The 72,089-nt window shown below is 41.1% G+C and overlaps 3 protein-coding genes across 5 annotated transcripts; 1 reads left to right on the forward strand and 2 right to left on the reverse strand.

Annotated features, from left to right (window-relative positions):
• Positions 1–2,232: 2,232 nt before the first annotated feature.
• On the reverse strand, positions 2,233–16,107 carry ptar1 (protein prenyltransferase alpha subunit repeat containing 1). 2 transcript variants are annotated; one of them, XM_046386169.1, is made up of 7 exons: positions 15,960–16,107; positions 12,909–13,078; positions 11,952–12,018; positions 11,583–11,687; positions 9,814–10,084; positions 7,905–8,266; positions 2,233–6,622 (listed from the first exon to the last, which is right to left on the reverse strand). In XM_046386169.1, the coding sequence occupies exons 1-7, from the start codon at positions 16,043–16,045 to the stop codon at positions 6,244–6,246; spliced, it is 1,440 nt and encodes a 479-aa protein (XP_046242125.1). In that variant the 5' UTR covers positions 16,046–16,107; the 3' UTR covers positions 2,233–6,243. The 2 variants fall into 2 exon arrangements, with proteins under 2 accessions (XP_046242125.1, XP_046242124.1); XM_046386168.1 differs by having other exon boundaries at positions 11,904–12,018.
• A 14,484-nt stretch (positions 16,108–30,591) lies between these two features.
• Positions 30,592–53,862, forward strand: mamdc2a (MAM domain containing 2a). 2 transcript variants are annotated; one of them, XM_046386159.1, is made up of 14 exons: positions 30,592–31,299; positions 31,486–31,611; positions 37,926–38,176; positions 41,150–41,234; positions 41,375–41,509; positions 44,031–44,287; positions 45,906–45,999; positions 46,746–46,892; positions 48,217–48,482; positions 48,678–48,774; positions 49,319–49,465; positions 49,781–50,040; positions 51,170–51,254; positions 51,381–53,862. In XM_046386159.1, exons 1-14 carry the CDS (start codon positions 31,281–31,283, stop codon positions 51,440–51,442), a joined length of 2,031 nt encoding a protein of 676 aa, XP_046242115.1. In that variant the 5' UTR covers positions 30,592–31,280; the 3' UTR covers positions 51,443–53,862. The 2 variants fall into 2 exon arrangements, with proteins under 2 accessions (XP_046242115.1, XP_046242116.1); XM_046386160.1 differs by lacking the exons at positions 51,170–51,254; positions 51,381–53,862 and having other exon boundaries at positions 49,319–49,461; positions 49,781–49,985.
• A 6,495-nt stretch (positions 53,863–60,357) lies between these two features.
• LOC124057693 (involucrin-like) lies at positions 60,358–62,141 on the reverse strand. The gene is made up of 2 exons (XM_046386180.1): positions 61,171–62,141; positions 60,358–61,074 (listed from the first exon to the last, which is right to left on the reverse strand). The coding sequence occupies exons 1-2, from the start codon at positions 62,057–62,059 to the stop codon at positions 60,713–60,715; spliced, it is 1,251 nt and encodes a 416-aa protein (XP_046242136.1). The 5' UTR covers positions 62,060–62,141; the 3' UTR covers positions 60,358–60,712.
• Between the last annotated feature and the right edge of the window lie 9,948 nt (positions 62,142–72,089).

The following is a 72,089-nucleotide window of genomic DNA, read 5'->3' on the forward strand; positions in this document are numbered from 1 at the left end:
ATTTAACTCGGATTTCATTAAAATCATTTTAAATATTGTGTTAAAGAAAACTCACAACTTTTTATTCATGTTTTATGGAAGATCAGAAGGTCACATGTAAAAATGTGTTTTAGTTCTGAGTTTAATGTCGGAATTCTAACTTCTGACTGAAACCCAAAATTTTCACAAGTGGCCTTAATCCTCATCTGTAACTGTTTTGTCATATTTTCTGTAAAATTGTCTCCCTCTGGTATGATCTAAATATTGTTTAGTATTAGCATTAGCAGTATTAGCCCTCAAGACCCCAACATGTGCAATACATGTAATCACAGAACTCCTCAGGTCATTAAAATCCTCAAATTTCCAGAAACTGTTTGAGGATATGATCCTCCAGCCAAGAGAGCCTTGGTGCCTGTTACGAAATGTAACTCCAGTCACTGTGAAAATGACTGAATACATGCATTATGGAATATAATGAAATAAATAAATTGTCTACTGGTACTTTTGCAGAAGTCTGGGCAGTCTTCAAGTAACCCAATTCATGTTTTATTTAGTTTATTGTACACATTACCCCACCGGAATCCTCAGGATCAAAAGCTTTAAATGTTTTGAAATGAGCATCACATTGCTTTCTAGTTTAGATTTTATGCTCATTTATGAAAAATTAAACAATTTTGAGGAGCTGAAACTTTGTAACAGGATACCAGCACAAACCATTTTGGGAGACATCAGCATGATCTGATAAAGTCCTGTGGTCCCTGCATGACCATAAAACTGCGCTGAAGATTCTAAAGCTCGTTAATTACTTTTCAACAAGGTGGTTCTTTTGTTTAGTTAAGTTTTATAATTAAATTGTGGAATGTGTGTAAATGTGTGAATTTGACAACCTTGGAATGAGACTAGTGAGTTTCTCCACCAGTAAGAACCATCTAATAGTGTATTTACAAATAACAAATTAATTGCACATATGCCTTTAAATCAACTACACAAAACACACTATGTTATTAAAATATTTAAATAATAACAAGATGAGTCATGGTGAGCCCTACAAGACTTTATTTAATAATTTGCATTTTACCACATATACGTGTGTGTGTGTATACACTGCTCAAAAAAATAAAGGGAACACTAAAATAACACATCCTAGATCTGAATGAATGAATGAAATATCCTTATTAAATACTTTGTTCTTTACATAGTTGAATGTGCTGACAACAAAATCACACAAAAAATAATAATGGAAATCAAATTTATTAACCCATGAAGGTCTGGATTTGGAGTCACACTCAAAATTAAAGTGGAAAAACACACTACAGGCTGATCCAACTTTGATGTAATGTCCTTAAAACAAGTCAAAATGAGGCTCAGTGGTGTGTGTGGCCTCCACGTGCCTGTATGACCTCCCTACAACGCCTGGGCATGCTCCTGATGAGGTGGCGGATGGTCTCCTGAGGGATCTCCTCCCAGACCTGAACTAAAGCATCCACCAACTCCTGGACAGTCTGTGGTGCAACGTGGCGTTGGTGGATGGAGCGAGACATGATGTCCCAGATGTCAATGCCTTCGTCTTGCAGGAACTGCTGACACACTCCAGCCACATGAGGTCTAGCACTGTCTTGCATTAGGCGGAACCCAGGGCCAACCGCACCAGCATATGGTCTCACAAGGGGTCTGAGGATCTCATCTCGGTACCTAATGGCAGTCAGGCTACCTCAGGCGAGCACATGGAGGGCTGTGCGGCCCCCCAAAGAAATGCCACTTCACACCATTACTGACCCACTGCCAAACTGGTCATGCTGGAGGATGTTGCAGGCAGCAGAACGTTCTCCACAGCATCTCCAGACTCTGTCACGTCTGTCACATGTGCTCAGTGTGAACCTGCTTTCATAGGAGCATAGCAACTGAGAAATGGTCTGTGGTCACCACCTGCAAAACCACTCCGTTATTTTATTGGGGAGGTCTTGCTACTTGCCTATAATTTCCACCTGTTGTCTATTCCATTTGCACAACAGCATGTGAAATTGATTGTCAATCAGTGTTGCTTCCTAAGTGGACAGTTTGATTTCACATAAGTGTGATTGACTTGGAGTGACATTGTGTTACGTGTTCCCCTTATTTTTTTGAGCAGTGTATATAGTAGTCATTAAACTGATCCATGGAGGTCATACATCCACGGAGGCTCACACATACATACACACACACACACACACACACAACGGATTGACACTCAAAATAAACAGCAGGTTAAAAAAGTCTATCCCAGATGAGCTTTATTTTCTTGGTAAGCGGATGACAAAACACTGAAAATGAGGATAAAAGACTTCAACCCTTTAAATAAATAGAAAAGTAAAGAGATGCTAGGGATTATTCATTAAAGACATACCCTTCACTGAAGTCAACTAAAAAATAAATTAGAAAAACAGAAGCTACATTATTCTTTTTAAAAGCTTGTTGAACCTTTAAAAAAACATTTCTGCATAGATAGTCTTGTATTCAAAGTTTGTGTCTGAAAGGATGTTAAAATATTTCCGCCACACAGTTCAGATATGCACCCATTCTTGATGAACAAACCTAATGAATATATGGCTGAAAAATATGAGTTTCAAGATTACCTATGATGATGTACACAGTGATTTGAGGTGATAAAGCCTCTTATTCAATAACTCTTACACTGTAGGTTTCTAAGTGAAGCTAAGTACAACATGGTAAGGATTACATGGAAGCACATGGAGACTGTAATGTAGAACTATGCAATGTTAGCTAGCCAGCCTTTGCACACTGGCCACTAAAAACCAAATGCAGCATTTCTTTCTCTTCTAAAATATGCCTGTTTGTCTGTAAGAACAAGCAAGTCAATAAAAGAAAATTAGTTGCCAATTATTTTGATAATCAATTACTAGTTTATATATATATTCAATTCTGAAAATAATCATAAGCAGTAGTCAACACATTGATTGATTACGAAAATAATTGTTAGTTGCAGCCCTACAGTTGTCACCCAAATAGCATCATGGGCCCACAGGGATACAAATGCTTCTGCGACATTTAGATTTGATCAGGGCAGCATGAGACCACATAGTACATATAACAAATGCTGATGTGAAAATGGGTACATTGATAGGATAACAACATCATCTGTGTAAATTTAGGTATTTGTTCGCATGTGTCATTGACAGCTTAATAGCTACTATCAATGACCACTAGCATCTGTGGAAAACAAAAATATTTAATGCATTCAAAGTGCAATCCTTTAGAATAGCTATCTGGAATAGAGGCCTTCAGATTTGGTAGATTCAAATTTAAGAATACCATTCTTCCCATGTCAGTACAGATGAGATTATGTGGTGGGAGGAATGGACTTTTCTCAATCTACCTTACTGAAGGGATGAACTGTGCAGAAACATCATGTTACAACATACAAAGTAATGCTATAAATTATTCCTTCACATAAAGACATAGTGTAGATTTTGACCTTTTTATGTTATATCAATTTTTATACAAGGTAGTGACATAATAACAGCTAGGCCTACTGTTAACTAGCCTGGTGCAAAATAGAATATTTCAAAAACTGTAATGTTGTCGCTTAGTAATGCTATCCCACAAAACAATGATTGCCGAATATCATCAAAAAGTCCAAAGTGCTGTTCAGTTTTCACCTGTTCCACAGTACATCCCTGTAACAGATGAAGTAGTTGTAGTATCAGCAACATGTAGCACCAGTGAATGACAGGGAAACTCACTTCCCTAGCACTCTATCCTTCAAAGCCAAGCACTAGTACCGCTAAACTGGTAAAGCTAACATGTCTCTGCTTATATATTTAATGCTTCATGCTGGCAAAAGGTTAAGACTTGCAAGTTAGCTGTCAATAACCTTTAACACAGCAAACAAAACCTTTTTTTAAGCCAACCACTAGCTTTTTGGCTTTCTGTTGCAAGCTACTGTAACTCAGCTACATAGTTAGGACTTACTAACTCAATTTACCAGAAAAAATGAGAGGAGAGAAACTAACCAGGAACAGAAGAACACAAAGACAGATTGACATTGTTGATAAATGTTACCGCCTTCAGAATGGAAATCATAGGAAAACAGAAAAACAGGAGTCTGGCTGTGCTTAAAATGTGCCACTGCAACAAGTGAGGGCCGAGGGAATTTCAACACATTCATCTGAATAGGAGTCATAGTGAAGCTTAAAAAGGCTTCCAGTTTTTTCACATAGACATTTAGACAATCAGAGCCACTATCATTTCATTATACTCCAAAGGTTTAATGACCTCAATAAAGGGGCAATACTTAAAAAGAGAAAGAAAGAGAAAGAAAGAAAGAAAGAAAGAGAGAGAGAGAGAGAGAGAGACAGGGGGATATGTATAAATAGAGAAGTTTATTCATCCAAGTTTACTAGAGCTGCCACAATTAGTCAATCAACTGATTAATCAATTAACTGACTAGTCAACCATCTCTTCTGATATTTGACTGTCATTTTTCAAGCAAGAAATGTCAGATATTTCCTGGTTCCAGTTTCTTAAATGTGACAATTTACTCAATTTCTTTGTAAAGTATAACAGTAAACAGTAAACAGTAGGTCTTTGGGTTATGGACTGTTGGTTGGACAAAAGAAGACATATGAAGATGCCATTTAAGCATTTTTCACATTTTATAGACTAAGGGATTAATCGTGAAAATGATCAGTGCATTAATAATGACTTATGAAAATGTTTGGCAGCCTTAGGTTTTATAGAAAGCTTATTCTATAAATAGTTCTCTCAAGAACATTGATCTGAAGCTCAGTTCTGAGGATGTTCTGCAAATAGTGTTCTCATCATTAATATAACAACTTCTGAACAAGGTGTAATAATTTTAGGCTGAACACTGACAGCTTCAGATTAGTCACTCCTACGTGCAGTTTAACCCGCCCATTCTCAGTACCAAAACATATACAGGTAATTTAGTTGACTGAACAGATAATGTTGCACTTGCTCACCTTTAAAACACAACTCACTGCCACATTATAGTTCATCAGCGTTAACAATCTGTACTGAAAATAATTTCCAAACACTAAGCCATATTAATAAAATGCAACATACCTTTATTTCATATTGGAATATTTATCACTGATGTACACTATATAGACAGAAGTATTGGGCCACACCTCTTTATTATTGAATTCAGGTGTGGTATGTGGCTGTTTTTCAGGGGTTCATTAGGCACCTTACTTCCAGCATATCGAGACATTTTGGACAATGCTATGCTTCCAACTCCACGGCAGCAGCACAGGGGAGCCCCCGACCCCCATCCACCCAGCCCACCTTATCACAACTGTGTCCCAGTACACAAGGCAAGGTCCATATAGACTTGGCCGAATGAATCCTTTGAAGAAGAACTCGACTGGCCCACACAGAGCCCTGTACCTAAACGCCATCAAACACACCCAGGACAACTTGAAACAACTACCATGAGCCGTACCCACCCCACTCCACTGCATGAATGGGCAAAAACACAGACAGAAAACCTTCCCAGAAGAGTGGAAGCTGCCAGAGCCACTGTCCATGCACTTAGAATGTGGTGTCCCTATTAATGTAATGGTTAGCTGTCCCAATATTTTTGTCTATATGTTGCATTCTATGTCACTGGATCTGAAATGAAAATAACCTCTCACGAGATTGCTACTATGAAAATAAGAATGAAACATAATTTTTTATAAAGATTGAGTTTTAATAAATTACGTCAACATTTACTTGGTCATTTTTATTTATTTATTTAAATAATATTGGCTGTTTTGGGACTTTACACGCATGGGTCTGATTGAGCGTAAATTCTACTCTGCTCTCACCTCTGCAAGGACATTATTTCTCCTCCTGTGGCAGCTTCATTTAGTTTCTTTGCAGAAATATTTGGACAGAAAGGATGTGCGAGTGAATGCAATAAGAAAAAGTACTGGAAATTTCACCTGAGGTATTGAGACACTTGAAATAAGAACAGAGATTTCCACTCTGAAGGGGTTCTGGCTCAGATGAAGCTCAAGGGAGTCCAGATGTTTCCAAGGAAGAAGAGACTATAGTAACCATCCTCTCTACTCAATGTTACAAGAATACAACAGCAACCAGACTGACCCAGGACTGTTTTTTTCAGTGATCACTGCATCTTAAGTACTATTAGTTAAAGTCAGCACTACTGGTAGGCAAGCTGATCCTAAATCTGTGTCTAAAGGCAACTTCAATAATGAGAAAGGGTGGGGCTGATGGGACTAACTGGTCTCTCTCTGAAGGCTACTGAACAATGACAGTGTCTAACCACTTCTTGTATGCCAGGGCGAAACGTCTCTGCTCTGGGTTACAGCAGTTATCCAAGATACTGCTCACAAAGCTGTACTCGGAGGACAAAGCCGGGGGCTCTGGCAGCAGGGCGCCTCTCTTCAGCCGCTTGCTGTCACGTGGGTCTGGTAAGGACGCTCCGTCTACCTCCATAGCTTCACTCGCATGCTTCTGTCCGTTCACACTCTCCGCCAGGCCTGCACAGCTTTGAATGCCGACCCTCTGCAGGCCTGGGTTGCTGTCGTTAAGGTGGACTGACTCACTGCCTCCGTTGCTGCTGCAGTGGTGCTGTTGTTCCCTCCTCCATTGGTGCCATAAGTAGAAGACATGCCGCCTGGAAGTAATGGAAACACACATCCAAAGTCTCAGTACTGAAACGTACTGTACAAACTCACTACGCAGACAACGGCGTAGTATGTGGGCACACCGTACACATACTGAGGTGTACTTTTGGTCTGGTCCTTTTTTTATGGGCTGAGCTTAACTTCACATGTGGAAGTTTAGCCCATTCATGGACTTGGAATGATATGTTCAACAGTCACTTATAGTCAACAACAAATAAATTAATTAAAATAAATACACATTTTACACAACTAAGACTGTAATGCCACTCACATTCATATAAGAGAACTGTATGCCCTGTCCTCGATGTCTCGAGACAAAGCATACAAGCAAAGCGTATGAACACATTTAAAACACATTCCTAACGGTTCTTGCCTGACCCAAAGTAACCAGAACAGTATTAACCCAAAACAACTACTGTCATATCTGGGGCAGCTCAAGAGCAAAGTGTCGACTGAGGTGTGAGAAATCATTTTCATGTGACTGATGAGATAGAGTGATCGCCCAAAAACAACCTCAGACTGTCAGACTGTTGCTAAAATCAGCTTTACAGTACCCAGTAAGGCATTTTGTGACGAGCCACCAGCACTTTAGAATAGGTGAGTGTTTTTCCTCTATTTTTTTACAATGTTATACACATCTTGAACAACAGAGAAATAATTGCATTTTTTGACACAGGTTGAAACTTCTAGACAGAATTATTTAGATGTTTCTTTTAAACCTACAATACAGCAATGTAATAATATTCCATTACCAGTAAAAGTCCTGCATTCAATATATTACCCCAGTAAAAATCAGCCATATTATCAAATAAATAATTAAATAATTAAAAAGTATGAAAAGTCAGTTATTAAGTTGACTATGCATACATAAATGAGTACAATTTTACTTTTGCAGCTGGTTGAGGTGGAGCTGATTTTAAGTTCAGTTCAATAACTCCATAAGAACCTCACTCTTAAAAAGACAATTTTGTCAACAATCAAGGCCTAACAAAGCTTATTTTCTTGGAACAACTGAAAGAAACTATCAGTGCATATAATGTTGCGATAAAGTTGATTTCAAAGTGTTAACCAATATTGGGGTATTCTTAGCTGTCAGTAATAGTTGTTCCTGTGTTCTGTATAAAGACAAAGCTTTATTTAGTAGACAGTAAATAGTGAATATAGTATGAGCTGTCAGACAATGGAATTCAGTAGTATTTATTTCCTAACTGTTCGGAGCAGTAGTCTCATGATAATTCAGCGCAAAATGACAAAAGGTAATGTTCACCTCACCTGTGACTCCAGAGTGTCTCGTGTCCAGGGAAGGACTGGATCAGGTCCGTGCACAGCTCCATCTCCTGGAGGACTAGCTGAAGGACTGAGGTGAAGCTGAGAGGCCTCTGCTCCTCACTTGTTGCCTCTGTTCCTGAAAGCTCACCGTTAACCTGGGCGTGGCTGTGAAGGCGGGGGCTGCTGCTGGGGACTGTGCTGGAGCGGTGCTGGGGTGAACTGGTGGTGGTGGAGGAGGATGCTGGAGTCTGGGAGAGCTCAGTGATCAGCTCCTTCAGCAAGAACTGGCGGTAGTGGAAGCCACTGTGGTCAGACACATGCATGGACACCCAGAGGCGCATAGAGGACAGCTCATCATGGAAAACCTGGGAGGAAACAAGACAGGGAATACAATGAAGAACCGCAGACTAATATTACAGAATGACATTTTGCTCTCGGGAGACTGTCATGCCAACTTAGCCATCAGGTAATCTTAATCAAGGTGTCCTACTTAATACATCAAGTTGAAAAATTGTTGTTGTGCTAAGTTTGCTGACAGATTCTAGTAGAAGGTTTTCTACTTTTACCAACTCGAGCCCCTATTTTTGACTTTTGGTTATTGGTGTATCAGCCACAATAGATATTTGGGGCTACCATTAATACCTGGGGCACCTGCATTCCAACTGAATTGCGCATGCAGTATTGCGCTTCACCCTCATTGATAGGGCTGGGTACCGAACTTCGGCTCTTTTATGGCACCGACCGAAATGCTTCTGTAGTACCGAGTATCGAAATACGCCTCATCTTTCGGTGCCAAGTTTTGGTACCCAGGCGTTAATCACGTGATCAAGACCTGATCATGCTGCCGGCAATTGGCTGCAACGTTACATGTGATTGCAGCATGCAGAAGGGGTTCATGTGCATCTGTGTTGGAAACTGTAGTTGTTTGTGTGTCGTCGAACCGGTGAAAAAAAACATGCCACAGAGGTCAAAAGTGTGACTCCATTTTAGCAAGACTGATGCCAATAATGCGCAATGCAATCTATGCAAAAAAGTCATCGTTGCTAAGGCCGACAACACGACTAATTTGGTGAAGCACCTGGCCGTGCACGCAATCTCTTTCAGAGCAGAAAGTTGTTCCGTGTTTGACTGCAAGATGAGCGGACCGCATCCTTCCTCCTCTCAGCATTCAAGTCCGTCTGTGGACGTTACAAAGCCCGAGCGTACGGTGGCCGACAAGTACAAACGCACTGCATATACAGACAGGCGCTGCAAATACAGAAACATGCTGCATATAGGAAAACAGATGCAAAAGAAAACGCTGCAAATACTGACACGTGCTACTTATTCACTACGTATTCTTTTTCCTTTTTCTTTGACGTTGATCCGTCCGTTGTCTGTCTCTCGGGTGGACACCCAGCACTGCCCCTAGAGGCCTGGAGCACTTTCGTTGTATGACTGGATATGAAGAGTTTTCTTTTTGCATTTGTTTTTCTTATTTATTTACTTGTTGTATGTGCAGCACGTTTGCACTTGTCAGCCACCGTACTGAGGGGCCTGATTCAAAATCTCCACCTTAGCAACTGTGCACTGGAAATTATTCGTTGTTTGTTTTTTCTGTAAGAAAACTGCTTGGAGTGGAAAAATACCAAAGCTGAAAAATAAAACTCAAGATTTGTACTGTAATGTGTAATGTAATTTTTGTTAGAATTGATATTATAAAATTGGTATCGAATAGAGTATCGTTCAGGAACCGGTATGGAAGTAAAAGTATCGAGTATTGGTACCAGTATCGAAAATTTTTGATTGATACCCAGCCCTACTCACTGATGACTGTCATACCTTGAGGTAATACCCCACCCCAGCACTAAAGATCTTAAAAAGATAGGTTCAGAAATCTTTAAAAAGAAAAAAAAAAAGATCTTTGTCTCACCTTGACGTTGCCCATTGCCATGTGCTGCAACACCCAGATGCGATGGGACCAGGCATTGTAGTTACTGGGGTAGCGGCAAGCAGCATCACAGCACACCTTCATCTCTTGATGGAGCGTCCTGGCCAGATGGTCACTGAGCTGCTGGCTCCTCTCTGCATTAGCCTGCTCTGCATCAGCCTGCTGCTGCGGCTGCTGTTGCTGCGGCTGCGGCTGCTTCCTGCTGTGGCCCACGGCAGAAAACTGACGCAGGATCTGCTGCAGCACCCAGCGTCTGTAGGCAGACAACACCTGCTGTACAGTCATGGCTAAACCACTTCTCTCTCACCTGTCACTCCTGCCACTGGGAGTATGAACATCTAATAACTCCAGTCAAATAATGAAGCTTAAAATGTGAAGTCCACAAAGACCCCATGGAACAGGGTACAAAGTACACCTGAGGCTGAAATTCAGTACTATTACAAGCACCCTGACAAGTGGAAATCTTTTGTGACCTGAACCTGCATCTCACCTAGTAACACTAACATTTGACTGATATAAATAGACTAGTTATATTGGTACCTGAAAGTCAAAAAGACTACATACTACACTAGGAGGGGACACTGCTTCTCAAGGTTGAAGCAAGGCTAAGCACCAAAACCTCACTTAAATTTAATCTGGTTCCTAATGTATCCTTCCCCCCTTACTTATTCACTGATACACATTCAACATTTTACACAATAAACATCTTGACTTAGAATACTCTCATCAGTCTGGTTATCTTTACAAGCTGCTGTTTGATGGCAAGTCCTGCAGTTCTTGACCCAGGAACCATTTCAGGAACTTAAGAATCTTACCTGCACTTTAACTGGAGATTCTATGAGATAAGTTTAGATGCTCGGACACAGTTCCTGAGCTCAGTATAGTCCCTGCTCTGACAGTATCTGACAGTAAGCCTGATTCCAAAAAAAAAGGTGAGCCATGTAAAACATAAATAATACATAATGTGATAAATTGATATTGCCTTTGACATATACTTAATTGAAAATGGTACAAAGAAAATATATTTGCTGTTTAACCTCATCACCTTCATTGACTTTGGCAAATACTTAAAGAGTAACTAATACCTAAACCACTTTTTTTGGCTTAAAATCAATTTAAATAGATATTTAGTAGGGTTATTGATTGATTCAGGACCAAATCTTGACATTTTAGGGGAAAGTATTTGAATTTTCCATTTTGTGTTATGAATATGCATAACGATTGCCCTCTACAGGTTGAAACCCAGCTATTACAACTGAATTCTTTGAGTGGCTGAGCCAGAGGCAGGAAGCGTTTTGGAGGTAGAGGATACATACTTCTGGGGGCTTATGCCTTTAAATGGACAGGACGTGTTGCTGCTATGAAGGGATTTCAACCTGCTGCACATGGGGTGAACATATTAACCCACAAGTTTTATGCGCGACTTTACCTACTAAACTTGAAAGAGGTTTAAAGAGTGCGCATGCCAATGTACTGAGAGTACAAATGAACGAGGGAGCGAGAGAAGTAATTAACTAATTAGACAAGTGTTCTACAGTTTCCAATCTCCGTCTTGATCTCTGCATCCATTCATGACATCCATCAGCACCATCTGAAGTGTCAATGTCATTTGTAAACTCTTTTTTTTTTCTTGCTTTTTTTTTTTAAACTAAACTGCCTCATCTTCTGATGATTGCAGTCACATGTAGTCACTGTAATGTGGGGAAGTGACAATGTCAGTACTGATAGAAGAAGAGGGTGCCCAGTCTTACCGGTGTATCCACGTCTCCGGGCTTTTGGGGAATTTTGTGAGGGCCAACTGGCCCAGGTAGAGGTCCTTCTCTGGGTTAAGAACTCCGCACTGCAGAAGCTCTTTCCTGCAACAACAATAAGCTATGCATTACAATAGACCTACACAACAAACAGAATATGACTGTTTTCCCATAAAGCAAGCAGTGATATGTATTTTCAGAGAAGATTTACATTAGTCTCACTATGTTCAGCTTTCAGTACTGTGTGGTTTTTTCAGCAGAGCTGGTAGGCACTTTCAAGGGCGTTAACAATGAAGAAGTGACATTCATAAGAACAAATACTTCTGTGGTTGTGTTGCAGCTGGCCGCTGTGGCTGGATGTCTCTGTACCTGACGTTCCATGCGGTGGTGAAGTCTGGGTTAAGCAGCAACAGAGTGCAGGTGATATCTACTAAAGCTGAGGGACACACAAACACAAACTGTTACCTTCTTTGATTTTCTACATTACGGAAGGGGTTACATTATATTACCCCACATCTACATTATGTGGGGCCATTTTGAGCCCTGTGGCAGGTGATCTGAATCACTGACACATTAGTGTCATGATCCAGTGACTCAACAGTCAGTCTCACACTCAGCCAAAAGAAGAAGGGTCTGTCATCATTTAATTAATCAGATTAAAGAGAAAAGGTCAGACAGTGTGAGCTGTCAGAAGATTCAGAGTGCAGGCCTTTGATGAGGAAAACATATCACCAGGACACAATCTTCACTTGCTAATCAAGAATCTATTAAAAATTAACTACAGACAGTAGGGGACCATGATAAAATAAGAGTTCAAAATAATTTCAGAGATAACATATCGTCACACTAAGGCTTTTGTATCTAACACGCACATTAAATTGTAGGATAATTGTTCATTATCAGAACAAGCTTGTACAAACTGTAGCAATAAGAACTACAGGCAGAGAATAGGAATTTCATATAGCCTGCACATTAATCAGGGCTCTAACATGAGAGCATCATGTCATCCCCAAGTTAGAAAAATACTCATCAGAGACAATTTAAAAAAAAAAAAAAAAAAAACGGGGAGGATGCTAGATCATCCATTTACTTTGGGATGGTGTGGAAGGTGGTGAAAAAAAAGTTAAGGTAGAGCCTATGTCAGTCCCTCATGCTGCAGTTGTGAGGTTTAATCAGAAAGTAAAACCTTGGTTCCAGTGCACTTTGTACAGATATTTTCCAGTCTAGAATTGGTTAGAGACATACACAGCGCAATAACTATATCACAATAAGACATTCATCGGCCTGTAACCTCCAGCAAAGTATGTATTGCGTGAGCTCAGTTACCTTCCCTGTCCAGCCAGTGTTTGCGCTGGCGGTAAAGCAGCAGCTTATTGTGGACATATGGCAGCAGGAACTTAACACACCAGCTCTCAACACCCAGCTTATTCTCCACCAACACAATGGGACTGCGGTTGTAGCGAGCCTCTGGACACGGGATCACACCAATCTCATCACTGAGGAAACAGACACTGATAATTAGGACTCAAAGACATGTGGCTTCTCTTCCCATTTATGAAAGACATCAGGAAATGAGTGGCTCTATGTCGTTTCATTTCAGCTTTGTACTCTAAACGTAAAGATGGGCAATATGTCCAAAATCTTGAGGTAGCTGAATTCAAGGTTACAACTCAGCTTGTTCAGGGTAAAACCAGTTGGTCATAACCCTGTTTGGTCTTCATGGAATGCTTTTTTTGTGCTATAGACTCTTAAGGCCCCTTCACACTGCGATGACAGTGATCTTACAAGTTCATGTCATGTAATGCCACACCGTGGGTCTCCTTTAATCTTGGTCAGAAATGAATCTGAGTGAGACTGTACGATATTAATAACTGACATAGTGCTACACATATTTACCCTGATCCATTCAGTACATGATGTTCAGGTTGGTGTGCCGCTTCAATGGTTTGGTACACCTAGTGACCCAAACAAACCTGTCAGAAGAGTTGATTTATGTCCACTACTTGCACACGCACAACCGAACTGCAGCAGGCTAGTCAGCTTAGCCTGGTCAGCCAAGTTCAGCAGTGTCGCTGCCATCTGAACGGCAAACACATATGAGAGAGCTGAAGGATCCTCCCATGACATTTAGATCAACAGTGTGAAATGTGTAGTGTTATACCCCCAGTATTCATGTTGAGGCAATTCAAGAGTGTGCAATGAATATTTGGAGAATCTTAGAATTGCAATATAAATTAGCAAAAAAAAATATATGCAAGCAGAGACATGTCAACTTGCATCATCCATCTGCAGCAAAAATAGGGTGAGACACAAACGGAAAAGCAGCAACATCTGGCAGAGATCTAGAAGCGGCAAGTGTTATCTTCTTCTACATGGCTGCAGCTACTTATGCTTATGTGTGTAAAGGTCATACCTAGTTACATAGTGGAAAATGCACAGTGTATGGGGACCTTCAGCCACTCATGTCAAGTCTAGTTAGGGTGTTTTTTTCCCCAAGTCTCTATAGCTCGTCCATTAATTTCAAGATTTTGCCACATTAGAAGTAAACAGAACAGGAAAGGATGTCAGACATAAGAGGACTCTCCAGGGAATACATGACATTTCGCCCTCACAATAAACAAAACAAGTCACTTAACCCCCCAATATGCTTCCCGGGCGCTTGATGCTGCCCACTGCTCCTGTGTGTTTCACTGCATGTAATTTGCCGGGTGTTACATGTGTGTGTTCAACTACGGATGGGTCAAATGCAGAAGACGAATTCAGTGTATGTAAAAATATATATACTGCCAATAAAGCTGATTCTTCTTCTTCTTCTTCTTCTTCTTCTTAAAACTGTTTCTTGTACTGGCCTTACTGTGCATGTCACAAAACAAATATGGCACTTGATTTGTTGTTTTTTTTTTCTTTCTGAGTGAGAGAAAGTGATGACTTAAATTCAGCTTTGATTGTGCTGGCTGCTATATGTTAATAAAATTACACAATCCATGTATCTTGGAAAGAATTTAGTCTGAACAGTTGTGAAAAAACAATACCAGCACTTCCCTGAGGTGACAGGGACTGACGGGAGAGCAAGTATTTTTGGATCTCATGCTGTGACAGATTTTCGTAAGATTCAACACGTTATTGCTCCGGGAATTGTGAGACAAAGCTAGTCATGATTTTAAAAAAAAGAACTGTTGTCTTTCACATTATCATTTGGCTGGTGCATAGTTCATTAAGCACAAAACTGATATAACTTAAAAAGTAAAAATATATGCTTGGATAAAGACGAATACATGTCTTTTCAGAAGGTCATAGGATTTCAGGTGTGTACTCATCCCTTGTCTGCTCACCAGTCTAAACCACTGAGACTTTTCAACCACTTTGAATCAGTCCGTCACTACAAACAAGTGTTGTTCCAAAACGCACAACTTTAGAATATTTCACATATTTGAGTTAATTTTCTCAGCATTAAAGAAATGTTGGAACAAGCAAATGCTAAATATTCACTCAGTTTACACTATATAAGCTCTATAAACTGTGGTTAATCAAATGGGGTCTAATACACCAGCACTCAAAAAAAGCTACTTTCATATAAGCTTTAAACTACTTTTTTTTGCACAAGATGTTCATGCATGCAAGTTTTCAATTCAGTTCGGTTATTTAGCAATAAAATCACAACAAAAGTTATCTCATGACAAATTAGAGCAGGTTTAGACCGTATTCTGTATTATAATTTTTAGGACAGAGAAACCCTCTTAGTATAAATGTTAGTTCAGTGGACTGCCTAATCTATTTACAAGCTTACCAGACCATTTCATCCATGTTTTAATGTTGTCAACAATCTTGTCATACAAACGTTAACGTGAGCTCGTGAAAACAGCACTTGCTAACCTCGACTGCCTGACGCCGGTGTACCTCTATTAAAGAGATGGAGGCACGTCCATGAGATGATGCCATGAGGAAATAAAGCTAATCAAATTTCAAACAAAAAGATATGACAATTGATAATTAATGAATAACTTAATCACACCATTAATGAAGTAACGTTACTGGTCGGTGCAGAATGTGGCAGTTTTGACAGACGATTGATCACGTCAAAGAGCTCACATAAATAAGGCACACGAAATGACACAACCTTTGCTGTGTTACATACAAAGAAGGAAAAAGTATCCTCTTGATTCTTATAGGAAACTCTCATCTTGTTATTTATCAGACTAAAAAAGCAGCTAAGCTAGCTGGCTAAAGTGTCATCTTTCCCCGGACCGCTCTTACTCCAGGTAATAGTCCGAGCCCACACAGTTGAAAAGCTAGTTCAAGCTGTTGTTTGGTTTAGAGTTGAAAACCCAACAAACCCGTGTCATTCTGTAAGGTATGTTCACAGTCAACTAAACTTACATGTTGGGGTTTCTCTTGAAGGCGTTGGTTATATCTTTAACAACTCTCTGGACCAAAACGTCCACCTCCTCCTCCGACTCCGCCATTTTTGTGACAGCACCTAAACGTCACATGGACCAATAACTTTTTCCGGGTAAGAAAACAATACTACGGAAGCCCGGAGAGCCCATAAGGGAAGTGCCTGCCAGGGCATAGGAATAGCGGTGATATTTTTAGATTTCATTTTTAACTTATGTTTCATATAAAATATAATAATACAAATATAAATTGCAACTATTTTTTTACCAACGATCCTGTGAAGCACACACTGCACGCAGCAGACCACACATGGCAGCTATAATAAATTATATGGATTCATACAGACAAGACCCAGAATCAAGCTGTTTAGAGGTATTCAAGAGGCAAGTATAACTGACTGAAAGATGCGCACGCGCACACACACACTCACTCACGCATGGATGCACACACACAAACAAAAACAAATTAACAAACAAACAGGACCCCATCACTCTGCCTTAAAGACCCACTATGCACTATTTTGTGGCATCTAGTGGCAGTTGCAGATTGCAACCATCTGAACTCTCATATCACCTCCCCTACTGAGGCTGCCAAGAACACCAAAAAACCTGGGCTATCTGTAGAAACATGGCTTTGCAACATAGTGGTCTTGGTGAAAAAGGACCTACTCCCTCTGTACAAGGATAAGTTTTTTTTATTGTCATTACAACTATGTACACTATATTGCCAAAAGTATTCACTCATCTGCCTTTTCACGCATATGAAGTTAAGTGACATCCCATTCTTAATCCATAGGGCTTAATATGACGCCGGCCCATTCTTTGCAGCTATAACAGCTTCAACTCTTCTGGGAAGGCTTTCCACAGGGTTTAGGAGCATGTTTATATGTGCATCAGTATCCGCTAACCCCGCTCTGTCATTTTACGTGGCCTACCGCTTCATGGCTAAGTTGCTGTTATTATATAGATCACTGAAGTGTTAATTAACCTGAAATGCTGCCAATTTTTATGGCTTTTGTCTGTGCTCCTATACATGGGAAACATGTATAAAGCAGAAAACATATCTACCAGAAGGGGGGGATATGTGGCCACTGTAGCCTTAAACCATGTTCCTTTTGCAACCAGAGTATCTTGCCTTGCAATGTATTATGAAACCCATCAACATAGTATCCAATATCCAATATATCTTTTGTCCCACATGATGCAATCTTCCTCAAATTTTGTCCTTCATCCTATCTACTTTTCTGTGCAAATCCTGATTTCCAGTGTTTTTTTCCCACCTTGAAATAATTCACTGAAGATAAGATTATAATAAATCAGTGCATGCAACAACAAGACATACAGACAGGTCCCTGATGTTATCTAATATTTCAAAAGAAAAAAAAATCCTGATAGAGTACGTTCTTGGAAATGGAACAACTTGACAGTCTCTCGTTAACTCCCCCCACCTGAAACTCAACAAAGCCTGAAACTTCACTTTCAAACAATGTTACATAAGAGATGGAGAGCATCTGTGGAAAAAGTGTGTTATGCTGATGAAGGGGAAGCACTTTGGGGGAGTCATGTGTTTACTAGCCAGAAACCATCAGTGCTATTGTTTCAACCTGCTTCCTTCTAATGTCGTAAGCATTGAAAAGCAGTCCAAAAAATATGCTGAGGATTGATAATTGAAAGGTGTTGTAATGTCTCCACAACAATACAAACAGAATACACTGAAAAGTGAATGATCTATAACCAATACAAATAAAAGCACAAGAGTGTCAGAATTACATAAATCCACTTATGTCCATTTTTGTGTTGAATGTGTACATTTGAATTATAAAAGATAAGATCAGAGGTTCAATCTGAAAGTTATTCCACATCCACAGACCCATGATCCACAGCAGAACTGAACCGTACATATATTCACTGTGTCAAGAGGCTAAATCTAATAGAATATCTCCACGAAACCTTATAAAACTTTAGTGAACTGATGTCAGTGGATTCTGTAGTGGTTACCCTGTACAGGGGGCAACAAGATTTAGTGAGGATATAACTTTGGTGACCCCTTGACCTATAACACCATTTTTGTGTAGCACATGCAAGAACAATTTTTGCACATTTGATATAGTTGTTTGTTCTCCACATGACTCTGCCTCACCTCTTTTCTTTCTCTCTCTCCTTGTATGAATGGTGTCCTTGTCTCAACTCCCTCTGTGTGAATGATGTGCTAGTGTTTTGCCCTTTGTGTGCATGTGTGTGTGTGATCTGCCCTTTTGCCATGTCTCCATTGCAAAGAGGAGTTCCTGTGAAATGGTTCAATGTCTTCCCAACCCATATTCTTTGTAAATCTTTACAGTCTATTGTCAAAATTATCATGATGATTTTGCATGTTGTAGTTTTACTATATTACATTTCTTGCATGTTTTTTGTTCTAGAAGGGGGGTCTCATTTCTGTCTCTTTTCCTGTGCTTTCTTCTTTTTAAAGAGGTTTTTCTTAATCAGGTTCAAAGATCGAAAGATTGACCATGTCATATTCTGTACAGCTTGTATAGCCTGTGGACTGCAGAACTGAGGCATCTGAAGAAGAAATATTCATTTCAGTTTATAATAGTTGGTAATAGAAATTTGGGATGTTTAATTGTTTGCTTTCTTTCAGAGAGTGAGATGTTCAGATTGTTCTTGATCTCTGTGTGTTCAGTACAAAGCTGCAGTCAAGACATACTTAACCTTAGCATAGAGTATGGAAGCAAAAGGAAAAAGGGTCAAAAATACACCTCTAAAGCTAACGTATTTGCACAGTGTATCCAAAAATGTGAAAACAATCAGAAGGTTTTAAACATTGGAGCTATTTCTTGATGAACAACAGTTTATCCATTAACCCAATACTTCTGTGCAACAATTGCTAGTGAACAGTGACAGATACAGTAAGAAGTTTTGCCTCTGATTTGTGTACATACTCAGTGGTACTAAACCTGGCAACATCAAGCTGCACACAGTCAATGTGCCTAGCTGCCATTCTACCACCAGAGACAACAACAACAACAACAGTTGTAACATTAATAATAAATGTAAGCACTTAAGATCTATATTGTTTCATTTACGCGGCATGAAATTTTTCTAGGAACTCTAAATATTACATTTATTATTATTATTATTTTCAAAAATGAGCATGGCATGCATGGCAAAACTTTACATGGGAAGTCAGTCAATTAGGGGTTGTACCATCCACATCTTTCACATTCCATTACATAGGTGTTTGCTCTTGCCCCTTGGCCCAAGAATTCAGTTTTTAGAAGAGAAAAATTTTGGACACCTCTGGTATCAACCAGAATGTATATACACAAAATGTGAGCCATTTATGCTGTTTATTGCAATATATTTGAATGTAATGTTTATTGGGATTCATTGGTGCTGTAGAGTAACGCTAGGTATGACCCTCCACTGCATGACTATGCAAACTATGAGGAAAATGTGGAGGGTCAACCAACATGGAAATTCTTGCTGAGCTTTCCTTCTAGCTGCTAGATTCTGTGGGAGTCTTCTTCAAACTGGAACTACAGCTGTGTTTTGTTTGGGTCTGTGTTTCAAGACAGTGGTCCAAAACAAATGACTTGAATTAATTATTAGGTCGGACTACAGTAAAAGTATGCACTAAAAGTGATTCTGCAGCGACCTGATAGGCCATTCCATCAAATCTCTTGGATTCATTCTTGTCAATTACGAATACATATATAGGTATATAGAGAAAAATGGACTGTTTTTGAAAGATTGTTGATTCAATTTACAGCATCCACTTATTCAGATCTTCTGCTACCAAAAAGCAAATGACTACTGTAAGAAGCCAAGAAATATATAATTTATTTTTAACTAAAGAGGTGAAATTGTGTGACATTATTATACAAGTAGCTTTGCAAAAGCTGAAAAACCATGTGATTGTTTCCCATTTCCTACTACAATCAACATTTTTTATGCAAGCCAAACAGTTGTTTTGACCATAACCACAAACATTCCTTTACTGTACACAAGTTGTTTTAAATTATTCATACTGACCTAAAGCTTTTGAATTGTTACAGTAGATTTTCTCAATTGCTAGTTGTAACCCAGCGATGGTGGCTGCAATGATTTAAAGCAATTTTGTCTCCTCCTCAGAGTGTCTGGAGAGTCTGTCCACCTCACCTTGTTCTGTATAGACAGGACCATCTCACCTCTGATGGAACAAGAGAAGGTGACCTAGCAGGGCATGGTGAACAGAACATTGCAGACTTGAACGGGAACAGTTTTTATGATCTCAACAGCATTTTACTGAGCTGTATGAGGAAGCCACTAGTGGCCTTTCAGTACTTTCAGAGCCACCTCAATCACCACCACTTGTGGACCAAATAGTTCTGAGCTGGGAGCCTCCTATTGCTTCTTGACCAGTCTCCTGGCATACATCTGACTGGTGATTTAGAGATGTTGATCAGAATCAGAATACTTTATTGATCCCTGGCAGAAACTGGATTTGAGGCATGGCCTCTGGTGAGTCAAGCAGACTTCAGGCTTCAAACAGTATATTGCTTCTGTATTGCGAGTTCACCTCCCACACCAGCTTGAGAAGAGGCTTGGTGTCATCATCATTGAAATCCTCCTATTCAAACCCCCAGAACTGCACTCTCAGCATGCTCTTTTTCTCCTCCACAAGCAGATTAGTCATATCTTCTCAGTCATCTCATATGGGAGTTGCTTCTACTGTTGAAACCTTTAAAGATCAGGAATCAATGCAATCTTACATTTATAAGAACTGATATGCCAGCAAATCTGCAGGGCTTGTTCCCGTTTTCGTGTGTTGAACAAAAATACATTTGTTTCTGTAAAGCATGACCTCAATCATTCCATAACCTTAATCGTTTGTTTATCATTGTAACCATGACAAGGAAGGATTCCTAACATTAATAGAGTAATAATTTTAACCCTAACCACGATTTCCCCCCATTTGTCATGACCTGGTTTTAAGTAATGGTTGTCACAAGTCAATATAAAATGAATTTGGGTTTTTGGCAACTAAACCTTTAAAAAAAAATCATATGATATAGTGAAAAATGTTATTCCTAATAACTATAAAGATTATAATTTCTTTTACATTCTTTAGCATTGAAAATAATCTATTATTTCCTAGTGTGATTATTTCTTGTATCAGACCCTTACCTCTTTTAGACTGTTTGTTTTACCCGTAGCTGTTCTCAGAACTCTGATTGGACTTATATAGATCATCATGAAGTAACTGATTCTCCCTGGCAGTATAGTGTATCTCCTGTTTTGATACCATTTTTTAAAATATGGAATAGAACTTGGGATGGACAGTCATGATATGATGTGTTGCGGGAGGCCCTCCGAGCACGTGCTAGCTTGTGAGAATACCTGCAATTTTGCAGCATTTAGTGCTATCTTCTTTTAAGGAAATATCACTTTGGTTAAGTTTGAGCCCATAAACTTGTGTTTAAGAAAAGATCAACAACATTTAGTTTCAGATGGGACACCAACTCCAGTTTGAGTGAAAGTTGCCTGTGTGATCCATCATTCAACCTTGACCTCATCCCCTCTTAGAACTCTCTCACTTGGGAAACTGTGGTGCACGTGCTGCTGCTCTGGTTGTCTCATACCAACGCAGATATGTTTAATCTGAGGTTGTTTAAAGCCTGGTGCTTCTTCTACAGATGATTAAGGGTGTCTTCTGCGTCTGACTGAGACACAGAGGGGTGTGACAAAACAGCTGTATTTGATGTCTGGATCAGCACGAATCTGAGATCTAGGAGATCTCTGACCCCTACAAGTAACTTCTGGAATCAATTTGCAAACAGATGGCTCTCCATTTCAAGCCAGGCTCCAGCTACAGCAGTGCTCCCTCATCTTTGTGGTCCAGCCTTCCTCCTTCACTTCCAAATAGCTCTTTGTTATGTACATCATCTTCCAGCTGTACCCCAGGTTGATTCTCAGAGAAGATGCTCACCACCAAACTCAAAGAAGTGTTTGATCATTCTACTTCTACTTCTAGAAGGGAGGCAGTTTAAGGTTACGGTCAGTTCAACTGAGGCAGGGACAGATAAGGTGGCCAATTATTTCATCCAGTTCGGAACAGAAGGTAATTGGAATGCTGCTCCTCTCTGTGACATCTTTCATAATAGACTTGCGGATGCCATTAAAGATGACCTTTCAGTCTAGGAGGCCCCCTTATCGCTCTCACCATCTGCATGAACAGCCATCTCCAAGAGCAGAAGAGAGAAGAGAGCTCCAGTTTCATTTCCCCATGTCTATCTTCTTTATCCCTGACTTTGCCTCCAGCTTCAATATATCAAGTTGATTTATTATCATTTTACAACGCAGGGTTGTACAATGAAATGTAAGTAACAGCCTTTCCAAGCTAGGAGGAAGAGATGAGGAGGCTCACAGCCTGAAAAACAAAGCTGTACTGTAGTATAGTTTTGCTACATGACTGGAAGGCAGGTCTTTGCCTCTGATAAGAGCCCTCAGTACTTTGGTCACATAGGCCTTCCAGTTGGGGAATGATTTTATTCTCTTTATGATCACCACAGTCTCAACACATTTGCTAATGTGAAGCTGTATATTCTTCAAGACTGATGTGGTTCTCCTGGATAATAGGATATCTGAATATGTGCCAATCTGTGCACTCAAAACAAAGCCGCCAAAGCTTCATCTGTCTGCTGATGGGCTGACCGATTTTATGAACTGGGAGTCAAGTGGCCAGAGGAACAGGGAAATTTTTGATTGTTCGAAGTGAGGGTGCAGGAGGGATTTATAGCTGCCAGGAATCTTTGTCTCAACATAATCCAGGATATTTCTCTCCCTGGTGAGGATGTGAACATGCTGGTGAAAAATTCCATCTGATTGTTTTGTTTTGCATGTGCTTATAACCTCATACAATCCCTGCACTATATTTTTTGAAGATGCATCTGGTATGGAGTCATTAAAAACTCCATCTCTCAACTCATCTGGGAAAGACTGTCCATCCACCTTAACTGCGTTCGAGCTCCACCTTCCCTCGGCTTTCCACAGTCTTTGGTACAATGCAGTTCCATCTTGTTGGCATGGGACATGGTCTGCCCCTCATGTCTGCACCAGTTCTCTTCCCCCTCTTACTGGGGTGTTCACATTGCTTGTGATAGTGTTTGGTTTAGCTGGTCTAGCCGGGTGGTGGAAAGATATTGTGGGCAGTAATCTAGAATAGAATAGAATAGAATAGAAAGCTTTTATTGTCATTGTACAGGTACAACGAGATTTCCGCTTTCCCATAAAGTGCACACAGCAATAAAGTAAACGATAAAGTACAGAAATGTAAACAATAAAGTACAAAAAAAAATAATAAAGTATAAAAATAAATATATATGGCAGTATATGTCAGTATACAACAACCTCAACATACAGCAGAGCAGCGATAGTGCAGGTGACAAGAGTTCCAGGAGTTCCTGGATTTAGCAGCATTATGGTGTAGGTGGCATTGCCAGTAATGTGCAAAGCCTGTCAGTTCTTTTGTGCTAGACTTGTGTTGAGTCTAGTGACAGCTTTAGGAAAGAAGCTGTTCCTCAGTCTATTTGTTTTTGTTTTGATGGCCCTGTAGCGCCTGCCAGAGGGCAACAGGTTGAAGTGGTGGAAGCCAGGGTGTGTACAGTCTTTTACGATGCTCCTGGCTCTGTTGAGGCAGCGGGAGTCGTATATGGAGGTTAGGGGAGGAAGAGGGCGGCCAATGATCTTCTGTGCGATGTTGGTCACCCTCTGCAGTCTCTTTCTGTCAGCCTCTGTGCAGCTGGAGTGCCACACTGACACAGCATAGGTCAGCAGGCTCTCTATGGCAGATCGGTAGAAGGTCACCAGCAGGCTGGTGTCAAGTTGCCCCCTCCTAAGCACTCTCAGGAAGTGGAGCCGCTGCTGGGCCTTCTTGACCAGTGCTGTGGTGTTGGCTGACCAGGAGAGGTCGGCAGAGATGTGGACTCCAAGGAATTTGAATGTCTCCACTTGCTCTACACTTTCACCGTTGATGTACAGGGGGGCGTGGGCAGCTGTGTTCCGGCGGAAGTCTAGGGTGAGTTCCTTAGTCTTTGAGATGTTCAGTGCCAGGTTGTTAAGGGCACACCACTCACTGAGTCTAAGGACCTCGTCTCTGTAGGTTGCCTCGTTTCCCTCTGTGATCATCCCCACCACTGTTGTGTCGTCCGCAAATTTCACAATGATGTTCTCGGGGTTGGTGGGTCTGCAGTCATATGCGTAGAGCGAGTAGAGTAGTGGGCTCAGCACGCAGCCTTGGGGGGAGCCGGTGCTAAGCGTGCGGGCGGTTGAGGTGTGGGGCCCCAGCTTCACGTGCTGGGGCCGGTTGATTAAAAAGTCCTTGATCCATGAGCAGGTGGGGAGTGGGAGACCCAGGTTGGCCAGCTTGGGTATGAGAATGTCCGGTATGATTGTATTGAACGCTGAGCTGTAGTCAATGAACAGCATCCTGACATAGGCCCCCCTTTTCTCCAGATGGCTCAGTGCGGAGTGGAGGGCAGTGGCTATGGCGTCTTCTGTTGATCTGTTGGCCCGGTATGCAAATTGGTGTGGGTCGAGGGTGGGGGGGAGACAGTCTTTGATGTGTCTCAGCACTAGTTTTTCGAAGCACTTTGTGATGACTGGGGTGAGTGCTACTGGGCGGAAGTCATTGAGGTCGGTGGTAGGTGACTTTTTGGGGACCGGGATAATGGTGGCCGATTTCAGGCAGGCTGGGATGCAGGCTTGCTCCAGTGACAGGTTGAAGATGTCTGTGAATACTGGTGTCAGTTGTTCAGCGCATGCCTTGAGCACCTTCCCTGGTACTCCATCCGGGCCTGTGGCCTTCTTTGGGTTGATGGCCCTAAGCACCCTTTTCACTTCATCCTCGTTTACAGTGAGTGGAGTGAGGGGGGTGTCAGGGGTTGGTATGGGTTGTAGCGGGGGTTGTGGTGAGGTGGCTGAGTGCTGCGCTTGTGACTCAAAGCGGGCAAAGAAGCTGTTAAGCTCCTCTGCCAGTGCTACATCTGAGTCCCCTGGTGTTACAGCAGAGCCCTTGTAGTTGGTCAGCGCCTGTATGCTCTGCCATACCTGTCTCGGGTTGCTGAGTTGCTCCTCTATTTTCCTTTTGTGGTCTGCTTTGGCAGCTTTGATGCCTCTCCTCAGGTCTGCGCGGGCTGTGCTGTAGAGTGCCCTGTCGCCGGAGCTGAAGGCTGCATCGCGGGCCCGGAGGAGTGAGCGGACCTGGCTGGTCATCCACGGCTTCTGATTCGGGAAGACCTGAATGGTTTTCTCCACAGTAACCATGTCCATGCAGTACTTGATGTATGATAGTACTGTCTCTGTGAATGTGGCCAGATCTTCATGTTTGAAAATGTCCCACTGTGTTTGTTCAAAGCAGTCCTGCAGTTGGGGGAGGGCGTCGTCGGGCCAGGTGGTAATGGTCCGTCTTGTGGGCTTTGTTTGTTGGTACAGGGGGGTGTAAGCTGGGGCCATGAACAGTGAGAGATGGTCAGACTGGCCCAGGGGGGGGGAGGGGAATAGCTCTGTATGCGCATTTGATGTTTGAATAAACATGGTCTAGGGTATTTCCACCTCTGGTATTGCATTTTACATGCTGGTGGAATTTTGGTAATACAGATTTGAGATTTGCTTGGTTGAAATCTCCTGCGATGATGTGCGCGCCGTCTGGGTAGGCGTTCTGATGTTTGTTTATGACATCATGCAGTAGAGAGAGAGCCGTTTTAGCATTGGCATCTGGTGGGATGTACACAGCTACGATGATGACGGCAGCTAGCTCTCTGGGCAGAAAGTATGGCCTACATCTGACCGCCATGAACTCTAAGTCCGGTGAACAATGTCTGTCCAGTACAGTGCTGTTGTTACACCAACCTTCATTCACGTAAATGCAGAGTCCGCCGCCTCTCGTTTTCCCCGAGTCGCTAGTTCTGTCCGATCTGTGTAGTGTGCGGTCTGTTAGCTGCACCGAAGCGTCGGGGATTTGTTGATGTAGCCAGGTCACCGTGATGATTATTGTGCTGCATTCTTGAACGTAGCGATTCCCTGCCAGCTGCAGTTCCAGGTCGTCCGTTTTGTTTACCAGGGATCTGGCGTTAGAGAGATAGAGGCTTGGTAGCGGAGGTTTGTGTGGCTGTTTACGTAGCCTCGTTAGCAGGCCAGCTCTGCAGCCTCTCTTCTGTTTCCTCTCGCGTCGCCGCCTCCTACGCTTGCTAGGCCCGATCACAATCCAGGGCGACCCCGCTGGTCTCGCTATCTCATCCGGAATGTTGTGAGTGCGGTGAAAGTCACTAGAAATGGTCAGTTCCTGCCGGAGACCGATGTCTAGTAGGTCCATACGATTGTAGCAAGTCCTGTAGTCCGGGTTAGACGAACAACACGCAAAAATACACACAAAAAACAATAAAAAGGTGCACGAGAAGGGAGAGCTTGAAGCCGCCGCATGCACACGCGCCGCCATCTTGGCCTAATTGTAATCTCAAGGTCAGCTGCACTTGTTCCAGTCTTTGCACTTCCTTTTCCTATGCTGATGATTGTTTTTCTGTCAGAGGTAATAATGTCATAATAATGTCTGTAATAAAGGAAAAAATAACAAATAAAGACAAAAAATATGCATGTTTGAGGGTGTTTTGGGCTGCCATATGAAGAAAGACACTCTCTCCTGTCAGTTCCAGTTCCAGGATTCTCTGTTCTGCTTCTACTGCTGAACTTCCATCCATCCATTTTCTATACCGCTTATCCGTCAGGGTCGCGGGGGAGCTGGAGTCTATCCCAGCTGACTACGGGCGAGAGGCAGGGTACACCCTGGACTGGTCGCCAGTCAATCGCAGGGCCAACACACAAAGACAGACAACCACACACTCACACCTAGGGGCAATTTAGAGTAGCCAATTAACCTAATGTACATGTTTTTGGTATTGTGGGAGGAAGCCGGAGTACCCGGAGAAAACCCACGCAGGCACAGGGAGAACATGCAAACTCCACATAGAAGGGCCCAGACCGGGATTCGAACCTGGAACACTCTTGCTATGAGGCGACAGTGCTAACCACTGCACCACCGTGCCGCCCTACTGCCGAACTTGAAATGTTGAACTACGTTTTATCAACAGTCAGGCACACAAACCAGAACATGGAGAGGGCCCCACTGCACCTTCTCTCACAGCCCCTCCTTCTGGTCCAGATAACAACTACAGGTTGAATATACTCACAACATTCCCCAGCTTAGCTACTGGCCTCTCAGCTTTCTCCTTTCCCATTCTCCTGAACAGGAATGCCCCTGCCCTTCCTTATCACCTGACCTTCTCCACCCACTCACTCACTTGTGTCACATTTCCCTCAACAGCCTTGCAGTGTACAGTAGATACTGGACCATTTCTTCTCATCACGTGCCAGATTATTTGCTTACACCCTAACTTTCCAGCCTTTGTTCTGACTGCCTGACCCCTTTTGGATAAGTTTGCCTTTTTATCTACCTGCCAGTTTTTGACCCTGTTTTTGGACTTGTTGAACTTTTACCTCAACCTGCCTGTCTCTTTCCTTGGGGATTTCAGCCTGTGAATTTCTGAGCTGTTACAGATGTAGAAAGTCTTAAATAGTCTCACAGTACGAGCTCACTCACATATTTCATGTATAGCTCCCGATGTCTAGAAGGAACACAGCAAACCTCTAATCACATATGTTCCCTGGCTCACATCCATCTGTATTCTATTGCATCACAGTTCATTGCTCCTCGCCATCACAAAGATCTAATTCCTGTTAATTTATCACATTCCCCAGAGTCTGTTGGGACAAAGAGATATTACCTTTGAGGCTGACCTATAAATTGACTAAATATAGGCATTTTGCTGTTAATGATAAAGACTAAGGGCCTTTTCTCATACTTCTCAAACTCCTTACACCCTCTCCTTAGCCACTTTCTCTCTGTCACATAACATGCGATCCCAAACCAATTATCCTGGAGTGAAACTGGGTCATAAAAACCCTCCCACAGCAAATCTACATCAATGCTGACTTACTGACTATAAGCTACACCATGCCTTATTTGTCATGGAAGCTGCTTCATACAAATTTAAGTTCTGTGCATCTACTTGTACAAATAAACCTAAAAACAAACTGAAACTATGATAGATTTTTTATTTTATTTTTATTATTTCCAAACAAGTGTTGCAGCCACTGACATATTTAAAAATGGTTATTGCCTATATTTACAGAGACTGTTGCAAAAAACAAGCAGCTTATAAGCCTTACAGTAAAAAAATGAAAAGATGTTTACAAAAAAATACATGTCGCTCCTGTAAAATTATTATACATGTACAAAACCATGATTACAAAGTTACAGCAGTTCTTGGTTCCACCAGAGAGAGGACAATACAGGAATGAGTTACAGTGACTTTGACAAGGACTATGACTCCAGGAACGAAAATACATGGCAGGTGATCACAGAAAAGACATGACGCAGCAGAGGGGAGAGCGAGATTTGGAGATCAGCAGCGGGTGAAAATAACATGTGAGTCATTTTGACATCTTACTTGATGAATTAAGGACTTATTTCAACCAAACCAGAAATGATAGCTGAAAGACAAACCTAGACAATTTGGTCATCTTAGTAAAAGAGAAAAACTTGAAATTAGAAGTGTAGCAAACCCATTTCTTTTGTTCTGTATTTGCTGTTTCTTGTTTTGTGTGTGTAATGTATGTATGTATGTAAAAATAATAATTATATGTTACGCCCGTTATTGAGTTAACGGTTGTTTTGTAAATAGAGAGATTTTATTTTGAAAATCACTACATCGCACTGACTCCTTGTGTGGCGTTGCCGGGGAAACCAAAAAACTGTTGGGATAGAAAGGAATTAACGGCAAACGAGAAAAGTAAGTTACAGGAGAAAATTTTTTAAGACAGCAAAACAGAAACGACACAACATCTAAATTGATTATTGCAACCCCCCGAGGAGGCACAAGGTTGGTGTGTGTTGATTTTTAATTATTTCTGAATTAACTGATTATTTGTTATACATGTATATACACTTTATATCTAAACTCTTTGATTGAAACGTACTGTGAATGTTAACCGTTTATTGTGGATAGAGGTGGAAACGGAGATGTGATCGTTTTGTTTGTTTTTTATTTGTTTGTCAGTTCTCACGTTGGTTCATAGAGCTGGTTTATGGATCGGCAATAAACCTTAAAACCATCAGTCGAGTCTCTCACCATCTTTCGGAGGGTATGCTACAAGAAGGTTGGAATTTTTTTTAGTTGGGAAAAACAGTGTAAGAATATTTACTTTCTTGTTTATTTATTAGACATACAGAGAGACTTGGTGAACTTATATACATCGCTCAGCTGAAACTATTTGGGGCTATTGGACTCTTGCCTCTAGAGGTACAAAGTGATATTACAATACAGGATGCTAAACTGTATCGCCGTAACACAATACATAGCTTCTTGCTATAATATCAACACTGTTGTTTCTTCACGTTCAATGTTAATTGATTTTGAATATTTGAAAATAAAATTTCTGGTCATGTCTTACAAATTGCACCTTTAATGAAGGGCACATCATTCGGCTGTGAGTGTGTCTACAGACAGAGAGGGTGTAAGGGTTGGGTTTCAGAACGGCTGAAGGTCTTCATTTCACTTTCTCTGTTATATCATTATTTGCACAGAAGAAGCAACCCATACTTTGCTCAGTAAGCAGAAGCAGACTTGTAGTATTATGTATTGGGATGTGATGTTTTTGAATCTAACCATATCCAGATGTGTAATATGTTTAAACAGTAGGCAACTGTGGAGTTCTGAGCTCTGGGTACATCCTGCAGGGCCTGCATATATTCCACATTAGCTGGAAAAATCGCTCTCTTTTTGAAACAGGAAATAGAGGGATATACAGGGATGTACGGGAGGATGCAGCTCACATGAACACAGTTCATCCTTCTGTTTATTTGCATAGCTGAAACTGCTGATGTTTTCTAGTTTTTGTGGTTGTACTGAATCATACTCACCAATTGGAGATCATCGTTGTCCTTTTTTGTCTACCATTATATCACCATCTGTCTAAAAATCAAAGAAATAAGTAAAAAGGCTTTGGAAACTGCTTCTTGATTACCTAGTTTGTCCACCAGAGATCATTGACACTAGTTTTGACACTGTAAAATGTCCTGCTCTGTACCTATGATTACATTTATTTGTTAGATAAATTTGATACAGCAAATATATATCACAGACAAAAAAGGGTGAGGGAGGGTATACTTTAAGAGAGTGGGGGCAGAATCTTCTGACATTTGTCATTGCATGTCATTCTTAACGCATACAGCTGGTCATCCAGTGTTACACCAAGGTTCCTTGCTGGTCAGGCTGAGGACTAAGATCGGAAATCAAATAAGATAGGAAAGTGAATAATGTGAACCAGTGAATAACAGAGCCTCAACAAGCTGCTCTTCCTTCCAGGAAAGACATCTCCCATCTATAACTTCATTATTAACATGCATAAGTAATAACTTGGGGTAAAGAGAAAAGAGGAGGGGACCCAACACAGAACCTGGAGAAACCCCAGTGATGCTACAAGGTTCAGACACAGATTCTCACTAGGTTACCCTTTAGGTGTGGTTGTTCTCAGAAGATGGAGAGGAGGATCAGAAGATTCACTGGCACAGACACAGCTGATAAACCCAGCAGACTGATGACAGAGGAGAGAGAGGTCGCTCTGGCAGTGTGGATATTCTGCACAAAGGTTGTTCTGTTGGGGATATGCAGAGAGTTGAGTTAAAACAGCATTTGTGGTGGGACACTAACAAGGGTTAGTATCTCTTTGGGAGAGAGGGGTAAAAAGGTTTCTATTTCTATCTTTAAAATATTTTGTGTGTAAGTACACTGAGGGAAACTGAAACTTAAAACTCCTTGTATGTGTACCCACGCAAGTCTGACCGTTTTTTGAGCACATATGACTCTGATGTGTGCTTTATGTGGTCCATCTGCTCACCTTTTCACTTTTAATACATTTATACATATGTTCACGGTGTCAGGGTGGTTGAGGGGGAAATTCCTTAAAGGCCCTGATCCAGTCTGGGTGCGGCCCTGGCTCATTAAGCAGCAGTAGGCGGAGAGACGCTGCGACCTGGACCGCTGCTTCACCATCCCGTCATCCATTCATCCACGCGGATAAACCATCTCTACAACATGTGAAAGACAGCCAGTGACGGTTTCGACGAGCAGTTGGTGCTGTAGTCCTCTGAAGAATTGACGATCGCAAAACTACAGAGTGAGATCCCAAAGTCAGTGCAAAGGCGGATACGATGAGCCTCACTCTCCGGGGTAAATCCAAGTTATTTCACTTTGGAAGCAAAATGCAGAATGTTGCATCAAAATTGTGCTTGTTCTTCTTTGGTTTATAACTTTAGCTTCAGCAACCACGCAATCTAAGAAAGTTGTATGAAAGCAGAGGTAACTTGTGCATAGATCAACTCTGCAGAACGATGCTCTACTCTTTTCTTCTTGCAGTGCTGCTGCTGTGCGGGTTCCTCAGGGCGCAGCAGCAGCTGCTGCCTGGCTCCTGCAACTTTGAGCTGGGCACCTGTGGCTACAAATCAGACCCAGAGTATGGCAGCTGGAGCATGAATGAGGAAGGTACAGTGTCACCATTAGCTCTGCTTATTGACGGAAATAAACATGCTTAGAATAGGGGACTGCAGTATTACTCATAGTACCATACTATCCACCTATTTGGGAACCTATAACCTGTAGTGACTCTGGTGAAGAACCAGGCAACAGATAACATGCAACCAAACATGAGTCAAATGTTAGACTTATGTTAGAAATTGTATAATTGATTTTGAAGGTAATGCTAAATGTACACACACTTGGCAGTTGAATATTTCAGGGCAGACTGTCAGTGTGTGTAGTGTGGGTAAACAGTTTAGGAAACTGAAACCTGTAACATATCTAACAGTCTGATAAATAGTTTAATTATATTTTTTGAAGGTTAATTTAAAATTTGCAGTCAATTTGTCATACTAGGACATTTACATGTGTATTGTAATGTTTCTCTCAGCCCCATTCAGAGTCATCAATTATCACTCGTGGGAGTTCTGAGACTGAAACTCTTTAGCTAGAGAAGCAACATAAATAAAAATAAACATTTTATATTTTATTCCAACAATGACCAGGTTATCAGTAGAACTGGGACACCACTGGTTAATTGATCAGTAAAGTAGTGGAATTACTACTGTGACAGCCTGAGCTAGTTTATTAAAAAAGAGCGACATTCAATTTTGAGACTAAGGAGATGTGTGCGTGTGTGAGAGTGTATGTCTGCGCACGCACGTGTGTGTGTGTCACATTCTTCACACCTGCCCCTTCAACTCTCCTGCAACCTCTGGAGAGGCTTTTGGCTTTCTCTTTCAGCTTTGTCCTGCTGAATGTCCATGTCTTTTGCAGAGCACATCTTGTAATTTTCCAGTAGTTAAAATGCTGTCTGGAACAATGATTTAATTTTACAGGAGCACAGTGAATATGATGCCAGGCAGTATTGCAGGAAGGGGTGTTGTGATATCCTGGTATTGACAATAATAAAGTTGATTCTGTTGATTTTTAAGATAATCAGAACATAAAAGTTTGGACCAAAACAGGGGATGAAATTCAGTTAACACAGGTACGACACAAGATCATGAGAGGTGTTGTTGCAGTCACTTATGTTCTTGTTACAAGTTGTTTATGTACCTCCTACACTACATTACTATGGTGGATAGGCTTAATGTTAATGATAGCTCTTACTGTTCAGCTTTTACTTCAGCCACATCAGTCAGCGCGAGTCAGCCTGCACTGTAGCAGTGACACTCCTCATGTCATCCTTGGTGTCATATTAAAGAGCAAGTGGCTGAATAGTCAGTTGTGAAACATTATGACAAACAGCTACAGGCTTCCATTACCACTTTTGTGGTTGTGATTCAGAATTTCTCCCAGTTGAATCACATGTTTTTCTCCATGTTTTTTTTCTTTCACTTTGAATTTGGCAGTTGTTCGCAGTGTTGTCTTTATCACGTCTGTTAGCACTGTTGTCCTGTGGATGCTGAAGACAGCCATGTGCCTCCTATGATACACTTGATGTTGCCAGCTGCTTTTTTTCATTAGAAGTGACATGTAACTAAGAAATGATCCCTCATTTGTTTCTTATAGGGTGTCTGTCTGTTCTTTACCTTTCAAAACAATGTTTGCAAAACTGCGTGATAGACAATTAATGAAACTACCAATCTCATCATAGTTCCTCTGCTGTCTAACTGCCAAAGTGAATACTCAGAGCTCGAGTTTAGCGTCTGTCCACCAGTCAAATGTAGTAGGATTCATCAGTGTTGTGTAGCACTGACACTATATAAGGCCATATAAGGCACCAAATGTCAACAAATGTGGATTAATCCACAGTCAAGTTCACTGCCAAGGAACTGTGTGCACTGATTCATTCACTGTCAGCCCTGAGAGTCACTGAATTACATGAAGTCTGAAGTAATTCAGTTCAGTCTCAGTTTGGATTTATTTATATAGCAGCAAATCAAAACAAAAGTTATCTCCTTACTCTTACTCTACTCTAATATCGGCTTTAATATAGAGAGAAACCTCGGGGCAGACCCTGGCTCTAGGTGGGCAGCCATCTGTCTTGACTGGCTGGGTTGAGTAAGAGAGAGAGAGAGGAAAAGAAAGAACAAGAAAAAGCGTGGAAAGAACAAGAAAAAGAAGAAGAAGATGTAAAGACTAGGACCAAATATTTTATGTAATAATTAGATGTATATAGGGCGGAATCGGTGGTGCAGTGGTTAGCACTGTCGCCTCATAGGAAGAGGGTTCCAGGTTCAAATCCCGGTCTGGGCCCTTCTATGTGGAGTTTGCATGTTCTCCCTGTGCCTGCGTGGATTTTCTCCGGGTTCTCCGACTTCTTCCCACAATACCAAAAACATGTACATTAGGTTAATTGGCTACTCTAAAATTGCCCCTAGGTGTGAGTGTGAGAGTGTGTGGTTGTTTGTCTTTGTGTGTTGGCCCTGCAATTGACTGGCGACCAGTCCAGGGTGAACCCCGCCTCTCGCCCGTAGTCAGCTGGGATAGACTCCAGCTCCCCCGCGACCCTGACGGATAAGCGGTATAGAAAATGGATGGATGGATGGAATTAGAGGTATATAGTAGGGAAGGACTAGCAGGACTTTCAGTTTGCAAACTGAAAAATACAAATATAGGTTATACTCTGGTGAGTGGTTAGCAAGTTGCCCCTAGCCACACTGGCTGGTGAGCAAATCAATCTGTCAAGCTATAGACTATTTACAAGCAATTTAAACTGTTAAAAAAAAAAGGTCTCAGGTGAACTCGAGGAAACTCTCTCGAGTTAATTAGAAAGAAAAAGCTACTGTATCTCTCTCTCTCTCTCTCTCTCTCTTGCTGCAAGGTTAAACTGAGAGCAACGGAGCTTTTTAAATTTTTATCAACAACAAGACATCTCAATATGTCTCAATGAGTTGAGAAGTCGCTATTGTATTAATTATATAAGCTTAATCTTCTTGCAAACAAAAGCATCAATGATAATAGTGCAGTTACATTTAACGCTACTAATGTAGTCTTCAGTAAGAATCTGTTCTCAGTAAAGTGGAGTGTGGTGGCACTGAGACTCTTTAAATGGGTCAAACACAGTGGAGTGCCAAACCAAAATATTCCAGGGTAGCTGTGTTTCCATAGACAGAGCTGCCTGCCAGGCAGGAATCAGGTGAGCTCTGCCCTAGTTTAATTTTTGAGTTAAGAGACGAAAGTAGCGAGATACAAATGGTTGAAAACTGGAGGTGAAACCATTGAAACGAATTTGCCAGTAAATCTGGAGCGGGGAAAGAATTTGGTCCGTGGAGACTGTTTGAAACTTGCTCATTCACATATGTGATCAGATTCACCTTAAACACAAATGCACTGACATCACAACTGTAGCTCAATACTTTATTGTTAACATGTTTTCAAATGTTTTGTACTTTTTTTTCTCAAAATTATGAAAGAAGTTTGCTTACCCTTTCTATAAAGACTACATCTATAATGCATTATGTTAGGTATTCATAGTGAATCTGCTAATAATGCTTTATAACTAGACTCATAAATACACATAATACTTTCTGATGCATTAGATCAGCAAGACGTTAACTGATGGGCCATTCAATGCATGATATTGCTATTATAGCACACTGTGAGTTGCTGATAGTGCTGTAGCTGATGGTTGAGATGTGTATTGGTGAGTATAGGTAGTCATAATGCATTATAAGCCCAGTCAACCTCTAGTTTGTACCTTGTCAAATGCATCCATGAGACACATGAAGATATAATTCGTTCAAGTCACATATATAATGTGTTATGACTGCTGCATCAGACGGCATTATGTATGTTTATGCGGGTAGTCATAAAACATTATGACTGCACTATGTATGTTATGTAGGTGTATGTATCATTATGTAGTATAATGAATGAATGAATGACCCAATAGTGAACTATGGATGTTGTCTTCATAGAAAGTGTTATCTTCTCATATATGAGTTCTATATGTGATGATGAGGAAATTTAAATTAACCACACTTGAAACCTTTCATGTATGTCATTGCTGTGTGTTACTGCTTAGAGATTAGTTCATCACATTTAATTTAGAAGTTTTACAGCGTGAATATGTGCTGAATTTTGATCTCCTTCATTACAGAAGTGTGTCAACACATTCCACATGCCAAGTCAGCCATTCTTATCGACTCCCCCTTTTGTTTTGTCTTCCACCAGCTGCTGTGCTCTGTGCATCAAGCCAGAGAGCGTCCCTAAGCAGCTCCCTCTGTTTATGATAATCTGTCAGCACAGTTTATATTCCGACTGTTAAGATAAGTGGCAGTACTGTAAATTGTGTTTGCCATCTCTCTTCTAGCCATGCGTTCACTGTGTGCTCACTGTAGCTAGTACATTCCCTGTGACACTGAAAGCAGAGTTCTACCCCAAACAGAAGCTTCAGCAGAGAAGCAGTGCAGTTTGCAGTAAGCCTCTAACCAGACTGAGATGGAAGAAGCTTGGAGATGGTGATAGACTACACCCTCTGTGGCAATAAATAGGCTCATAAAAAAGAGGACGGGACCACGATGGTGTTTTCTGTTTGGTTGCTATGGCAATGTGGGCTTGAGTAGAGGAGGTTACACCAGAAAAAGAACCCAAGGCAGAGTTTGTGGTTAAAACCAGGATGGATGTCCTAGGTGATTATATTCACTAAACAGAGACATCAGAGACAAAGACTTTAGGCTGTGCTGGAACAGGATAAACAGAAAGACTGAGATGGATGGAGTGAGGTGGGGAGCTGTCAGGGCCTCTCTGTGGCCTCAAAGACCACCATGATGACCACAAGGAACTCCTTATCTCTCTCTGGAATTTTAAGAGCTTCTTCCAGCCAGACTCTGAGTTGGACATTTTGACAACTCAAGGTGAAAATTTCTGCTAATATGAGTGATACTTAAGTCTGTAGAATACTTCATCAACACTCCTCTCCTCAGTTCCTCTTGTATCATCTCATGACATTTAACCTGGCATTGCCAAGCCAATTTGCAAAATGCTAATTAGTCTTAAACTTTCCAATTTATTTGTAATTGGCATTTCAATGGCGCAGACCAAAATGCCTCAGGTTGCAATTGGATAGACCCGCAACGACTCAGAGCAATGAAACACGTGCCCTAGTGCTGAGGAAAAAGATAATAGTAACCAGCCTACAACATGCAGATATGAGCTGTGATGGTGTTGCATCGTCTGTGAACATACATACTTACATAACTTGGTGTCTACATGACTAATATGTACAAAAACATCTGGATTTGGTTCAGTAAATTGCCACTGCAACTGTGAAAAACAAAAGAAACAGAAACAAAAGCCACCAAAATGATCTTAATTCGTTTTTCTGTTGCTCCAACAATCACCCACTCTGGTTTGGTTGAAAAACCTTAATTCACAGTTAGGTGTGAAAATATTACATGCTGTTTTTCTCTGATGTCCCACCACTCTCTCGCAGCTTGGTTGTTTCATATCAAACCCGCCCTATAGTACACAAACGGTTGTGATTGGCCCGACACAAACCGGGATGGAAGCAAATCTGCCATAACAGGAGGGATACCAGACTCATCTGCCAGAGCAATAAAACATGAGCTTGCAGATTACTCTAGTTCACAGGCCGACTGACGTTGGAACTGGGGTACACAAAACCCAGTTGGAGTCCTTATGTAGATATTGTCAGTCAACACAGATTTGACCCTTGTCTTACTTGCTCCTTCAGGGCTCACTGTTTGAGCAAATCACTGTTCAAAGACTTCTTCTGCCAGTAAGATGGACTTCATTTGACCAAATAAGGGATCACTGATGCAACTGTAAGCCCCCCTGCTTCCCCTCCCCACTAGAACTGAGGACACATAAACCAGCTTTCCATAAACACGGTTTATATTCACTAAATTGCCTCTCTGCTCTCTCAGAACTGTGTCAATGGGTAAAACACCTCAGCTGTGACATAAAAGGAAACTTTACATTTCTTTACATTTACTTTTCATCTCAGTGTCTCTCTGTGTCCTTCTTTTTGTTGTGTTCATTCTCTGTATTTCTTGAACTCCAGTATTATACTCAGTCAGACCTCTGTATTGCATGTTTTTGTCCTTTTAGTATGACTTATTGTTCATAAGGGTTGATGTATATATCGACCCTTGCTATTTGTGTATCACTGACCTTTACAGGCGATGCTTGAACTCAAAGACACGTCTGTCCATCAAATTTGTTGTGAAGCTCAGTTGCACATTGTTATTATATGAATAGACAATTTTCAAGTCCTAGTGACCAAAAAACAAGAGTTGAATTCTCTAAAAATGAACTGCTTAATATTAACATGCACTCTTCATGAATATATCTTCATTTTGTCACCATAGGGCATTTGATAACAGTGGACTCAGCCTTCTTACATGACCATGGGCATGCGGTTCTTGTCAGCCCAGTTCTGGACCAGCAGGACTGGAGCTGTGTGAGACTGGTGTACCAGATCACTGGACAGGGTTCCCTACAGCTCCATCTCAGACCAGATGGTGATAACTTTGACTACCAGCTGTGGACTGCCAACAAAGACTCTGACAGCTGGCTCATCGCTAGTGTGGACCTACCCAACACCACAATCCCTTACCAGGTAGGTGTGGCTGTAAAGACCATAACCACAGTGATCAGAGTTAGGTTTCTGGGATGAAGTCACACTGACCTATAAAGTTGTTCAAACTCCCCCACTTTGGGATAAGAACAGGCTCTGCACTGCTTCCACTGCACTGCTGTTCATTTGTGGTTAGGTGGCATTCACGGCTGCTGCTTGGTAATCACATTTTTAAGGGAAACACATTTAGAAAATCTTCGACTAACCACAATAAAATCGAGGAAGATTACCCATTTTCTGAAAAATGTGAATTTGCTGCCATATTCCATAACTGAGTTCCGAGTATGAAATGTAGTTTTCCTTCATCCCTCCTGCACTTGTAGTCTTGTCAGTATTTCAGCAGCTAGTGCTGAAGATTTTGGAAAGTGGACTCAAAACTGCTCCACCTGCTCCTCATCTGCATTTGTTTTCACTTACCTGCGTGATTATAATTTAAAATTTTTTACAGTTGTCTTAAATCTGCCTTTGCCAAATGACCACTACAGAGTAAATATGACAGGCTAATATTCCTGTTTTTTTTTTTTTTTTGCTAAAGAATAGTGATTTCCAGAGAGGGAACTTTTCCAAGAGGAACTCAGAAACTTTAACTGTGTGTGAACAAAAGAAACTGTAGTGAGGTCTCATACTATAATAATCCATGCAGTATCATAAGTTATCATTGTGGTGCTGAGTAAAGTGAAGTACATACTGATAGCACCGATTGTTGATATTAACATTATTTCCAATGTGTTATGTGTTCAATCCCATTTTCTGTGCTAGGACTTTTTTTGCTGTGATATTGGAAAAGTTTTTTTTATATATATATACTAGTATTGTAATAAAGTTTAACTTTCTGGGATTTAAATAAACTTGTTAATCTTCTTACTGATTGAAGCTGATAAAGTATTAGCCCTTTACTTGCAAGGGTGTTATTGCACTTACAGTTAATGAGAGTAGTACTCTCAACCTGACTAGTCTTTGAGTGCTCATTTCAGCCGCTTCACATCACTGTCTTCGCCATGGCCGCTCTGTGCTGCTGTTCTGTTTGTGTGGTGTGTGTGTGGAAGAACACATTCCTGTCAGGGAGATAGCAGGGGAGAGGCTGCAGATAGTGCCATAAGATATTACTCCAAAATGTTAATAAGTACTGATAAAAACCATTAATGTCAGAGCTTATCTGTACAATTGTCTTTAATGATTTAGTCCTGGAGCATGTTTAATACAGGTTTTTGGTACCCATCTATGGTTGTGGGGTTTTTAATCTTTGCATGTCTCATTTTCATCCATTCATTACATTCTTTCACAGATCAGTGAAGCTGCAGTAAATACAAAGTGAATACAATTCACAGCACGATGGCTGTGTCGTTGTTTTCTCATGTATGACAACTGCATCTTAAACACTGCCGTTGTTATGCCTCCACATCCATCCATCCATCCATCCATCCATCCATCCATCCGTCTGTCCATCTGTCCCGTTCTTATGTTTCAGGAACACCTTCAGAATTTCACATTTCAAATTTAGCACAAAGGTCCACTTGGACTCAGCAGTGAACTAATTAGATACTCTAATCATAAGAAATATTTCACACAAATGTCTGTTAGGATAAAATGATGAAGTGATTACATTTTATATCCAAAAGGTCAAAGGTCACCTTCACTATAACATCATATTGTTCTTTGTCTACTACTCACCTCCATAATTGTGATGATACATTATTTCACATTTGGCCACATACTGAATTGGTGACACTGATGTTGGGTGTCCATCTTGAAAGTGTATTGATTTTTTTTCTGTGCTGCTGAGTTGAACGTGTGCTCGATGCATCCACATTTTAGAATTTGTAGCTTCTTTGTAGCAGCATCCCTATTTGAAGCATTGCAGTCCACCACAGTATTACTTTTGATGATACTGAGTTTCATATGATTGTTGCACCATGTGATGAAGGCCTTTATCAGTCCTCTCTATTCCTCTGTAAGAATATCCTCCAAGTGAAGATAGCATGCTTCTCACTGGACATCATCGCAACCGCGCAGAGGCATAGAACTTCATGGTGGTAATTCTAGTTATTTATGTTCTACACAGCTTTTTGGAATTGGGGTTGTAATGTAATACTGGCTACATATGTATTAGCTTTGCGCACTGATCTAAATATAAAGAAAACAAACCCTCCTTAAACGCAGAGTGAGTTTGAGGCCCACAAGTATGCTAAAAGAAGCAATGATGTCATCTAAGCCTCTTTCTAAATTTAACTAGTTTCCTTATTGTTAACCAGAGCACTTACTTCTTCCTTAACAGCCCTCCTGTGGTGGAACAACTCCTAAAATGAAGAACCTGGGAAAGGATAAATGGTATAACATGGTATTAACTCTGTAATGGAGACTGTGAGGTTGTTCCACATGCCATGCTGAGTTATGAGGGGAAAAGGGAACTACATAGTGAGTTGGTACTTAAAATGATGGCATGACAAACATTTAAAGGCTGACTACACAGTTATTGTAAATTAGTAAGTATGTAAGTATGGCGGCAGACCAGCAATGTTTATAGCGCCGCTAGAATTAGGACTTTCATTACTGGCCAGTGGAGTGGAAGGGTCGTCTGTCTGTGGGGAGATATAAGCACATTTACAGTTAGCAAGTTAGTCAGAGTTCATTCACTCGGCATGCAATAGTGGACCAAAACATCACACCCCTTTCTAAGTCTTTAAATTGGTTACCGGTAAGTCAGAGAAATGTTTTACTGGTTACTGATCTACAAATCACTCACTGAACTAGAATCAAATTCTCTGGCATGTTTTCTGCCTATGAGCCATGTAGAACATTAGATTCCTATGGTCAACAGAAAACAAAGGGCAGCTGCATTTTGTCAAAATGCTATGCTACGATTTTACCTGATTTTGACGTCATGTTATGTATGTCTAACCTGATGTAGCCGCTTTCTATGCCAGCTTGTCGGTAAGTCTATTTTTTCTTGCGCAGATTTTGCTGGAAGGTCGACCTGAACGTGGCTCAGGGAACAGCGTGGCCATCTTTGAAATTCACATCGTTCCTGGTTACTGCATAGGTCAGTGTCAACATTAAGACTTTAACATCAAGTCACATGTTTCACTTTTGATGTACAGTTTGATGTGAAACTGTATTTATTTATAAAATGTGTAAGACTGAGTAAAGAACACTTTCTGTCTTTGCTGTTCCTGTTACCAGAGTGTAACTTTGAGGAGCATCACTTATGTGGCTATAGTAACAACTGGAACCCAAATGTCAACTGGTACGTTGGAGGGAGTGTGGCTAGACAGCCTGAGTCCAACCAGCTCGGAAACAACACCAATAACCAGAGAGGTAGATCACTCATACGCACACACACACACACACACACACACGCATGCACATACAGACACGCTCACAATTCAGTTTGACTCAGTTTATTTATATAGCACTAAATCACAACAAACAATCTCTTGACGCTTTCCAATTAGAGCAGGTCTAGACCAAACTGTTTAATTTAGTGTTTAATATGGAGAGACCCAACATTCCCCCATGGGCAAGCACTTGGCGACAGTGGTGAGGAAAAACTTCCATTTAGAAAGCATCTTGCCTTAACCGGTTGGGTTGTGAGGTGGAATCAGGCAGTGGAAGAGTTGGCCTCAAATTTAAATTTAGTCTTCAATTTTGGAAGTTGGATGTATATTATGAGAGTGGCACGGTGGTGCAGTGGTTAGCACTGTCGCCACATTAGATTAACTGGCTACTCTACATTGCCCCTAGGTGTGAGTGTGTGCTTGTCTGTCTTTGTGTGTCGGCCCTGCGATTGACTGGCGACCAGTCCAGGGTGAACCCCACCTCTCGCCCGTAGTTGTGGTGTTACAATAGCCAAAATCAATAATGCAGTAAAATCCACAATGAAATGAAAGGGTATAGGTGTAGCTTTGACTAGGACCATACTCTCAAACTCTCATATTTGTAGAATATATACTTTGTTTCTGCTTGGGAATAGATTATACATTAGCAATGTTTAGTCAAGTTTGGATTCAGATACAATAGATTTCCTTTGCAGCCCCATTGTACCCAATATCCATAGAAACGTTTTGAACCGTACTGTAGCATAAACCCCTTTTCCTCTGTCTGTTTCTGTGATCAGTGTGTTCCCAACTATCCAAACACATATTTGTGCTAAAATATGGCTAAATATACAGCTTTCATTTGTCACCAATGTGGTCAGCTGTTTACGTCTGTAGCTCGCAACTGGTCATTACTGTGCAGAAGGGTGTGCGGTACTGAGGTCTGACTTCTGTGTGTGACATCTGCATTTTGTTCGAGGTATGAGGAAATATAACAGATTTAACAAGTTTGACTCCTGGCTCATATCTACACCATAACAGTGCACCTGTATGGAATGATTTCTCACATATAAGTCACTTTGCTTTAACAAGAATTCTTTCTTTTAATTATTTTTAACTTCATGTCAAACATTCCGTCTTTATTTCTGTCACAGTGCGGTTCTGTGATGGCATGGTGTGGACTGATAGTTTCTCTTTTTTTACTACATTACTACTTACGCTGTTAGATTTGTTCTGTTACTGTCTGATAACAACAAGACTTAAAGCTCTACACTATGAAGTTCAGCAGGGTGAACAGGCGGTGGGTGTTGACTTTCTATATCGTCTGGACTCTGTGCAGGCACCTCGCTCAGATATCACTGATGCCCCGTATGTTGTAATCACCCGCTGCAGAGCCCTGCTGTCCAGGGCCATACACATCCCATCAATGTTTGTAATCTGGCCTGTGATGGTGGTGTCCTCTCCAAACTTCAAAATCTACCTGCATGGCTGGGATAACAGTCATGGGTGTACAGAGTAAACAGAATGGGGCTCCAGTGGTCATCATTAGAGCTGACAAGGATTGACTGTCAATCTTAAGAGTAGACTTGAAGTCAGAAATGTGTTAAACTCATCATCTGTGCTGTGTTTAAAGTGGAAACAGACAACTTTCCTCCCTAGTGTTTCCAAATTGGATATAATGTCGGCACTGCTGTCACAAAGACAACCACCGTAGCAGTTACCAACACGGGACAAAAGTGTGATTTTTGTTCATTCATATAGTCGCTAATAGAGACATGAAACCAGACAAAAATGGTAGGATCAGGATCAGGCTGGGCCAGTCAGCCTTCATTTTTCTAGACTTCATGCCTGGTGGCAGACAGAATTGCACCATAAAAAGGAGTTAATAGGAAAGCAATCTAAAACCCAGTGAAGTCATTCTTCATCTCTAGCCATAACGTTGTGCAATCAGCTTTTACTTTTACTTCACATTAGGACGTGTTAAACCAAGAAACTTGTCTGTTGGCAGTTCAAATAAATGCAAACTTGAATCAGGCAAAATTTCTAGCCATGGCACACTACATGTTGATCACAGGATATTCCCACTTCTACCATCCAGCTGCAATAGCTGAATGTGGAGTTGTAGAGGCTGTCTAGTCTGACAGTCAGTTTACGTGGATTGGTGGCTCTTGGACACAGAATCTGTAATCAGGAAGGTGTGCTGGCTTGTGAAATGAACTGCTGTGTTGTTTGCTTAGTGAAAACTTACATGTTTGTGCTTGTTGTTATGTATCTCTGTTTTATATGATTAAAAGTAGCAACATCATGCAGTCAGTGTTCATGGCAGCCTGTAAAGAACTGTTTAATTCCCAAACACTGATGGAGGGGTGTAAAAATCACCATACATGAGTCATCTTTAGTGAATGCCTTTTTCATTTGCACAGTCTTATGACAACTTTGAAATTCACACGCATCCATTACATGTGACTGTAACAGCCCATAACCGTGTACCACTGGTCAATCTTTATCTTCCACTGCTCCAGGACATCACATGTATGTGGACTCTGTGTATGCCAAGCACTTCCAAGAAGTGGCCAAGCTGTCCTCTCCCATGACTACGGTCCCCATGGCTGGTTGCCTGTCCTTCTATTACCACCGAGACCAGGAACGGGGGAACATCTTTTCAGTTTTCACCAGAGACCAGCTGGGCCACTTTGAGGAGATCTGGAGGCCAGAATTATATACTACCTCTGGCTGGACTCTGGTCAGCGTTGACATCAAAGCCCCACATCCCCTTGAGGTCAGTACTTGAGGGAGCGTGCTTATTGTAAGTAAGTCAGCTTCATATGATGATTGGATCTAAATAAATGATTTAATAAATTTGGGGTTCAGTTCCAACTTATTTTTATCAGTTAATGTCATTAGGAGCCAGAGTCTGTGCAGTGTTGTATTTGGGCAGATGAACTGCGTTCTTGAGTTACAGGCCATACACCCATCGGACTCAGTCTCAGCTGTCAATCATGACATTTTAGCAGCAACAAATATCTAACCAAAATCTAAGAACATGTATGATGTACAGAGGGACAACAGGCAGCAAAGGGCCACAGGCTGAAATTGCTCTCAGGCTGCTGCTGTAAGGACTCAGTCTCATTCTCAGTCTTTTGTACATGGGGCTCTACCAGGTGAGCCATCTAGTTCGAATCCCGGTCTGGGCCCTTCTGTGTGGAGTTTGCATGTTCTCCCTGTTTGCATGTTCTTACCCATTTTTCTCCAGGTACTGCGGCTTCCTCACACTTTCCAAAAAACATGCACATTAGGTTAACTGGCTACTCTTCGTTGGCGCACACGCACACTCTCACACTCACACCTAGGGAGTGTGAGAGTGTGCGTGTGCGGTTGTCTGTCTTTGTGTGTGTCAGACCTGTGATTGACTGGCGAACAGTCCAAGGTGAACCCCACCTCTCGCCCGTAGTCTGCTGGGATAGACTCCAGCCCTGCATGGACAAAGGGGTTTTAGAAGGTGGATGAATGGATGTGCATATTATTCATTCTTAAAATCATGATTGTTGTGATTTAAAGGTTGCAGTTTGTCAAATCACAATTTCAATATAAAAATGGTTAATCATTCAGCACCATTTATAGGATCAGCACTTTCCTGAAAGCATTCTCTGCTTTCAGCTGTTTCAAACTGTCACTCTGCGATGATGTTGAAGAGCATTGTTAGTACAGTCAATGAGCTGCTGGTCCTGGTCTCAGCTTTCACAACTGTGTTTCTGCTTAGTTGGTTTGTGAGAGATAGTTGCTGCAGCCTCTGCTCATTTTCAGACTTGCCAGTACAGGCAAATATTGCCACAAGCCTCTTGTTTCCCGTCATTTAATTTCTTTTTTCATCCTAAGCTGCAGAAAGACCATATTATTTCAAATATCACGAAAGAAAGAAACATATGGTCGTTCTCTTCCTCATTGTTTTGTTGTGTGCAGCTGAGTAGACACACATGCACGCATGCACTCACTCCACTGTGTCTTTCCACTGCACTTTCAAATGTGTATTCTTCCCTATGACTCCACAGTTTCCTTTCCTTGTGCTTTCAGCCAGAACACCTCCCACAGGCTGCTGCTGTCTCTGTGGAAAGAAGCTTGCGTAACATTACTAACTGGGTCGGTTCCTCTGTCCCGTTGAGCCAAGAGTAGTACAGAGCTTTTCCATCATGCAGTGCTCCACTGACTAACCCATGTTTCTGAATTTACCCTACACTGATGTCACTGTCTGGCTTCTACAGCTGTCTCCTCTATCAGTATATGTCATACTTTCACAACATGTGTTTAACAGTCCACAGAGCTTGTTCTCAGAATTATTAGGTACAAGTCATACATTGCTCATTACACATCTGTTAACAGTTTCTGTTCATGTCTTTCAGGTGGTGTTTGAGGTGGCGTTCAACAGTGCCAGAGGCGGATACGTAGCCGTCGATGATATCTCTTTTTCCCCTGAATTCTGCCACACTGACACAGGTGAGAGCAGTGCTCTGGATCTTATGGGGTAAAGGTTGATCACAGGCAAAGACTAGTCTGTATTTCAGTCTATTTCAGTATGGCTGCCTCTTAAACATGCTGGGCTCTCACTTGAGATGACGCTGTTGGGTTGTAGACAGCAGGATTATCTGTTCTGTCTAATAAATGATGGGATGAATGTGAAAATTCATTTTGAGGGTTGTTAATTGGTCTGGATCGTCCCTCGCACTCACAAAGTTCATTAATCACCACTTGTTGCTTCTGAGAGAATTCATCTCTTATTCCCTCATAGCGTTACTTGGTTTTGGAAAAAGTGCAGTATAAATGTAGTTTAATATTATTATTACATTAGCATTGCATTAGCATTAGCATTCTCTGAAAATTATGATACTGCTGCAGTTTAAGAAAACACATGCAAATAGTAATAGTAACATTAAATGTGCTAAGGTTAAAGCCATTGAGTCTCTAAAATGGATAGTGTGCATCCTCTGTTAAATTTTATTAAAATCTTGCTGTGAGTGGAGGCTTAACATGCCCCAGATCTCTGCACTGAAACTGATATTACCCTCTTCATCAAACTTGTGTTTTTGCAGCAAATAAGTGATATTTAAATAAGTATAAAAAGTGTGAATATTCAATTCTCAGAGCTAACTACAATTTTTTCACATACTGTTTGATATAGCCTGTTCAGTGACCTCTGTTAACAAGGCGGGTTCAAGTTGGATATGCTGTGTTTTGTGTTCCAGAGCCGACCTTTGACCCCTCTATAGCCAACTGTGACTTTGAGAATGGGCTGTGTCTGTACTATCAGGAGAGAGCAGAGAGTAACGCGTGGAGCAGAGTTTCAGTTAAGCCTAATGCCTACAGAATAGGGGACCATACCACAGGATCAGGTGAGTCACACAGCACCATGCTGCCCGATACCCGATACCTGATACCTACTGCTCAGGGATCCACATATTTCTTTTATCTTGAGTAAATGTGATGTAATTTATCCATATAGTACTATTTTGTTTTGGTTTGTTTGTTTTTTTTTTACCTTGTTGTAGTAGTTTTGCTGGTTGCTGACACACACTCTGAAAAGGAGCACAGGCATCTCAAAGGAACACCCTTAAAAAAAAAAAAGGGGGATTTTTTCAACCAATCAGTTTTGTTTTTGCTGTGTGTATACCTCAGCAGCTACAATGTGTGATCATTCTGTAACTAAAAAAACAGATGGCTGACTGAGTTAGTCAGAAAAAGGCGAGTCTCCAGTTTTTTGGAGACACTTTTCCTCTTAACATACTGCAACCTTGGGCCTCTTATAACCTAAAATTTGAAAAGGCTCAAGTAAGAGGTTTTTCTCTGCATTTGCACTGTAGTTCAAAATAGGAACATTTTAGATAGGCTCCATTAAAGAGTCAAAAGTGTGAGTGTGTCAGTCTCATGGTCTGTTTGGTCAGACAGTGAGCAGTTGTGGGACAAACAATCCTGGATTGTCCATTTTGTGGTTCTGCTGAATTCAGGCTTGTGCTGGGGCAGCCCCAGCTGGCCAGTGACCCAAAACAACATCCAGTACAACAAACCACTTCATAGCTTGTCAGTTTGCTTCACTATGTGCATTGTGATCCTTTATTATCTTCCCTGCTGCACAGCTATCCCCTTAACTCCCACTATTTGCCTTCAAGAACACTGCAATCATCTGTTGCTTTTTTAGTGGAGGCATCCAGCCAAAGAAGCCATAAAAAAAAAAAATCAGTAATGCAGGTTTTGGCAGTTATGGCCCAAAGATATGGCAAACACTTCCTGTAGATATCACAGAGCCTTCTTCTTTTTCCTTTTATCCCAGTTCTTCTTCTTCTTCTTCAATTATTATTATAATATGATGTGAAGTTCATGAACTCCACATCAGTAACTTATTTGGAAAAATGGACAATTATATGTCATCACTTAGAGTTAAAAAGGGTCAATTTATGCATCAGTGCCTTCAAAATAAAGATATGGTGCAAATTATTATGCAAGTAAAGTATGGTGATCTGGCTTTCAGTATCTCTAATATGTGCTATAGTTCATAGTTGGGTCACAACTCTACACCCAGGCAAGAAAATCGTTCTCCTCACTTGCTGCTTCATAATTGACACAGTATTTTATTTTGCACCATGGAAGGTAAACACACTGTAGTTGAACTAACATTAACACTGTTGCTCTAATTTATGTTCGTTGTTTTATCTTTCTTAGGCTGTTTCCTCCTGGCAAACACTCGTTTCACTTCAAGGCCTGGTTATATAGGTCGGCTTCATGGTCCCTTTTTACCAGGGAACCACAAATACTGTGTGAGGTTCTACTACCTGCTCCATGGATTTAGGAAAGTTGATAATGCTCTAGTTCTTTACATTTATGACGAGAACAACGTGGCCCAGGAGAAGGTTTGGAGCCTGACTGACACTTCCAGGTCTATATGGACTGAGGTTGAGATCACCTTCATGAAGCCCATGCTTTCCAAGGTATCAAGAACTGCATGGGGTGATGTACATGAAGGTTGATCTTTTTGAACTGCCTGAATGGAAGAATGGAAAGACAGGCTTGTGGATGGATGGATGGCTGGTTGAGAGATAAATAGAAGGCATGGCGAATGGATTGGAATGATAATTGGATAAATGGATAAACAGCAGTATTAAGTCTTTTTCTCTTTTTCCCAGTTAGTGTTTGTCAGCATATGTAGGAACTTCTGGGAATGTGGCCTGGTAGCCATCGATGACATCACTGTCAGCCTGGGGGACTGTCAAATCACAGCAGGTAAAGGACTCATTAAGACATTCACTGAAGTACCAGGAGCTGAAGTTGAAGTTCCAACAACTTTATATTGTTTTCTACTAACAAGTTGATACAACATAAGAAAATGTAGTGACAGAAACTGGACTGGCCACAGACAAAGGCACTAAACTCTTAGTGAGGCAAAATGAGCTGGAGTAGAGGGAGCTTGGGGCCTACAGTGACACTGATTGTAAACCCCACCAGTAAGTCAGGATTGTTATGTCATTGCATCAACAACTCTCAACAAATTTATAGTGCATTGTAGGGACTTTCATAAGGTATTATAATGCATTCATAATGCTTTATGATTTCACTCAGAGACACATTTAGTGCTTTCTGATGCACTGTATCAACAGCCATAGAATATTATAGATGTGACTTAACTGAAATTGTGTCTTACGGATGCTCTTGACTTGCTTGAAACCAGAGCGGCAAACTCCAGCACTCAATAGCCTCATCATTCATTCTTTGCTTTACCTCCTTTTTTGCTCACCGTGTGCACTGACTGTGCCTGTTTGCATCACAGGCTCCCTCCCAGGCCAGTGTAACTTTGAAAATGGAGTTTGCGGCTACCTCCAGGATAACAAAGAAGACAAGGGCGACTGGCTGCGAGTCCGAGGACATACCCCCACCTCCTATACAGGACCTAGAGGAGACCACACTACTGGGGTGGGTGAGTCATTTCCTCATTCACTGTTTTATTCAGAGCTCATATCCCCCCGTGATGGCTGAAGGGAACCCTGGGTGTGATGTGAACCTTAATACAGAAACCCACTGTCAGACAATCATTTATTCAGACAATTCAGCTGAAGACTTGTTCCTACATGCTCTGTTCTCACTGTCCTCATTTACGCAGAATTCTGTTCTCCTTTGTGTCGTGTCTTTTTACAGCTTCAGTAACAAGTTTCCAGTGGAGACAATTACAATGTTTGTATTACTGCAACAATAAATTACAATGGGTGTTTCTGTCCACTGTGTGGTTCTCCAGGTTACTTCATGTACATCGAGGCGTCACTCATGCGTCCAGGTCACAGAGCTCGGCTGCTGACCTCTGACCTGCGGGGTTCCACGTCCCCTCAGTGTTTGATCTTCTACTACCACATGTATGGATCTGGCACTGGGATACTGAGCGTGCTTCTGCGTCACAGCAGCAGAGAGAAGGACACCATGCTGTGGAGACGCCGTGGTGAACAGGGCATCAGCTGGATGAGGGCAGTGGTGGACTACCACTGTGATGTCCGACACCAGGTACGCAGATTATAGGAATCATGGACTGTTTCCTAACATAAGATAGCAGACAATTACTCACAGAGCCGCTTCTCCATACAACACACCATAATGTACTCATTTTTATTGCATTTGAATGTTCAAATAATTAAGTACATGGATGATATTCAATAGCACTATTTTATCCTGAAATTTACCTCTGTAGTGATATGTGAAACCATATTTAGAATGATACACTTGTCCCCACAATCCCTCACAAAGCCTCTGTAGTATTAGTCCTATTTGTTCTAAATAATAAAAGAAGGCATAATATACAGTAACCTAAAAAGACCAATGGAGAAACTCATGCAAAAGTAATGTCCCTCAATCATCACTTAATGAGCCTCTATAAGTCTGTGTTGGTGTCTGTTGCAGAGACTCGGCCCTCTGTCTGTATTTTCTTATTTTCTTACTGCTGCTGTGTCAGGATGTTTCTGGGCGTCAGCCTTTGTGCAGGACTGTGTAGCCCCCAGCCAATAACAGTGTGAGGTTGGGATTCTATAAAAAAAATAGCAGCCAGGTTACAGATGTCTCTGTTTCTCCAGTCTCTGCTCTCTCAGTCTGTCATTAAGAGCTGCACAGAGACAGACAGGAGCAGATAGACAAGAAAAAGCCTTTCACACAAAATCCACAGGGTCGGGCTTTGAGAGAAATGTGTTTTGTGAGGTTATATTGGCCTTTGACTCATGTTTGAGTGAAGAAGATGGTTTAGCCAAATTTGAAGAAATGCCCCAAGGCATTCCTGAGATATTGCAAGGAGCAGACATACTTGAGACAGACAGTTGATGGTGCAGAGGCATAAAAATAATCTCAAACACAATCAAACTGATTTGTGTTGTCTGATCAGTCATTTTTCAGACAATTGCCCTTCTACCAACCTATCAAGCTTTCCAGAATGTGTCAGAACTGCAATACAAATTAAAATTAAAGTAAATCAGCTCCTAGACTCCTGCCCCCCCGCGACCCTGACGGGTAAGCGGTGTAGAAAATGGATGGATAAATCAGCTCCTTACCATGTTGCGCCCATACTCTGGTCTACGGCTAGTAGACGTGACAGCTTCAGTTAGACAGTTTATGATTAACATAATGGCATAGTTTGTGTTTCCTGCAGATCATATTTGAAGCCATCCGAGGCCCGTCACTACGAAGTGATATTGCGATTGATGACATCCGTTTTCAGAGGGGTCCATGTGAAGGTTGGTTTAATGCACTGTTTCACTTCAAACTGCCGTTGCTGCTGTGTCTCTATTAGCACTACCCAATATTCAAGCAGTTTTATGAGTGGATTTATAATATCTGTGTTGTCTTGTCCTCCTATCCAGATCCTGGTGACATCACTCCATACTCGGGCTTCTCAGAGTATTTCAATGAGATTGAGAAGTGAGGTTGGCGGGAACTCTCTCTGTATAAATGCTTGGTAGTTTTTTAGAGTTGGGCTGGATGGTTTTCAGAAGTATGAATGTGAACAACTCACTGAGACAATTTACAAAGTTGTAGAGCGATGCTTACCTTATGTTGCAGCCAGGACCCCCACCACACTGCACTGCTGCCTGTCTTCGCTTTCCAGTCCAGTTTATTAGTTTATGTGCTTTAATCCTCAGTGTTTCCCTGATCACAGCTTAAGAGAATGGAATTGCATTACACGCAGGGGAATTGATGTGATTTGTGACAACATTTTCTGATTCGATTCCAGATAGTCGCACCTCATTCTCATGACACAGCCCTGTTGACTCTATGCACAAAAAGCAGTACAAATATTTGCCCAGTATGCTATATGTGAAAGAAAATAGCCATTTCAGTTACAGAAAATGAAAGGAGTCCTGAAAGGAAACACAACATTGTGGAATGTCTGTGATGATGTTTTCTGAGAGGTCCAAGAAGATTCTTCCTCCAAAGCCTGATAATCATATACATTTTAACACTGCAGTGGTCGCATACGACAGCTTTATGAGCTCATAGGTGTACAGTGTGGTCTTGCTCTAGACATACAGGTAGAAAACATGTATAGTGAACTTCAGAGGCCAGATGTCAAAAGAAAAAAAAATAGATATCTTTTAAAGGTCCAGTGTGAATTAGTGGATTTAGTTTCTGAAGATGAAAGGTATGGAGGAAATAGCAAATTAAAGTCAGCAAAAGGGAGAACATATCAAATACACTCACCCAACAACTGGACGACTACACATGATGAAGAAGAAAGAAGGGGAACTATAACTTAGCATTTTGAGACAGGCATTTGTATTAAAAGACAAATCCCATGAAAGGTCAAAGTCAGCCATGTGTCTCTCTGTGTCTCTCAGTCTGGTGTGCTTTTAACTTTTTGGATAGCTCGGGCTTTCTGAGTAAGACTGGGAAAGCTGTATAGAAGTAAAAATGGCCTGAAACAAATATTTGCACACTTTGGTGCATAGTAGCACTGGGCCTTGACTGCTGCCATGTAGTTCATCTGATGCAAGGTACACAAAGCACACACCCACGCAACAACAGCATGAAAACATCAAGAATCTGCAAGACTGTCCCTGTGTATCCTGGAGCTGTCAGTAAGTCAGCTTCTTAACCAAAAGATTGGACATTGATTCTGAGAATTTCATATTTAAGATCTGACAAGCCTTGCAAGCCTTTTGTTTTTGTGCTCGTTCATTAGCTCTGTTCTGTATATATTTGTTTATAGTGTAAGTTGTTTGAATGTAGACATAGTTTTAGGTCCAAGAGATGGGGATGCTTAGCAATGGACAAGTTTCAAGCTTGAACGCCAGTATATACAGTTCTGCTGATGTTTCATACATATCTAATCTCAGAATATAACTAAGGCTGTGTTGGTTCTTGTTAATCAGATTTTACTCCATAATTTCACAACTCTTGAGTCCTCTGTCATGTGCACATCAGCATCCTTTCAAGGCATGGGTTCCGTAAGGTGCTGGAAACCTTTACTAGAGGTTCTATCCATGCTGGCTCCTTAACATCACACAGTTCCAGCAGCGTTTTAAGCCACACGTGTTACAACTGGTGAGCTGTGATTCTACTGTAGATGTACTGTACACCGCTGCCTTGGTCTCCCTGTTTAGCCTGATAACCAAGCCGAATTTCCATTTTGATTAAATTCTTGAAAATATCTGAAATGTGGGCAGTGAGTCAGTGCTAGCTTTTCTACTGGCCTCTCTACTTCTTGTTTGTCTGTTTACCTGTTCTTGTAGACCCTATAGTTCATGAAGCTATTGTAACTGAGATGCTGGAGCCTTCATGTTAGGCACCAGTAAACACAGATCACACTTTTGCCCCTGTGGTTTAACATGAGTAAGGAGGTCATGATTTCTGCACAGAGACATTGCTGTTGAGCTTTTCAAATGTATTTTTTGGTGCTTTGAGCACCACAAGTGAAGTGCCATCTAGTTCTATCATTTTCAAGAGAAGGCAGACATTTGTACAGTGGATATCTAAAAGAGCAAACAAACAAGACAACACACGCCAAAACAATCTAGATGGATAAATAGCACTACAGGCAAGCGGGAAAATATGTTTATTTGATTTGGGGTGAACTGTGCTTTATAGTGTGTTTTTATTCAAATATGTTTATATTTTTACTGAAGTAAAAACTTAAATGTAAGACTGCATGTAATTGAGTATTTCTACACTGTTGTATTGCTGCTTTTACTGAAGCACAAGATCTAAGTACTTTTTTCACCTCTGCTTGATTAGATCAGATTAATGGTTTTTCACCATCACATCTCAGTGCTTCTTGTTACTGATACACACAGCTAGTGTTCACAAAATGGAGCAGCATCTTAATACTATATCATTCAAATCAAAGTTGTTGTTTTTTTTTAAACTATTCTACATATATACAGGAGTATGAACATAAAAAAGCAGACAAGATAAACAGAATCATTTCCCACAGGCAGAAATTGCAGCAATTCTATATTGTTCTATGTGTCATATATATGTCTGTCTCATATTTCACCACGCAGTTCACCATTTAAGCAATAATCATGACCAAAATAATTGTAGATTGTTCAGTAAACAAAATTGACATTGTGAGCACAAGCGCTCAATGTGTCATACAAGTATCTATGATTTACTAATACAGCATTAATGAAGAGGTTTATGCTAAACTTCTGTTTATGCAGCTCAACTACCAGTTGACATCTTCAATGTCAACATTACAGTTAATGGTCACATGTTCTGACATGTTAAAGCAGGAAAAGCACAGGTATTAACTGAATGCTGACTAAATTCCATGTATCCTTGCATTGTGCACACTGGCTCATTGTCACTCTTTAATAAAACAAAACTATCATTGATGTTAAAGAACACCTGACAAGTCACAATGTCTGCTGGAAGAATTACAGTGGCCAGATTGTTTTGTCACTAATAAAATCAGAAAGTGCAATATCGTAAGGGTTCACTTAACAAGTGTTGAGGCCTGCAGGAAGCTTTCCATCAGTGTAAAAACTTGAATTCTGTGAGGCCATTGTACAAGGCCTAAAATGTCTGGGAAAGATCCAGACACTGACCTTGAACCAGACAACAAAGATGCCTTTTGACCATCATCTCTGTTTTGTGAGATCACTGTGGGGTCCCGTCTCCTATCTGTTAAGTTAGAGCGCCCTCTAATGTTTGAAACTTTCCTCTGATCAGAAAGGCCCACAGCCGGCCTCACTCACAGCCTTCATCCTGCGCTGTGTTGTAACACAACAGCCTTACAGATTTACCTCTTGAGGTTCTTTTCAGGATTTAAGGTGGTATGGTGTACAGTGCTATATACGGGTGATACAGATGGAACAACACCCAGAAAAAAAAGCAGGCAACTGAGTCAGGGCCCAAAAGTTCAAGATTGTGCTGATTGGATTGAAATTGTATATGAGAATATGCACCGTTAAACATGATAGGGACCTTAATGGGGGCATTATGTGACCTCAGGGTCCTGGCTTAGGACTCCCTGTGTCTAAATCTAATTTTAAAACCTTTGGGTTTTTTTGGTTTGGTTTTTTTTTGTCCTTCAGTGATGTGTCATTAACCATCAAGTCCTATACATAACAAATGACCTTCATATTCTGTAATTTCCCAAATATACACACTGGGATATTTGAGGTTATTCACCAAGCTTGACCTCATTTTCAGACTGCAGACTACGCCAACAGCTGTGGGTCAGGAGGTAGAGCAGGCCATCCACTAATCTGACGGTCAGAGGTTTGATCCCATGTGCTTGGACAAGACACCAAATCGCAAACTGCTCCCAATTGCCCTTTCATTTGTGCCCTATTGTTTGTTTGAATGGTTATTTCTGATGAGAAGATGGCACCTTGCATGGTATCCTCTGCCACTCTGCTACTATGGCTACTATGGATGCTTGTGTGGGTGAATGGTTGAATGCTGGCTTGTGTTGTAAAGCACTTTGAGTGATCAGTCAGAGTAGAGAGTGTTAAGTACAGTCCATTTAAAATCTAGTTTCTTTCATTAGCCAAGTGTTGGGTTTGCAGACAGGTTCTTGGTACAGAAGTTGCCTGGTCAAAGCAGCAAGGCTCTAAGACTAAGCAGGTGTTTTCCTTCACTACCCAGGAGTGCTCTCCTGGGTGGTTAATGTATTGAGGTAATGCTAAAATGGATACCTGTGGCTGGTCCTTGCTTGGGCAGGTACTTATCGCATTAAACCATTTCAAAGAAACCTTAGTTCTCTTCAAAAAAGCTTATGTCTTTAACAGGCACTACAAAAAAAAAAAAAAAAAAAAAAATGAGGACCCAAAACAGCAAAATAAAAAACAGCTGACTATGGGATACTCTGAGATTTGATTGACATCAGATCATAACTTCTAAACAAAATTCCAAAATGACATCATCACTATTAAAACTCTTTGAATAAGATAAGAGGGTGAAGAGGAAAGGTGAGAGCACCTTTCCCTGGGGGGGCCCTGTGCTGCAGACCACCACCTCAGACACACAGTTACGCAGTCTCACATACTGTGGCCTGTCGGTGAGGTAGTCGATGATAGCAGCCAAATGTCCGTCCACTCCTGCTCTGTCCAGGTGAGTCAGCGCCCGGTGCAGCAGGTAGATGACAGCGTCATCCACCCCGATGTTTGGCCTGTAGGCAAACTGCAGCGTGTCCATCGCTGTACTCACCACAGAGTGAAGGTGGCTGAGGGTGAGCCTCTCCATGGTCTTCATCAGGTGGGAGGTCAAGGTGACAGGCCTGTAGTGGTTTGGCTCCTTGGGGTGTGCAGTCTTAGGAACAGGAACCACAGAGGAGGTCTTCCACAGGACAGGGACCCTCTCCAGACTATGGCTTAGGTTGAAGATGTACATGACCACCTCACAGAGCTGGTCAGCACAGCTGCATCACCGTGTGTTAAGGCAGCTCTACAGTCATGGACCACAAATGCCTGCAGAGAGTGGTGAAGGCTGCGTCTAAGATCACCAGGACTCCTCTGCCCTATCTGCAGAGCATCTACCAGTGCAGAGTCTGTAGGAGAACTGCAAGGAGAACAATGGAGTGTACCCTTGCACATACTGACTGTTTACATCCAGTAACTGCAGTACTGCACCTTAATATTCAGTAATTGCACATGTACCATGCTGTTTACCTCCTGACAGTTTTTGCACAATTATTCATTCTACGCTGAATTTTGCACAACAGGGGATGCAGCACACAGGCACATCTATGTATATAGCTTATGCATATAGCTTTACTTTTACCTTCCTTATTCATAGTTTATATTTTATGTTTACTTTTTTGTTATACAAAATGTTAGTGGTAAGCTTTGCAATAAAGTCAGTGTAAATTGGCATCTGTCGTGTCCCGGCTCACATCCAGCATTCTAAATGAGTACAAACAATGTAAAGATGGCTTGAATCAGAAGTTTACCTTTGTAATTAGTTTGGCTACTGTCCAAATTATTTTTGAAAGCAAAGATAGATAAGTGTTTAACTCAGTGAATTAGACTATCATTAGCTAACAAATGAGGTAAATCAACTTTGATTATATTAGATATCGGTGTACACACATACAATGTATAAGACGTGTGTTATACGATGCTATACGATAATCTTTTATTAGTCCCATAACTGGGAAATTACAGACAACTGGGATAGATAACTGGGAAATTACATATGTAAATATATGTCTGCATATATGGATATATATGTACATATAGTTGAAAGACATTTAACATGATACCCCCTGTCTTTGCTCTGTCTTTAAACCTTCTTTTTCTTGTTGTTTATCAAAGCAGAAAAGTCTCTTTCATTTTAATATAAATGCAGTTTTTGTACAGTAGTCCCTGGCTTTTGTTAATTCAGGGGTCTGTGCATCTGTGTATTGCTTGGCTACACATACTGTATGTGTATGGTAATGGAGCACAAATAGAAGCTGATACAAAGGGCTTTAAACTGTGAAGTAATCTAATTGCTGTAAAGGTGCAATGAAGATGGGCTATGTAGCATTATTGGTCATGCAGCATTAAGCGCACAGTCATCAAACTCCTGTTTGTTTCTATGGATAACTGCCCCATCTAGTGGTCAAGATGTATACCACATCTTTGTTCCTATAATGTGTGCATGTAAGTACATAATCAAAGCACTGATTGGAACTGCATTTATACTGACTACGTACTTTTCTTGTCCTGCGCAAGGCAGTGATGAATCACTGCAAACAAAACAGGAGCATACATTGCCAAAGCTGTATGCAAAAACTGTATGCAAGGAAAGAATGGCAATTCCTGTGTTAGCATCCAGAGCTATTTTCTTTCCATTTGGCAAGCTGATTCTTTACGTCGTCCTTTGTTCAAGCTCCAGTGGTCATTGTTTGTGTCTGTTAATTCCACAATTTGTCATGGGCAAAGCTAAACAGATAGACAGCAGGAAAAAAGCCCAACAAACACAAGGCTATGAGTCACTATGTTTGATGCTGGCAGTGGAAAAGAAAAAAAAACAATGCTTTGATCTACTCAATGGAGAAATTACACTATGACTCATTTCTGTTATACCCAGCAGCCCAACAAAATGTACAGTAGGAGAGTATGACTTTAAAAAGAGAGTGATTACGAACAAGTCCTTCACAACAGCGAACTCATCTGTGCTCAAGACAACGAATCTCTGATGAATCAAAAGTCTTCTTTTAGATGAGCCTGTGAATATTGTCATTCATCCAGGTCATGGTTATCTCAAGGAAATTCAATCGAATGCAACTGGACTTAGTTATTTGTCTTTGAAGACGTTTCACCTCTCATCCAAGAGGCTTCATCAGTTCATACTCGCTTGACTAGGCTGGGACTAGCATTGTAGCATTGTAAATTGGAGATAGGTGGTGTCGCAGACCTCCTCCTCTGTTGAGAGATGGTTTTTCTAATTTCACATAGATGGCTTCTTTTACTCCTCTTTCAAACCATCTATCCTCTCTGTCCAAGATGTGAACATTGTTATCCTCAAAGGAGTGAGTTTTCTCTTTCAGGTGTAGGTAGATGGCAGAATCTAGGCCTAATCTGAGGAGTTGGGCCTCCTGTGCTGATACATGCGCTTGTGTAGTGGTTGTTTTGTCTCCCCAATGTAGAGGTCTTTGCATTCCTCATTGCATTGGACAGCATACACCAGATTGCTTTTCTGAGTGTGTGGTGTTCTGTCGTTGGGATGTACTAGTCTCTGTCTGAGTGTGTTGCTGGGTTTGAAATACACAGGGATACGGTGCTTGCTGAAGATCCTCCTGAGTTTTTCTGATACCCCAGATACATATGGGATGACTATGTTATTTCTTTTGTCCTGTTTTTTCTCCTCAACCACCTTGGTGGTGTTCTTCCTGGAACCAGCTGCAGTTTTCACAAAGGTCCAACTGGGATAACCACACATTTTGAGGGCATCCCTCAGGTGTTTATGTTCTTCCCCTTGGGCCTCCGAGCTGGTGGGTACCTTATCAGCTCTGTGTTGCAGGGTTCTGATAACACCAAGTTTGTGTTCCAAAGGGTGGTGTGAGTCGAAAAGGAGGTATTGGTCTGTGTGTGTGGGTTTCCTGTATACCCCAATGTGGAGGCTCCTGTCCTTTTCTATATGGACGTCACAATCTAAGAAGGGCAAACTACTATCTTTAACATCTTCTCTGGTGAACTTGATGTTCCTGTCCACTGAGTTCATATGTTCAGTAAAGGCTTGCACTTCTTGCGTTTTGATTTTGACCCACGTGTCATCCACATATCTGAACCAGTGGCTCGGTGTTGCTCCTTCAAAGGAGTTCAGGGCCCTGCGCTCCACTTCCTCCATGTATACATTGGCCAAAATGGAAGATACTGGTGAACCCATGGCACAGCCATGTTTCTGTCTGTAAAATTTGCGATTGAACTGGAAATATGTGGTGTTTAGGCACAAATCCAGAAGTTGGCATATGTGTTCTGGTCTGAGTTTTGTTCTGTCCTGGAGGGAGTCGTCCTGTGTAAGTCGCTCTCTTATGGTTTCCAAAGCTTCCATGGTAGGTAACAACAAGAGGAGACATGAAGACCAGCGCCACAGGCAAAGGAAATTTGCCTGATCATAAGATCTATAGCTCTATAGATATAGGTTTGTAAGAGTTAAATCTATCTCTGTATCTGTAGTCATTATTTCAGTAAAATTGAAAACCCATTTATTCAGTCTGGATTTTATCTTGTGATTTCTAATTTTATAGACTTATTATTATTTAAATATATTTATCTATCGCAGCATTTGATTTTTGAACAGGGTTATCGATTTCTGGTTTTACATGAAATACAAATATTAGATATTTATTTACTTGTATTTTCTCTTTTTATTTTGATATGTACATTTATTTATTTAATTATTAACCTTTCTGGTTATTCAGCGAAAATTAGCATTGGGTTTTGTTAATTTCACCCAGATAATTGAGTGGGGAAACCGAAGCTCCCGGCGTAAACCTGTAAATGCCTCACAGAAAGGTCTGGAATGAACCAGAACCTGACTGTAAGGAACCAGTGCTAAGCACTGAGACTGCATGGTGTCCTAAAACAAAATGGAAGGAAAGCTTGCAGTCAGCAGAATAATTAAAACAGATTAAAATGAAGGGAAAGATGAAGAGGAAAAGGGAATGTCAGAGATGAAAATATGAGGTCAGAAATTGTATATTTGTTGCCGCTGACTTGTTTTTTTTCCCATTATCCAGCTAAAATTAGCAATATATTTTTGCTAATTTCACCTGGATAATTGAGTGGGGGAAACCGGAGCACCCGGCGTAAACCCATCAATCCCTCAAAGAAAGGTCTGGAATGAACCAGAACCTGACTGTAAGGAACCAGTGCTAAGCACTGAGACTGCATGGTGTCCTAAAACAAAATGGAAGGAAAACTTGCAGTCAGCAGAATAATTAAAACAGATTAAAATGAAGGGAAAGATGAAGAGGAAAAGGGAATGTCAGAGATGAAAATATGAGGTCAGAAATTGTATATTTGTTGCCGCTGACTTGTTTTTTTCCCCATTATCCAGCTAAAATTAGCAATATATTTTTGCTAATTTCACCTGGATAATTGAGTGGGGGAAACCGGAGCACCCGGCGTAAACCCATCAATCCCTCAAAGAAAGGTCTGGAATGAATCAGAACCTGACAGTAAGGAAGCGGTGCAAACAACAAAAGTGGTTAAATGAGGAGATGGGACAGGAATTAAGTAAGTTGGTCTGGCTGGTCATCTTATTTCATTTTGTTCCTCTGCTTGTTTACATATTTATAGCCCAGAGGGGGGGGGTGAGGTTTCACGTTGTAGCGAGGACAGCGATGTTCAGAGGGCTGCTCCACGTTGTGACGCTGCAGCCGTCTCTTCTTCTTAGGCCTGCCACGTCTGGGCATTGGCTGAAAAGTATCTGCAGATAAGTAGGTGTAATCCGGGGGGGATCTGCCACTCTGTGGCTCTTTCTCAGTCTTAGGCCTGCCACGTCTGGGCATTGGCTGAAAAGTATCTGCAGATAAGTATCTGTAATCCGGGGGGGATCTGCCACTCTGTGGCTCTTTCTCAATCTTAGGCCTGCCACGTTTGGGCGTTGGCTGCGAAGTATCTGCAGATAAGTGTCTGCGATCCGGGGGGGGTCTGTCACCCTGTGGCTCTTTCTCAATCTTAGGCCTGCCACGTTTGGGCGTTGGCTGCGAAGTATCTGGAGATAAGTGTCTGCGATCCGGGGGGGGTCTGTCACGACGCCCTCCTGTAGCTGGAACCTTAGCAGTTAAAGGGTTGTTAACTGCTTTGGAAATTGGTGGGAGGCAAGGATATGGTGCAATTGTAGAGGGCACCTGAACCTCAGAGTCATCAGGTGAAGAGGAGAGGCAAGTCTGACCCTTTACAGTTAATCTTTCTTTGGAAATGGGTGGGAGGTGGGTAGTCTTTTTATTGCTGAGCTGCAAATTCTGGAGTTCTCCACGTTTCTTCTGTAGCTTCTCTGAAGCCTTGTGAAGATCATGCTGCACACGCTGCTGGAATTGTTTCTCCTCCATAGCAGTCTGTTCTGCATTCCTGGCTTCAGCTTCATGTTCTTCCCTTTTCAGCTGCTGAAGGTGGGCTTGTTTCTGACTTGCCATGTTGGCATTGAATTTACTCACTTGGATGTTGTTCTCTTTGGTTTTCTGAGCCTTCACTTTGGTTTCTTCCATGAACAACCCGTCAGCGTTTTTGTCCATCTGCAGCTGGTTCATACAGAGCTGACGTTCATCTTGTTCCCTCTGCTTTTTCAACCCTATCATTGACTGATTGCTAGCAGAAATTGACTGATGCATTGCAGCTCTCTCATCCTTCTTTTGTTTCAGCCGCTCTGCGTCTTTAGCATCTATTTTAGCCACATCTTTAGCAAGTCTCTGCTCCTCCTTCAGGGCCATAGCAGTAGCCTGGTCCTTGTTTGAGGCTGCCAGATTGTCTGCAACAATCTGGTTGCGCATCTGGAGTTTCCTGTCCCTTTCTGATCGCTCGGTCTTTCTTTGGTGCACCATTTCTTCAGTTCTCTGTCCATACCGCATCTGACTTTCATACTTGCGGTTTTCATGTTCAACCATTTCTTGCTGTCTTTCCCTGTTTTTAATTAGCGTTTCTGCATTCTCCGTGTCAATATTCCTCTTTTGGAGTTTGCTGTTGTATTCCCTGAGATCGCTATTCCGTTGAAGCTCATGCAAAAATGGATGATGTTCTCCTCGGTTGTTAACTGCTTTGGAAATTGGTGGGAGGCAAGGATATGGTGCAATTGTAGAGGGCACCTGAACCTCAGAGTCATCAGGTGAAGAGGAGAGGCAAGTCTGACCCTTTACAGTTAATCTTTCTTTGGAAATGGGTGGGAGGTGGGTAGTCTTTTTATTGCTGAGCTGCAAATTCTGGAGTTCTCCACGTTTCTTCTGTAGCTTCTCTGAAGCCTTGTGAAGATCATGCTGCACACGCTGCTGGAATTGTTTCTCCTCCATAGCAGTCTGTTCTGCATTCCTGGCTTCAGCTTCATGTTCTTCCCTTTTCAGCTGCTGAAGGTGGGCTTGTTTCTGACTTGCCATGTTGGCATTGAATTTACTCACTTGGATGTTGTTCTCTTTGGTTTTCTGAGCCTTCACTTTGGTTTCTTCCATGAACAACCCGTCAGCGTTTTTGTCCATCTGCAGCTGGTTCATACAGAGCTGACGTTCATCTTGTTCCCTCTGCTTTTTCAACCCTATCGTTAACTGATTGCTAGCAGAATTTGACTGATGCATTGCAGCTCTCTCATCCTTCTTTTGTTTCAGCCGCTCTGCGTCTTTAGCATCTATTTTAGCCACATCTTTAGCAAGTCTCTGCTCCTCCTTCAGGGCCATAGCAGTAGCCTGGTCCTTGTTTGAGGCTGCCAGATTGTCTGCAACAATCTGGTTGCGCATCTGGAGTTTCCTGTCCCTTTCTGATCGCTCGGTCTTTCTTTGGTGCACCATTTCTTCAGTTCTCTGTCCATACCGCATCTGACTTTCATACTTGCGGTTTTCATGTTCAACCATTTCTTGCTGTCTTTCCCTGTTTTTAATTAGCGTTTCTGCATTCTCCGTGTCAATATTCCTCTTTTGGAGTTTGCTGTTGTATTCCCTGAGATCGCTATTCCGTTGAAGCTCAAGCAAAAATCCTCCTTGAAAGTTCTCTTCTGTAAGCACATAATTTTTTTTCATTGGCTGCACCTCCATTGTTTTTGGCTCTTGCTGTTTCTGCCAACGTTTCTTAAGAAGCTTTCCCTCTGCTCTCACATTCTGATCAAGCGTGCTTATCTTTTTTCCTGCCTGCATGTTGTACATTTCCAATTATTGTTTCTTGTATTATTGTGCTGAATGTGTTGTGTGTATCTCTTGTATATGTTTTTGTACGTAGCTGAGGTCGGTCCCTGACTGTAGCTCTGCCAATACGTATCTGTACATTGCACCTCATTTAAGGAATCAGATCAAAGCCAGTTGGTGACATCATCGCCGATATGCAACTGTGGATTTAACTGCATTTAAGGAAAAAGATCAAAGCCAGTTGGTGACATCAACGCATTCCGTGGTTTTGGTCTGTGCTGTGACATCATCGTATTTTCTTTTTCTTTTTTTTCAACTTTTTTAAATACATTTTTTGTAATTTAAACTTTATTAACAGAATTTGTCTACAACCTTTATTTACATCATGGCCTGAAAAATGGAATAAAAATGTTTGGATGAGATGACTGTGATGTCTCTGTGTTTTGAGACTCCATTTGAATGTGGGTCTGCAGAGCAGTTCTTTTGTGGTGTGAAAGTGAAAAATATGAGATATGTGACTTCAAAAGCTAAAGTTCTAATAAATGCCCGTCCTGATTGTGAAACCTTAAGAAAGCAGTTTTAGAATTGTGATATAAGACAAGAAAAGACAAGACAACTTTATTTGTATAGCCCATTTTTACAAGCAGTTTGTCTCAAAGGGCTTAACATAACATCAGCAACATCCTCTGCCCTTCGACCCTCACATCGACTAAGGAAAAACTCCCAGAAAAACCTTTAACAGGAAAAAATGGAAGAAACCTCAGGGTGAGCAACAGAGGAGGGATCCCTCACCCAGGATGGGCAGACGTGCAATGGATGTTGTACAGGCAGGAAAGCAGTTAACAACATGAGAACGACATTACTAAAAAGACAAGTAAAACAAAATCTCAACTCATAAAAATTTTTAAATTTTCATGTGATTCATCTGTTCAGTTTCACTTTTGATACCACCTCAATATGATTTTAACATTTCACAAGACTGAAATTATAATAATGAAATTATAATGAAATGCTGTATCATTCATGTATTTTTCATATGCTGTTGAAAACCACTATCCTATCAATTCTATTCAGTTCAATTTTGGCCCGCAAGGGAGAACCACCCCGCTGATAGTCGGTGCACAGAAGAATGACAGGCAGATGTCAACGGTAGACATTGGGTTGGTCATAGAGCCGGTTACAGCTCAACATGAAGATCTGGATGGAGAGATACCTGCAGAAATATATATATATAGAGAGAGAGAGAGAGGGAGGGAGAGACACAAAACTACGAGGAGAACTGGACACACAGTTAGTGACATAAAATAATGAATTGTATGTTAATCTGATGAGGGGACAGGATAGAAGAGGAAAAGGAGGAGGGGGAACTGCTCTGTGGATCATGTTTGTGTCCCCTGGCAGCATAGGCCTATAGCAGCATAGCTATGATAGAGATTTAAAGACTAACAGTTAGTCAGACCTATTCTACCTGTGGCTATATATCATGAGGTGAGTGTAACTATGCCTACCAGCCCTACACACTTTATTTGGGGCTAACTATATGCTTTACTAAACAGAAAGGTTTTAAGTTTAGTCTTAAAAGTGGAGGTGGCTGCCTGTCGAACCCAGATTGGCAACTGGTTCCACGGCAGGGGTGCCTGATAGCTAAAGGCTCGTCCTGCAATCAGAATCATAACAAAACTTAGGAAATTTCCAGTATTACAACTGCCGGTTCTAGTATTATGGTGTGCTGCAGTTCTGTGTGTGGTTTGTCCAAGTGGTGTAGCCGTACCCAAGCAGTCTTCTGTTTTTTGGGCAGGTACAACTAGTGTCAAACACTGTAGCCTACTCTGTCTCCATTGTGGAAAACTAGAAAAACAAACTAAAACTAATATCCCTATCCCAGCTGACTACAGGCGAGAGGAGGAAGCACTCGGAAGCAATGATTTTTTTCTCAAACTAAGTTGTGGCTATAATACACACATATGCAACTCACTGATAATTAACTGTTTTTGATAACAAGCTGCATGCAAGCAGCAAACTAACAAGTATGAGAAATATTTTACATTTCCAAGTACATAATAAATACTCACCTGATCATCTCGACTCAACCATAATTACATAATAACAACAGATTTGGAAAGATATCCAGACATATACAGTATGGAGTGGTTGCTGTGCTTGCAGATTTGTGTGTCATAGAAAAGTGAGCTGTGGGTTTTGGCGCAGGCTGAGCTTACTGTTTCTATTAGTTTCCGATAGACAAGACAGGTCAGCTACACACATAAATATATATTGTTCAAAAAAGCCTACAGCTTACCCATATGATTTACCGCACATGGAAAAAAAAACATTTAAAGAAAACAAAAAACATTATTATTATTATTATTATTATTATTATTATTATTATTATCTTAAAATAGTGTAAACTGTGGCTGTGGCTACCGCGGCTTTTCTAACACTGATACATTCACTCTTCTGTCCTTGTGAGCTGCCACAGTGAATTTCCCCACTGCGGGATCAATAAAGTTCATCTTAGCTTATCTTATCTTATCTTCAGTGTCTGGACAGTTCAGTACACTTCGTACTGCCCTTCTACTCTTGAGCCATTCAGTCACTCAGCAGCTAAAGGTGTTTTCGTCCATTTCTAATGATGCTCAGTCAATGCTATGCCAAAGTGTTTTATTCACATAGATCAGATACATTTTACTGCATCTATTTTTTAACAACAGCAAATTATCCCCCCTTCAACAGTCAAGTGTACTAAGAGCCCGCTGAAGAGAGATTGTTTGACAGTTTGGTTTTTCTAAAAAAAAAAAAGAATGTTCCAAGCAGAATTTCTGCTGCATTATTGAAGAGGACATTTTCTAAATCTTGCTGTCTCTGCAGCATGTACCCTCAGGGAGACTGATGGCTGTAGGAGAAATATTTTCATAGGTTTTTATTTTCCTCGAGAGCAATTTGTCAGCTACAGCAGGTGACATTTTAGATGACACTGCATTAAACAAAACCTGGATAAAATGACATTTTACTTGCAATATGATACTGTGTGCATGCACTTGCTTGTGTGTGTGTGTGTGTGTGTGTGTATGTGTGTATGTGCACCCTGGTGTTGAATCAGCAGGCTCAAAAACATGCATTTCTAAATTCCACTTGAAATTACAGATGGGATTTAATTTACCCAAACAAGTCTGCTTCCTCAGGTTTCACACTTCTGACAAAACCTTTAAATTGCTAAAATACATTTGCCCAGGCAATCAATATCATTCATGTGATTTGAATTAATGCAAGCTTGAGTTGAACTCGCTCACAAGGCTGCTTGTGAGGCTATGTGGTTGAATTATGTAAAGGTATACCTAGATATTGTTTTCATTCAAACACATAGCCAGTGATTTCCCAGCTGAGATGTTGTTTCATAAAGCAGTAAGTCACAGTCCTCGGGTGATATAACTGTTGAGAAATAATAAATGATTTAGCAGATTGACATTGACTTTTCACTGCTATGATAAACTGCTGGTTAGATGGATGTTCTTATTTTCCATAGGTTATGTAGAAATGTGAAAATGTGAAATATTTCCATTCTCAAAGCCTTTCAGCTTCAGGAAGCTGCAAAAAAAAAAAAAAGAAAAAAAAGTGAAATGGAGACTCGTGGAATAGTGCTACACAACTTTTTGCCAGCAGAAATTGCAGATTATCACATCCCAGCAGACCTTACAGCAATCAACTGGTCACCAAATATTTATTTCAAGAGAGTACTTGGTAGGGTATCTGGTACAGATAATGTACTTTTTACATCATCTAACTGAAATGTGTTAATATCCATACTCAGGATGAAAGAAAATCCTCACTGGGTAGGCGAATGAAGTTGATTTAAGTTTTTTTTAAAAAAAAGTGGCTCTGTAAAAAGTTATTTTACTCTTGGGATCAAAAACATTGATCAGATAATAGGGTTCTCACTCATCCTATAACTATATTAACTGACAATGTGAAAAAAGATAAAAAATAAAATATATAATAAATAAATTATCTATTAAATCATGTGCTGATCAAAAACTGGCTATGTTGATAAATAATGGATATCTTTTGCAACAAGGAGCCAAAATAAAAAGCACTTCTACAGATTAGTTATTATAATTATTTTCTCTTGTATATTTTCTTACATGGGCGGCACGGTGGTACAGTGGTTAGCACTGTCGCCTCATAGCAAGAGGGTTCCAAGTTCGAATCCCGGTCTGGGCCCTTCTATGTGGAGTTTGCATGTTCTCCCTGTGCCTGCGTGGGTTTTCTCTGGGTACTCCGGCTTCCTCCCACAATACCAAAAACATGCACATTAGGTTAATTGGCTACTCTAAATTGCCCCTAGGTGTGAGTGTGAGAGTGTGTGGTTGTCTGTCTTTGTGTGTTGGCCCTGCGATTGACTGGCGACCAGTCCAGGGTGAACCCCGCCTCTCGCCCATAGTCAGCTGGGATAGGCTCCAGCTCCCCCGCAACCCTGACGGATAAGCAGTATAGAAAATGGATGGATGGATGGATGGATTTTCTTACATTTTTTTAATACAATTTAAAAAAAATACAATTCTCAACAACCCAACATCAATAGTACTTATATTCCTATCCTACCCGTCAATGTTAAGTTCTTGCTAAGATCAAGAAAAGCACACCATTTAAGCTTGTGTTTGTCTGAGACTTGCACTCCTGTGAGGAGATGATGGTCAACAGTTTATTAGAGTCTAGTCCATATGATTCAGTGAGAGCAGCTGTAACCGAAGCGGTCACAGTTGGCCACCAGCGCAGGCTGCCTGTCTGTTGAAGTGATACTGGATACAGGACAGGACAGCTTTTGTACAGGCCTGGGCTGACGCTGCTGAAGCATTCCTCACAGAGGATTGACAGCAGGACAGAAGCTCACCTCTCCAGGGCTGTCCCGCCTCACATCAGCTGATGAACACAGCCTGATAGGTTTCAGAAAATACTTTGAGTGGGTGCTGCCTGATATCAGCTAGCCAGCTGCGCAGCTGACAGCTGAGATCCTGTTGACAAGAAGCTTTCATATCTTACCTAGGGAGCATACGCAGCACTCACACATAGCGCACATACACCCACGTGTGTGTGTCTGTGTGTGTCTGTATTTTTTTTTTCTCCTTACAGTATTCAAGTATCCAGTTTCAAAGAAGGTGTTTCACCAACTGTTCAGACCCTAACTGAAGCAAGTTGTGAGAAATGATCACAGAGTGGGCCCTGTTTGTAAAATTTAGCATTAGCATTTAGATCATTTGTGAAATATCAGGAGAAGGAGACTGCTCCAACCTGCAACATGAAGGTCAAGTAAACACTTTCAGCTGAGTTTAGTTTTGACAAAGCAGGTTCTTCAGTTTAAATAAATTCAAACATTATTTCTGAATAATTTATTTTGCTAAAACAACAACAACAAAAAACAGCTGGCATGTGTGCAATCTCTCCAGTGTTTTCTGAGTCTGGATGAGAACCAACAGCAGCTCTTCCTAGGGTCGGTTCAAGCATCCATGATGCTGTTCTCTGACTCATCACTCAAGCGACACATAAAATTAGATGTCTCAGAAGTGCCTCACATGTAGGAACAGCAGAGAAAAGAAACAGTTGACTGGCACTATGCCTGAGGACCCGAAGCTTCACTGCATCTCTGTGTGAGCCTCCGCACACTATTTTCTTGCCAGTTTCCAGAATACATACTGATCTGTAAAGCAGCATATTGGCTTGAGCTCCTTATCACTTTCATTTTAAATATATAACACATGCAAATTTTCTCAAATGTGAAAACAATGATAGTGAGAGAATCAAACTAAATTAGAGAGTATGCCAAAGGTAAATGAAACGATCCACAAAAATATGACACCATAACTTTCATGAATATCATCACTTCTAGTTCATCAGGTTCCACACTAATTATTTTACAATTTACAACAGTTAAACTCTGACTGAATTTATGCTCAGATTCTTAAAAGCATAGCTTATATATATATTATATATATTATATATAGTCTATTATGTAGGACTTTGAAGAATTTATTGGCAGAATTACATTTGTGTATAATCACCTAAAAATAAGAATCGTAGAGTTTTTGTTACCTGTAAAGGAGCTCTTCCTCTTATTGCCAGTGTCTTTCCACAGCTCCATCTTCTGCCTTGGATGGACAGACCTCACTTTTTCATGTGATAGTATTTAGGATTTAGTTATTTTAGCTTTAGAGTGTTTCCCAGCATTTTTATTTCCATGTCAAAGCACAATGGCAGACTGCTGTGTGTTTCTCATTCAGCATTAAGCGAACAGAATCTCATGCTCACTCTCCTTACCCAACAGCGTGGTAGTCTTTAAGAACAGGCGACCCATACACGAGCCGATCTCCACACCGTTATTATGCACTGTAATGTTTTAATGTCAGGCGTCTCCATATTTTTAGTCGGGTCTCTTACATGTCAAATATATTAATGTTTCTAATGGTCAGAAAGTGCATTTTTCACAGTTTTAGTGCATACAACATCAGACATTAGTCTCCCTAACTCTGTTGGACATACTCGTAAATACTGCATTTAATGAATGATACAGTCTCAGCTTTAATACACATTCGGTAGCTTTATACATATAGAACATATAGATAAAGAATAAAGTGAAGAGTTCATTTGCAAAAACATTTCCATTTTTTTTTTTATTTTTTAAATCATTTCATGCCCACTGAAGGGAACTGGAATCAGACTGGTGCTTGGTATGTGGTATGTGACTGTCAAATGCATATCTTTTCATGGGGACATTAAATGGGAAAATTCATCTTGAAGACTAACATACCTTATTTCATTACATAAAATTTTATGTACTCAGACTGTTGGCAATGTGCTAAACTCTCTCATTCAAGTACACGTCTCTGCCTTTCTTGCATTTAGGATGTGGCTGGTGTAGGATTGCATCTCTCCCAGGGGGTAGAGCTCTTCAGTGTTTGGTGAGCAGCAATCTTTTCACCAACCATTAGACTAATTGAACAATTATGAGCTTAAGTGAAAAGAAAACCCTCAGTTGGTCTCCAAGACTCAATTTGTCTCAAATCTGTCCCAATTATCACATGGTTTGTAAAGTTACCCGTTTTCTTTTGTCTCGGCAGCTATTGATTTACTGTATAAAGTTACTAGCTCAAATCTTATGGTTTCTTTTCTTTTAATGAAGATTCAGGTCATTCGTCCTGTGCAATTATATTCTCAAAAATGGAAGACATCAGAGTGACATTTGCCTGGATAGATTTTCTGTGCTATTTAATCCTGGTGGTTACTACCAATTTAGTTTCAAAGCAGTACAGCAGGATGGTAGTTATTTCTTTGACTTTAGAGTCCCAAACACAACGTTATCAGTCAAATTAGCCATGTTCATTAAATTTCAAGCTGCTTTGATTTTTTAAAAGCATGTTTCACACAGTAACACAGGCCTAAAATGAACACAAAACACATTGACATTATGGTAAACCAGCAGATTGACAAACAGATCGACAGTCTCTCATCAGCATCACAATTTTTAACCAGCACTGTACCTTATTATACCAGGCAACCAATCAAAATCCACATGAATCTAGATGGCATTTCATTTGCCTTGCAGGGAAAAGCTGCGAGATTGATCATGTGTCTCCATTGTGCTTCCACTGCTTAAATATCCTCTTGCACACTTTAATGGAAAAGGAAGCGGAGGACAGAGTATTAGCTTATGAAGACTATTTCAAGCCAAATACAGCATGTCAGAGGACTGGCTGTTATCGCTGTGTTCTGTACACATAAAGAATTCGTCTCACCTTAACAGTTTCCATTATGTCGGAATTACTGTGGTGTTGCCTTCCTGATGCTATACATAGACACACATCCAACCACTCCTCATCTAACCATGGTTGCATAAGCCCACAGGACATCTTAAAAACAAAACTATTTGGAATACAAATTAATGAGTATCTTTAAATTACAGTAACACCTGGTGCACACTTTTCAAAGAAAGAAAGAAAGAAAGAAAGAAAGAAAGTGACATATTTTGTCATTGGAGGGAACTCACTCCAACGAAATTTGTGCTCTGCATTTAACCCACCCAAGTGACGTGCACACACACAGCAAACCCGGGGCAGTGGGCGACCGCGTGCAGCGCCCGGGGAGCAGTGGGGGTTAGGTACCTTGCTCAAGGGTACCTCAGCCATGGACACCGGGACAGGGAATCGAACCAGCGATCCACCGGTTACGGGTCCGACACCCTAACCGCTGATCCACGACTGCCCTTGATTCATATGTGCTGGCAAAAACCAGTTGGTTTAAGGGCCCGCATTAGTTTTGGCAAGCAGTTATATTAATTATGGAGACCCCAGAATTACATTTAAAATTATACTCAGAGCTAGTTAACCAACAAAATAAGATCAACATCAGATAAACTGCTGTTCAGACAACAGTTATGAATAACCAAGACATAACTTTTAATTTTTATCAAAATTTCTGACTGTTTTAACTGAGGTGTATAGGTGTGTGCTTACAGTTCAGCTGGGGACATTGTTGGTATTAAAATTTGCTTTGAGGTCATTTTCATATGTGGTCCTGAATGTGATGGTTTGCGATGATATTGGAAATGATACTACTTCACATCACTGTGACTCAACATCCACCTTCATATTACTGCAGGTTAGTGTACACGCAGTTGGTTATGGCAGCGAGGAGAGTCAGAGGAGTTGTGAGAGAGAAGGGACAGTGAGGTGCAGGTCAGCATGAATGTAGAACATTAAGCTGTATTTGTTTTGCTACAGCTGTTCTCAGACAAGCTTAACACTATTAACCTGTCTGCACCAGT

Source organism: Scatophagus argus, chromosome 4, assembly GCF_020382885.2.
Source record: "Scatophagus argus isolate fScaArg1 chromosome 4, fScaArg1.pri, whole genome shotgun sequence".
In the NCBI taxonomy this organism is placed as follows: Eukaryota; Metazoa; Chordata; class Actinopteri; family Scatophagidae; genus Scatophagus; species Scatophagus argus.

Coding starts and splice junctions, on each gene's coding strand:
- LOC124057693 (XM_046386180.1), bottom strand. CDS start 62,059: ATGGTTGAACATGAAAACCGCAAGTATGAAAGTCAGATGCGGTATGGA. Junction 61,075..61,170: donor TCGCAGACACTTATCTCCAG/ATACTTCGCAGC, acceptor ACTTATCTGCAG/ATACTTCGCAGCCAACGCCC.
- mamdc2a (XM_046386159.1), top strand. Junction 46,000..46,745: donor ATTCTGCCACACTGACACAG/GTGAGAGCAGTG, acceptor TTTGTGTTCCAG/AGCCGACCTTTGACCCCTCT. Junction 48,483..48,677: donor TGAAGCCCATGCTTTCCAAG/GTATCAAGAACT, acceptor TCTTTTTCCCAG/TTAGTGTTTGTCAGCATATG.
- ptar1 (XM_046386168.1), bottom strand. CDS start 16,045: ATGGCGGAGTCGGAGGAGGAGGTGGACGTTTTGGTCCAGAGAGTTGTT. Junction 13,079..15,959: donor TTCAAGAGAAACCCCAACAT/GTAAGTTTAGTT, acceptor CTGTTTCCTCAG/TGATGAGATTGGTGTGATCC. Junction 6,623..7,904: donor GAGACACTCTGGAGTCACAG/GTGAGGTGAACA, acceptor CATTACTTCCAG/GCGGCATGTCTTCTACTTAT.